Source organism: Vicia villosa, linkage group LG1 (assembly GCF_029867415.1).
Source record: "Vicia villosa cultivar HV-30 ecotype Madison, WI linkage group LG1, Vvil1.0, whole genome shotgun sequence".
Taxonomy (NCBI): Eukaryota; Viridiplantae; Streptophyta; class Magnoliopsida; order Fabales; family Fabaceae; genus Vicia; species Vicia villosa.
Genome location: NC_081180.1, coordinates 52,098,928 through 52,171,016, shown reverse-complemented (window position 1 = coordinate 52,171,016; position 72,089 = coordinate 52,098,928). Strand labels below are relative to the sequence as shown.

General features: G+C 34.5%; 4 protein-coding genes across 4 annotated transcripts; all 4 read left to right on the top strand.

The window, feature by feature from the left end:
* The first annotated feature begins 15,064 nt into the window (after positions 1 to 15,064).
* Positions 15,065 to 16,951, top strand: LOC131606174 (L-lactate dehydrogenase A-like). Its single transcript, XM_058878447.1, has 2 exons — positions 15,065 to 16,022; positions 16,237 to 16,951. The coding sequence occupies exons 1-2, from the start codon at positions 15,417 to 15,419 to the stop codon at positions 16,678 to 16,680; spliced, it is 1,050 nt and encodes a 349-aa protein (XP_058734430.1). The 5' UTR covers positions 15,065 to 15,416; the 3' UTR covers positions 16,681 to 16,951.
* Positions 16,952 to 22,564: 5,613 nt separating this feature from the next.
* On the top strand, positions 22,565 to 26,366 carry LOC131637771 (NADH dehydrogenase [ubiquinone] 1 beta subcomplex subunit 8, mitochondrial-like). The gene is made up of 4 exons (XM_058908340.1): positions 22,565 to 22,782; positions 22,860 to 22,946; positions 23,040 to 23,135; positions 26,096 to 26,366. Exons 1-4 carry the CDS (start codon positions 22,645 to 22,647, stop codon positions 26,150 to 26,152), a joined length of 378 nt encoding a protein of 125 aa, XP_058764323.1. The 5' UTR covers positions 22,565 to 22,644; the 3' UTR covers positions 26,153 to 26,366.
* A 3,194-nt stretch (positions 26,367 to 29,560) lies between these two features.
* LOC131636130 (uncharacterized) lies at positions 29,561 to 30,217 on the top strand. Its single transcript, XM_058906815.1, has one exon. It carries the CDS (start codon positions 29,561 to 29,563, stop codon positions 30,215 to 30,217), a length of 657 nt encoding a protein of 218 aa, XP_058762798.1.
* Positions 30,218 to 53,949: 23,732 nt separating this feature from the next.
* LOC131606164 (14 kDa proline-rich protein DC2.15-like) lies at positions 53,950 to 54,715 on the top strand. The gene has a single exon (XM_058878441.1). The coding sequence runs from the start codon at positions 54,005 to 54,007 to the stop codon at positions 54,389 to 54,391; it is 387 nt and encodes a 128-aa protein (XP_058734424.1). The 5' UTR covers positions 53,950 to 54,004; the 3' UTR covers positions 54,392 to 54,715.
* The last annotated feature ends 17,374 nt before the right edge of the window (positions 54,716 to 72,089 follow it).

Below are 72,089 nucleotides of genomic sequence, written 5' to 3'. Positions count from 1 at the left end.
GGTGACTTGTCTTATGTCTGTTTCTGAGGAGCAATGGGTCTGGCACAGAAGATTAGGTCATGCTAGTTTGAGAAAGATTTCTCAGATTAACAAACTAAATCTGGTCAGAGGACTCCCAAATCTGAAATTCAAATCAGATGCTCTTTGTGAAGCATGTCAGAAGGGCAAGTTCTCAAGACCTGCATTCAAGTCTAAGAATGTTGTTTCTACCTCAAGGCCGTTAGAACTCTTGCACATTGATCTGTTTGGCCCAGTCAAAACAGCATCTGTCAGAGGGAAGAAATATGGATTAGTCATCGTTGATGATTATAGCCGCTGGACATGGGTAAAGTTCTTGAAACACAAGGATGAGTCTCATTCAGTGTTCTTTGAATTCTGCACTCAGATCCAATCTGAGAAAGAGTGTAAAATCATAAAGGTCAGAAGTGATCATGGTGGTGAATTTGAGAACAAATTCTTTGAGGAGTTCTTCAAAGAAAATGGTATTGCCCATGATTTCTCTTGCCCTAGAACTCCACAGCAAAATGGAGTTGTAGAGCGAAAGAATAGGACTCTACAAGAAATGGCCAGAACCATGATCAATGAAACCAATATGGCTAAGCATTTCTGGGCAGAAGCAATAAACACTGCGTGTTATATTCAAAATAGAATCTCTATAAGACCTATTCTAAATAAGACTCCTTATGAATTGTGGAAGAACAGAAAGCCCAACATTTCATATTTCCATCCTTTTGGATGTGTATGTTTTATTCTGAATACTAAAGATCATCTTGGTAAGTTTGATTCTAAAGCACAAAAGTGTTTCCTTCTTGGATATTCTGAACGCTCTAAAGGCTAAGAGTATACAATACTGAAACATTGATTGTAGAAGAATCAATCAATATCAGGTTTGATGATAAGCTTGGTCTTGAAAAACCAAAGCAGTTTGAGAATTTTGCAGATTTTGATATTGATATATCAGAAGCAGTAGAACCAAGAAGCAATGCTGCAGAAGCTGGCAGTCTCAGAAGCAATGAATCAGAAGATCAAGTTGCTGCATCTTTAGAGAATCTCAGGATTTCTGAAGAACCAACAGTCAGAAGATCACATAGACTTGCATCAGCTCATTCAGAAGATGTGATCCTTGGGAAGAAAGATGATCCTATCAGAACAAGATCATTTCTAAAGAATGACAATCAGAAGCAGTGATCAGAATCAGAAGGCGTAAAGTCTATTCATATTTTACAGCTGTCATCTATTATCTGATGGTGAACACGTGTCTGTACAGTTTGTACAAAGCGTGCAGTTGAAAAGACGCCGACCTAGGTAACTGTGTTAAATCATTTCATTTACCACGTTCTCTCACCTAACGTCACTTATCAATAAATGAAAATTGATTTCTCTTGATTCTGTAACTGTTCATTTTCTAATCTTATTGCATTTTTTTTAAAAATCCGTCTCTATATATTCTTTTCAAATCATCTCATATATCTTTTTCGCTCCGAGTCTCTCTTTCTTCTTGCATACTTTGTTTTGAAATCTTCTTAGTCGCTTCTAAAACCCTAACCGAAAACCCAGAATTTTGTTCTTCCTAGCTGTTCATTCTGTTTCAATGGCTGCTTCTTCATCCCAAAATGTTGGTTCATCTACTCTTCTCCATATTCAAGATGAAGTTAATCAGGAACTCACTCCAGTTGTTGCGCGCTCCATTCCTAAGGATAAATTAGAAGTTCTATGTGAACTCATGGTTGATTTTGATAACATTGAAGAAAACGAATTTCATCTCAAAGAAGATATAATTTTTCAAGGATGGACTGCGTTGTTTGCTGAGTTCTGTGGACCAGTCTACCCAGATCTTGTCAAGGAATTCTGGGTACATGCAGTTGTCGCCCCTAAATCAATCTTGTCCTTCGTCCATGGAAAGTTTGTGGTAGTGACTGAGAACATCCTAAGGATGATGTTTTATCTGAGAAACGCTGAGGGAGCTTTTGAAATCGACAAAAGGGTAAATTGGGAAGATGTTGTATCTACTCTCTACCCAGACATAAATGAAACAAAGAATGTCAAGGACTTGAGAGATCTCTACAAAATCTGGACCAAGATTCTTCTTGGGTGTTTCTATCACAGGAAAGGGACACATGCTTCTGACTTCATCAACAATGAGCAAAAATACATCCTGTATTGCATTGCCACTAAAAAGAAGGTTGATGCTATCTACATTATCTTCAACCATATGTGGAAGGCCGTGAAGGAGTCCAGAAATGCCTTCAGAGAAAAAAATTGTACCATCATTCCGTTTGGTAGAATTATCTCAAATCTTCTGGTTCATTCCAAGATTGTTGAGAACCTGGAATCTGAAGGTATTATCAAAGACCTTGCTGTCACAACTGGGGCCTGTCTGAATTTCTTCACTTTAAAGAAGATGAAAGTGATTAAGGCCATCACTAAGACTCCCCAACCTCTTGCTGGAACAAGAATCAGAAGAGAACCTGTTCTAGCTGAATTTGAAACCTTCTTCAATAGTGAGGTACCAGAAGTCAGAACTAGGTATCTGAAGTCACAAAAAGAGGATAAAAGTCTTAAAGATCAAGAGAAAGGTGCTCCAATTATAGTAAATCGCAAGAAGGAAGAAAGGACCAAAAGAAAGTTTGATCATCCTGCTGCTACAACTGAGAAAGAAGTGGTCCCAGAAGAAGTCATTGCAAAGGTTGTTAAGGCTGTTTCTGTTGATTTTGAGAAGAATAAGAAGGAAGCTGAGAAAAAGAAGAAGAAGAAGTCAAATAACAATGCTGAGTTTAGAGCTTTCATAGAGAAGCAGAATGAGCACAACAACGGGGTTCAAGAGATGCTGGCCAAGATCTTGTCAAGGCTAGGGTCGTCTTAGATTGAGTCTTTGTTGTTTTGTTTTTGCTTTTGCTGCATCTGTTTTGTGCATCTTGTCTTCCTTCTCTTTGTGTACTTCTGTACTTGTCTGTTTGAACTTCAATGAAAATCATCCTTTTTCTTCCGTGTGTTTCTTTTTGTTTTTATCTGAATCTTTTATGTTTTTGATGATATGACAAAAAGGGGGAGAAATATGTGATAAATGATTTGATTTAATCAGTTGCTTTACTAACAGAACTTGCAAAGTTCTATGTTTTTAAGTTGTGTTGTTGCAGGAATCGAAGATTCAAGATCAACATAAGAAGCAACAAGATGAATCAAGCTCTTGGATTCTTGAAGCAAGCTGAGTGCTATGAAGCTTCAGAATCAGAAGCAAGAAGGAAGAATGTTCAGATATTCTGATGATAGAATATGATCTGATTCTGAATGTCTATTTGTTCTGATACATTTTATATGGATCTGATACATTCTATATGGCCTATATGGCTCTGATACATATTATGTGTTTTCTGAAACATATTTTATGTTCTGATTCATTCATGCTGACTTTTGTCGTTTAGTTTTGTTCTGTAACATTTCAGGATGTAGAGATGCTATGATGATGCTCTGGTACATTCAACAATGTTCTGATACAATCTAGCATGAAGTGAAGTAAGAAGAAATTCAAGCTCTGAAGCTGTCCCAATGGAAGCAAGAATCAGAAGCTGTGAATGTTCTGAAGATCAAAGAAATTCAAGTTCTGAAGCTGTCCGATGGAAGCAAAAGTCAGAAGCTGTGAATGTTCTGAAGATCAAAGAAATTCAAGTTCTGAAGTTGTCCGATGGAAGCAAAAGTCAGAAGCTGTGAATGTTCTGAGGATATAAAGAAATTCAATGTTCTGAAGCTGTCCTATGGAAGCAGGAATCAGAAGTCATGAATGTTCTGAAGATCAAGCACTGTGAACGTCTCTACCGAAATAATCAGGGAAGTCTTTTATTATTAAAATTCTTCTAGTATTAATTTCAGGGGGAGATTATTCATCTCAGGGGGAGATTATTCATCTCAGGGGGAGATTGTTAATCTCAGGGGGAGACATATTCACATGCTTATGCTATAGCTATGTGATTGTCTTTAGCCGTCTGCTCTTTCTGATCGCAAATTCATATCATTTATATATGTTTTTGTCATCATAAAAAAGGGGGAGATTGTTAGAACAAGATTTGTTCTGATCAATATTCTTAGTTTTGATGATAACAAGGATATGAATTTTGTGTGAGATAATGTGGTACTCTAATACATTGCAAATTCCCTTTCAGGAAATATATAAAGAGTATGCACAAATCAGCGCTCAAAAGCTTTGTCTCAGAAGGTTCAGCATGCAACATCAGAACATGGTCTAGCAAGACATCAGAAGATGGTCAAAGCAGAATCAGAACATGGGTCTATGAAAGCATCAGAAGAACTTGAGGTCAAAAGCAGAAGCACTGAAGTTCTCATGGTATCACACTCAGAAGCACTTCAAGGTCGGAAGACAAGAAGATGCTATGCACCAAGCTGTTTGACTCTGATGATATTCAAATATTATATTCACAAACATCAGATCAGAAGAAAGTACAGGTGGCAGGCTACGCTGACTGACAAAAGGAACGTTGGAAGCTATTAAAGGCAACGTCAGTAGACACAGCGTGAACAAGGCTCGAGGTAGTTGACAAAAGCGTGAAACATTAAATGCAATGCTGTACGGAATACGCAAAGCATTAAATGCGCCCAACGGTCATCTTCTCAAGTGCCTATAAATATGAAGTTCTGATGAGAAGCAAGGAGGATGATTTGCTAACAATTAACTTGCTGAAACGCTGTTCAAATTCAAAGCTCATAAACTTCATCTTCATCAAAGCTCACTACATTGCTGTTGTAATATATTAGTGAGATTAAGCTTAAACGTTAAGAGAAATATCACTGTTGTGATTATAGCTTTTCAGAAGCAATTGTAATACTCTTAGAATTGATTACATTAATTTGTAAGTAACTAGAGTGATCACGTGGTGGTCAGGATACTCTAAGAAAGTCTTAGCTTGTGTCTAAGCATTTGTTCCTAGAGTGATCAGGTTGTGATCAGGATACTCTAGAAGACTTAGTCGTGGGCTAAGTGGAAAACCATTGTAATCTGTTGCGATTAGTGGATTAAATCCTCAGGTGAGGTAAATCACTCCGTGGGGGTGGACTGGAGTAGTTTTGTTAACAACGAACCCGGATAAAAATAACTGTGCAAATTGTTTTTATCTTTCAAGTTTTTAAACTACACTTATTCAAACCCCCTTTCTAAGTGTTTTTCTATCCTTCAGACGTTTCCTTCAACGACCAAATAGGGAGAAACCTTCAGGTATATGTCAATGACATGAGCATCAATACGACTGAAGGGCATAATCACGCCAACTATATGGATGGAATCTTACAATTGGAAATGAAGTATGACATGCGCCTAAAGCCCGCTAAATGATCACTTGGAGTACATGCAGGAAATTTCTTGAGATTCATGCTGACAAGGAGGGGGATTGAGGCACAAATTCTAAGCGTTCATTGATATGCAAAACCCCACCAGTGTGAAAGAGGTGCACCGGCTTACTGGATGCCTAGCCGCCCTTTGTCGTTTCCCCTCTTGCGCAGGTGATAAGGCTTTCTTTTTCTTCGTCGCCTTAAGAATAAATGAGAAGATTGAATGGACATTTGAATGTGCGAAAGCTTTTGCCAAAATCAAGGAATTCCTCACGTCGCCCCCGATCCACACTCGCCTAAAGGAAGGTTCGCCCTTACTCATATACCTCTCTATCGCAGAGCCAACGATGAGCTCAATCCTTACGCATCAAATGGATCTCCATCTCCAACATATTCCCTGAATTGTTAATGTTAATATGGATCTTCAACATACATATGTATTGAGTGTATCCTTTGAAAATAAAAGAATAAATACTTTATCTAAACAAATAATGGAAGAACAAAGAGAACAAGGATGGCATGGACAATATTGAAATAATAACTCAACTACTACAATGCACTAGCTACATTAAATGAAAGACTTTAGGATTTTGATAATTGGGCCCTTTAGCTTTTAGGTTCTTTTATGTTTTTTTTTTTGGAAATTGCTCATTACACCCCATAAAATTTCCAAACACAAATAAGAGGTTAAATATATTTCTTAAAATTTTATGTTTGTTTGACATTCTTCTTGGAATTACTTTCACATTACTCTTTGTTTTTTAAAGTTTTTTTTAATGTTTTATTTTAGTGATGACATCGAACATAAAACCACATTCATCAAAACCCTTTTAAACATCAAATCACATTTTCTTTCTTTTTGATGATGATAAAACATCTCACAAGAGGTGGCTTAACCATACGTTTACTGATAGTAAAGAAATAAAGATTTTGTCTACTTTGACAAATAACGAAGATACTTTACCTAATAGTATATTTCCCCCTTACTGACATTATCAAAAAGTGTGAACAAAATTAAATTACATAATAGAATCACATGTTCACTATTAATTTAACTCTAAAAGAAGATTGTTGAGAATAATTATTTGTTGTCTTTTGGGTTTGGATTAATATTGGGCTTAAGTAAACATTTTAACTATTTTATACCATTTATCTTACCCAGATTTTTATGAAGATAGAATAAGAACATGCATTAGCTTGTTAGTCCACTTAACATGTTAGTCCACTTAACATGAAGAATTAGGAGTAAGATAGAGATGAAAATGAATATGTAGGAATTTACCCAGTACATGAAATATATAAAATATGAATTTTTAGCTAGAGAGCATACACATATATAAATATTGAATAAAATATCATGGCAATTAGAAGTAGTTAAAATATCTAATATTGTTGAATCAATCATAAAAACAAGTTCAAACATTCAATCACACAATTAATTTGTTACTAAAGTTGTGGTGAACCGTATGAATTCTCTGTTTAATAATATCATACCAAAACTCTTGAATCTACAGATCATGACACATTTTTATTTTTATTAGGTGCATTCTTTAATGGTGTTTAAAATATCTGATGTTGTTGAATCAATCATAAAAACAGGTTCAAACATACTATCACACAGTTAAATTGTCACTAAATTTATGGTGAACTGTGTGAATTCTCTGTTTAATAATATCATTTCTCCGTATAAGTCTATTTTTATCTTAGGGATGGATATTCATCTTAATATACTTAAATTTATTTCTCAGCCAATGCAGATTCCTAGCTATGGCACAAGATCATTCAACACACTAGTTTTAGAGAAGCCTTTAGCTTAGGAAAGTATTTTGGGGCAAACATCACCTATGATATAAGCTCTAGGAACAAATTTTAGCATAGTACTGAGCAGGTTCACAAGCATCTGAGTGGATGGAAGCATCGTTGCTTGAGCTTGGCTAAAAAAATTACCATGTGTCAATAAATGTTAAGTTTTATCTCTTGCTTTTATATGAATTATGCTAAAATCTCTACTACCATTTGTAATGAGTTTAAAAATTACAAGAGTAACTATGTGGGAAGACACATGGATGAACCACGAGGCTCATATGATCAGTTGAGAAGTTTGTTATATGCCTAAGAAACATGTTGACTTAAACATCAAACAAACTCAATTAATGAATGATGTTTTTCTATTTAAAATTCTTTGAAATCTATTGACTAATCCTAATTATTTATGATGTTTGGTGCTCATGAATAGGTATGACATGAATCAAACCCCGTTGAAAAATATTATTTGCATGTCAAATGATTTCCCATTATGAAATTCGTTAGCAAAGGTGTAGGATAAGTTTTAGAAGGAAGCACGGAGATACCATGATTATTAATTATTGGCTTAATCGTTGGACTCCAATAGAGAAACCTCTTATCTTCAATTTGGCCCAAGCCGATACGATTTTTGGTACCAAGTTGGCAGGTAGTGCCTATAAATATCTTTATTTTTATCAGAATGAAGCAAATACAAATACATAATGGAACATCGTTAGGAAATGGAAAGGTCTTCATCATATGCAGATGTTCACTTAGCTTATGTTACATGAGATACTTTTGACAAATTATCGTCGCCAAATGTGGAACCTAATATTCTTCGTTGATTACAACTGGTATACGAATACTTAAGAGGACTTGGCTCATGTGCTTTGTCTCACATGCAACACATGTATGGATTAGACTTGTTCCTTTTAATAAAATGACTTAGTTTTACTTTTTTTCTTGCACGAATTGAATCTCTTACAATTAAAGGAAATATTGTGTTGAAAGTGTAATTCTTTGTGTCAAAGCAGGATTTTGACATAGAATCAAACACAGGAAGAAGTAGTCAAAATATGTAGTTGTCGAAGGAGCTATCCTCGACAAAATTAAACTTAGCATTTATTTTGTATTTTAGCTAAGTTAGTTAGTTAATTAATTAGAGATTGGAATCAATTTCATTGCTATTAGGGGTGCTCAAAACCAAACCAACCCAATAGAAAACCGCAAACTAAACCAAACCAAACCGAAACCGCAAAAAACCGCATTTAGTTCGGATTAGTTTGGGTCATTTTTTAACAAAACCGCACGGTTCGGTTCGGTTTGCGGTTTGTATTTTGTAAACCGAACCAAACCGAATCAAACCGCATTATGTTACAACCTAAAATTTACTTAACTCACATCCAACCCAAACTTAAACCTATTATACATTAGCCTTATGATTACGAACAATTTTCTCATTCTTACACATATAATTTCAGTCCTGATCTTCTCAAATCTCTAATAACATTATCGCACCTTCTTTGCCACATACATCTCCTCTCTTCTTCTATAGTCTCTGTACTCTCTTATATTCTTTCTTTTTCAACTTCTCATTTTTATGTAAATGTTCTGTATTCTTGTTTCGTTTTTATCGCACATCTTCTTATCTAATCTCTCAACACTTTTTTTTCTTTTTCACCTTCACTAATCTTTCGTCTCTTCAATTTTTTGTTTCATTATAATAATTTTTATATTATTTTATGCTATTATTTTATGTTTAATATTCCACTTTTGTCTAATTTAATTTTTACATATTAAATGAAAAATTGTTGCCAAAATATGACGAGTTTTATTGTTATTTGATAGTGTATGAATGTCCAAATACAAAATTATATTGTCATCTATATGTGTATGTATGGCTCAATAAAATATTTGTAAAAAACCGAACCAACCGAGCCGAACCAAACCGCATTAGTTTGGTTTGGTTTGGTTCGGATTTTTTTTAAAAGCCAACCGAACCAAACCAAACCGCACTATTTTTTCTCTTGCGGTTCGGATGATTTTTTTCGTCAAAACCGCCCAAACCGCACCGCGAACACCCCTAATTGCTATAGTAGAATTGGCTATCAGTATCAGTATCTCACAACATTTCATCAATTGGCATAAAAAAAGGGTGAGGCACTTATTTGAACAAAGTCGGCCCCTGATTAATTCATAAATGCATGGCCTTCTTAGTGAAGTTTTCAAATGATCCAAGCCCCGCACCATCGAGGCCATGGTTGCATATCGATGACTTTCTTTCTTGACAGCCGCATCTAACGTTTGGGGTCACGCTAGTAAATGAACGTCCGCCAGGACCTGAAGACGGTACTTCAAATTGAAAATTCGCTGTGATCTAGGAGACGGAACCAGCTGTGTTTTGATCTGAAGCTATTTTGCGACATACTGCTGGAGTGAGTGTCGGAATGATCGAAGCGAACGCCTCCCATTAAATCGGGAAATAATTTTGCCTTATCGACGGTACTGCTAAGACCTCCCGTGTGAATTTTGTTTCGTTCATGAAATTGCATTGAAACCCAAACCCCTAGTAGGAGGATCTGGTCCGGCGACGAACGAAATCACATATGATTCCTATGATTCAAAATTTCGTGATCAAGTTGTTTGACCTATGGTTGTATGTGTCGTGTAGATTTTGAACCATGTCTTACGAATAACGCCTGAATTCCATACAAAAATGGTCATTTAGATAGTATTTGTGTGGCTCGGGAGAGTTTTACCGGAGCCCCACGGTGGAGCTTGTCCTCAGAGGTGAGGAAAGCTTGGAAACTAGATTTTACTATGATGAGCTTTAAGGATTTGGAAGTCGTGAGCGTTGCACTTTGTTTCAAGAGAAGTGTCTTGCTTATCCCTCTTGCCGAAGCCCCTTTATGTATGTCTGTATTGTGAAGGTCGTCGATCCCCTTTACTTTGATATGAAGGTCTTTTTGTAGTGTAAGACCTAGCTCCCATGAATAGTCACAATTTAATGGGTCTTTATGGCCATAATACTCGTAACCACCCTTTTAATGTTTGTAACGTTCATAACCGCCCATAATGGCTTGTAACGTTCATAACCGCTTATCTATTGAGTTCGGTAACTGTAGTTGGATAACCAACCAACTTGGCCTGACACAGCCTGGTCAGACACGGGCAGCTAGGCCAACACTACAAGGCCAACACAACTAGGCCAACACAACTAGGCTAGGCAGCTAGACCACGAGCATACAACTAGGCTATAATTAGTCGGTCCTTATTACTCGACTGATAGAGGGGTACAATATTATTTATTAGTATTATTATTAGTATTATTATTATTGGGCTTTTAGTAGTGTTTGGGCTTTTATATTATTAGTATCCACTAAGAATATTATATAATGTAGTCTCATAAAGACATTGAGGGCAATCAAAAGAAATCAAAGTTATATTTTTATCTCTACTTTTTAGCTTATTTTTTAATGTCTTTCTTCTTTATTGTTAAAACCCTAGTTCTATAGTCTTGGTAGGAATTTCTTCCTATCAATTGGTGCTCTCATTTTCGATCTCACTTCCGCTTAAACTTTATGACGATATTATTGTTTGATGGGGAAGAAGATGCCTATTGGTGGATTTTATGTTTGGAGAAATTTTTCAAGAAGCATGAAACACCCAAATCATTGAAGGTTCTAAAAGCTGTTGGAGCATTGAGAGGTTCTGCTTTCACATGGTGGATATGGTGGTGTCGTGTTCATCCGAGATATAATTGGGACACATTTACAACAGCATTGCTATGGCGTTTTAAACCTGAATGGCGAGAAATTTTACCAATTTCGGAAGAGGAAGAGGAACCGTTTGAAGAGTCTTCATCCTTGATAGAGCAAAGTGTTATGGTAGATGTAGATTTCTCAAAATTTGTTGAAGATTTTGACAAATCAGAGAATGAGGATTTTCACGATGTTGCTGATGTCATGATTCCACTGGAACCTCCAGATTCAAACCCTGGAACTGTTGTGGAAGCCCTAGAAGAATCATTTGATCTATATAGATCACAGCAAGAGCAATCCAATATATATAGAAAACATCACAGCGTCGCCGAACTCAAAACCCTAGGTCACGAACATGTCTCATCAGCCTCAAACATCAACAACCTTCACTCTTCTTCCACCAAATTCGATTCTGCAGAATCAGAGAATCTCCATATTTCTGAACCCAATCTCTACATCACTCTCACGTCACTTGCTCTCGCTGCTGACGAATCCCTAGATTCCGACAACCACGGACAATACTCTGTTTCCCGTAACAAAATCTCTCTCTACACGCCTCAAGTCGAATCCGTTCATTCCACTACCCAAGACGCCTTCTCCCTCGATGTCGTCGGAGAAGTAGAAGACAAAGACATCCTCCTCGAGCCTATGACGCCAGTGCTTGGGAAATTGATTCAAACACAGTTGTCTCCACCTCCAGAGCCACCTGATTCAATCTCGATGCCAGTCTCACTACTGCCACTTGAACCAACTCACCTTTTGTTTGATGAAATGCCGAAACGAGATGCTTCCATATTCTGCACCGCAGCGATGTTACATATCATCTCCATGACCTATAGTCCAGGTCCCTTCAACCACGACAAGTTTCATGATGATGTGGATTTTGAAATTCCATTAAAACCACCAAATCAGATGGTCATTCAAACATGGTCACTGTTTTTGTCATATTTTTCAGAACAATTCGTTCATTACTATCCTGAGAAGGCAGAGAAAGAGCATTCGACCTCGCTAAAACTACGATTCAATACGCTTAATGATCTTGTAAATGTCATCTTGGAGGTTACCAAGTGTGTCATAGAGTTCAATGAAATTCAAGTTCATTACAATTCACACAATGTAACAGCCTCAACACAGGCTATGAATTTGATAGGAAAGCAGGGTTCGTTGATTAAAACTATACAAGAAAGTACTGGTGCTTCTGTTAGATTTTTAGCTAGAGAGGATCTTCCATCGGATGTTGGTGCCGACGAGAGGATTGTGAAACGGCAACGCGAAACCTTAAAGGTTCTTAAAGGTCTAGAAGCAGTAGCCGGGAACCTGAGGAAGTTTTTGGTTGATCATAGTGTTATTTCCCTATTTGAGAAAAATTTCAATGCATCAATCTCCCAAGACTGCCAGACAAATTTCTGGGCCGAGAAACCATCACTCCATAGTGCTTCACAATGTAACATTGTTACTAATATTCCTCCTAAAACAAAAAGGGCTTATTTCTTTGCTGACCGTGAAAGGCAATTGGATTCATTGCTCTCTTCCTCAACAATGTCACAATATGAACAAGATTCTTCAATTTCTGGTCTTCATTCCGAGGTTAGTGTTGAAACTGAACGCAGTTCTGAAAAAGGTATCAAAGTTGATGCCAATTACTTTGAGCATCTGTTTGATTTGGGCGGTAAGTCGAAGTCTGTTGAGGATTACCTCATTGTAGTTGAAAGAAGGGTGAATGTTCCGTTAAATAGGCAACATGTGTTGGCTTCTAATTGGAACACAGCTTTGTTGAGCGTTGAAGGAAAATTGAAGGGAACAGAATGGGATCCTGATGATTCACATAGGACAGGAAAAACAGAATGGGATCCTGATGATTCACATAGGACAGGAAAGGGCAGTGCGTTTCGTGAGTCAGGGTATAAGGTTTTGGACCTTCCTACTTCTTATGTGCCGAATAGAACTCCTGCAAGGAAGCTTCTTGCTACACCGACGCCTATGGGGACTCCGCTTGATCAAATTCCTGAAGAGAATCGTGGTCCGCAGTTTCATATTCCTAAGGAAGCTCCTGGTGGTTTGCCTTTCATGAAGCCTGAAGATTATCAGTATTTTGGGGCTTTGTTGAATGAAGAAAATGAAGAGGAATTTACTCTCGATGAGCAGAAAGAGAGGAAGATTATAAAGCTTTTGCTTACAGTGAAGAACGGTACACCACCACAAAGGAAAACAACTTTGAGGCAACTAACTGATAAAGCTTGTGAGTTTGGTGTTGGACCTTTGTTTAACCGAATTCCTCCGTTGCTTATGCAGCCTACTTGGGAGGACCATATTCAGGATCGGCATCAAACTCCTATCAGTGTTACGGCACCGTCGAACGGCACCGTCATTGCCGCTCCGAACGCGAACCAGTTAGTTACGATGTCGTTGTACGTCGGTGACTTGGAACTGAATGTTAGTGATTCACAACTTTATGAACTATTTAATCAGGTTGGACAAGTTGTTTCTGTTAGAGTTTGTAGGGATTTGGCTACTCGTCGTTCGCTCGATTATGGTTATGTTAATTTCAATAACCCTCAGGATGCGGCTAGGGCTTTGGATGTGTTGAATTTTACTCCACTGAACAACAACTCTATTAAGGTTATGTATTCTCACCGGGATCCTTATATTCGGAAGAGTGGCTCTGCTAATATTTTTATCAAGAATTTGGACAAGACAATTGATCATAAAGCTTTGCATGATACTTTTTCTACTTTCGGACATATTCTCTCTTGCAAAATAGCTACTGATGGTACTGGCCAGTCTAAAGGTTATGTTTTCGTCCAATTTGAGAATGCTGAATCTGCTCAGAATGCAATTGATAAGTTAAATGGAATGCTGATCAATGATAAGCAGGTGTATGTTGGTCATTTCCTTCGTCAGCAGGATAGAGAAAATGTTCTTAGTAAGGCAAGATTTAATAATGTCCATGTCAAGAACCTATCAGAGTCATTTTCGGAAGAATATTTAAGGGTTACATTTGGAGAATATGGTAGCATTACTAGTGCTGTTTTGATGAGAGATGCATATGGTAGGTCGAAGTGTTTTGGTTTTGTCAATTTTGAAAGTCTAGATGATGCTGCTAAAGGTTTTAAATGGAAAGAAATAGTGGTATAACGGTGGAGATTTGGATACAAAAATGCCAGCTAGATCTTCTTTATTCAAACAATGGGATGGAGGAAGAAAAATATCTCCATTTTGGTATTAATTTTAGAACCTTGAGGACAAGGTTCAAGTGAACCCGGTGGCAATGATAGAGGGGTACAATATTATTTATTAGTATTATTATTAGTATTATTATTATTGGGCTTTTAGTAGTGTTTGGGCTTTTATATTATTAGTATCCACTAAGAATATTATATAATGTAGTCTCATAAAGACATTGAGGGCAATCAAAAGAAATCAAAGTTATATTTTTATCTCTACTTTTTAGCTTATTTTTTAATGTCTTTCTTCTTTATTGTTAAAACCCTAGTTCTATAGTCTTGGTAGGAATTTCTTCCTATCATCGACTCAGAGAATCATGAGATGAAACATTATTAATTATTAATATAGTATCAATTTTATAAATTTAATAATTATATTTTAGTAGTTCTATTATTATTATTATTATTATTATTATTTATTTTTAATAGTAGTGGTTGAACATTATATTATTATTATTATCATTACTATTACTATTATTATTATATTATTATTATTATTATTATTATTATTATTATTATTATTATTATTTCTAGTATTTATTTTTTAATTTAGGGTCAAAATATTGAATAACAAACTGTTATAAAAAATCACTATCACTATAATATGTGGTTAGAGTTGTTATCATGACAACTTTGATATTATATATACGAAGATTAAGATTAACATAAGATAAAGATAAGAAATAAGAAATTTAGACATAAGTATTTTTTATAAAAAAACACATTTACATCTTTAACGTGATATTTAATTTGCAATGTTTTTCTTTTTATAAAAAAATAAATTGTATTTTTTTATAATTTAGAATTTACCACAAACTAATTCATCCTACCAACAGAACATGGTTTAAGACTTAAGAGTATAAAAATATCTTCCCAAAAAAGAAACCCGTATTCTATAAAAAGGATTATACCCAAATTTCAAAATCAAAAAGGCAAAACCCGGCGGTTTTTTTCTTCTCCAAACCAGCATCTTTCTTCCTTTTTCAACATTCCTGTGTGCTATATCTCTTACATTTCTTCTTCTCTCCTCTCACAAACCACATTAATACCCTCAAGTTTCAGGGATAGGATTCAGTAACTTTACTGTGTATGTAACTTTGTGACTTTAGGCAAAATTGAAGAGAAATGAAGGATTAAAATAAATTATATCTTGAGAGAGAAAAATTAGTTTAGAGAGAGATAGAGGGAAAGTCACAAAGTCACCACATCACCAAAGTCACCCAAACCCTCTCCCAAGTTTCAACTCAAGTTCTCAACGTCATTCTACACTTATTTCTTTAACCATACTCTCTCTCACACACACTTCATCATGCACAAAAGCAGTTCTGGTTCATTAGGCCCAGACGGCCTCGACCTAACCCAATCCTTCTTCAAACCCATCTCCAACGCATCCCCTCCCTCTCTCACCAAACGCCACACCAAAATCTCCGTCATCGGCGCCGGAAATGTCGGAATGGCCATCGCTCAGACCATCCTCACTCAAGACCTCACCGACGAGCTCGTCATCGTCGACAACAAACCCGACAAGCTCCGCGGCGAGATGCTCGACCTTCAGCACGCCGCTGCTTTCCTCCCCCGCGTCAAGATCAACTCCTCCGTTGAATACTCCGTCACCGCCGGCTCTGATCTGTGCATCGTTACCGCTGGTGCACGACAGATCGCCGGTGAGTCGAGACTTAACCTTCTCCAGAGAAACCTCGCTCTCTTCAAAGGAATCATACCCGTTCTGGCACGTTACTCGCCGGAAACGGTTCTTATAATCGTGTCTAACCCCGTTGATGTTCTCACCTACATCGCGTGGAAGCTATCCGGGTTTCCATCGAACCGGATCATCGGGTCGGGTACTAATCTAGATTCTTCTCGCTTTCGTTTCCTCATTGCTGATCACCTCCAGGTCAACGCTCAGGATGTTCAGGTCATTTTCATTTTCTTTTTAATTATTTACTATGTAACATCTCTGAAAATAAATTGTATATGTACCTGTGTCAAACACCTGCATAGACACTTGTGATTAGTTTAATTTATTATTTTTTAAATTATTATCGGTGTTGCGCGTCGGAGTCTGGTTCGGTGTCCGTGTTGGTTTTGTTGGAAGATTGTGTTATTAAATAGAGTTATTGGTGGTGCAGGCAAGCATAGTAGGGGAGCATGGGGATAGTTCAGTGGCATTATGGTCAAGTATCAGCGTTGGGGGAGTTCCTGTGCTGAGTTTTTTGGAGAAACAACAAATTGCTTATGAGAAAGAAACGTTGGAGAATATACACAAGCAAGTGATTGACAGTGCTTATGAGGTGATTAGTCTAAAAGGCTACACTTCATGGGCTATTGGGTACTCTGTGGCTAGTTTGGCTCGGTCGATAATTAGGGATCAAAGGAAGATTCACCCTGTGTCTGTTTTGGCTAAGGGGTTTTATGGCATTGGTGATGTTGAAGTGTTTTTGAGCTTGCCTGCACAGCTTGGGAGAGGTGGGGTACTTGGTGTGACTAATGTGCACATGAATCAAGAGGAGGAGCAAAGGCTTAGGGACTCTGCTAAAACCATCTTAGAGGTTCAGACTCAATTGGGTATTTGAATGGTGATTTATTTACATTTTCCATGGTTTTCTTCCACTGCAAGTGTTTTTTGTTTACTACTTGCTTGTATCCAAAATGTTGGCCAGACTCAGATCTTGTGATAGGTTGTGTAATAGTAATAGGTGTACTATGTAATATTTACATCAACCACTCAAATTATCAACTTTTCTATATGATTCTAGTCTTTGTGCCTCTTCTTTGTTCACCACATTGGGTAGTTTTCTTAGTTTTATTTTAGTATAACAAGTGTCCACAATAACCACATATTCACTCCTATAACATTCCAAATTAGAGAAATGAGTTTAGTGACTTTGAACTCTTAAGCCTTTTTGATGACTTTAGGTATTTTTTTAAGAGAGAAAACTGAGAAGAAATCAAATAAGATGAATTTTTATTCCAGTTTCCCAGTTTTTTAGTGCAAGTGGGGTAGTTTAATGCAAGACTAAAACTGAATTTTTGTTCATTGAACTTGACTTCTATAAAATTGTCAAGGTAAAGAGACATAAATTATAACTAATGAACAAAAAAAACTAGAGTAATTTTAATAATTTATTATAATGTTAGACTTTTCTTTAAATAGTAGGGGTGGAAATAAGCTGGGCCGAGCTAGGCTAAACCTGGCCTGTCAAAAAAACGGAAGCCTAAGCCTGGCCTGTGGTCTGTGTAGGCTTATTTTTTAGGCCTGAGCCTGGCCTTTTCGAATGCCCGGTTAGCTTGTTAGCCTATATAAAAGCTTATTTGTTTTAGACATATGTATATAAGCAATTAAAATAATGTTTAAATAGACTAACTAATTAAAAAACCAAGAGACTACAAATTTGTTTGCATTGACTTATTTTAACTTATCTCTTAGAATAAGTTTTAGAAGACTATTTGTTTAAGAGAACTTATGAAAACAATGTTCATCAGATGTTTTCATCTTATTTTCACAAGTTTTTCAAGATAACCAAATTTTATTTATGTATTTTAATTCAAAGTATAAAACATAACATAATGATAATAAAAAAAGTATTCATATTTATTTAATAGGCCGGCATGATAGGCTTAAAAGGCTTCTTTTAGGGCCTGAGGCCTAGCCTTTTTAATTAAATAGGCTTCTAAAAAAGCCTAAGCCTTTTCTATTTAAAAATAATGTGTGACCTGGTCTGAGCCTATATAGGCTAGCCTGTAGGCCCCTGTTATCGGCCTGGCCTATTTCTACCCCTATTAAATAGACCAACTTTTATTTGTAACATCTTCAAATATTTTCTTTAAACTTCTATATCTTCTAAATTCTAACCTAATTTTAGGACACATTACTTTACAGAAGTTTGAGTTACATATTTTTAAGTACATTTTTTAATGACAGATCACTAATAAGATTTTAAATTACTATTAGTTTAATAATTTAGTCTTTTTATATTTATTAATTTATCCATAACAAAACCAAAGATTAAATTGTTAAACAATATAGTTAAGATATATTTTAAGGTCTTAACAGTTACATTTAATCTAAAGAATTAATTTGGAACATGCAACGTTAAATTTTGTAAAAAAAAGACTAAATTAATAAAGAAAATTTAGATGGACCATTGTTGGAAAACTTTTTTTTAGCGGAATTAAAAATAAAAACTCGTATAAATTTTTCTTTCCTACCCTTTTCTTTTTATCCAACACTTCATCATTTTGGGAGTATTTTTTTTTTATCTAAACCAAATATTTTTCAACCTTGTTTTTCATTCTCGTTAGAAATTGACCTTTTTACTCTTTTGACAATACAACATTCAACTCAGTTTCTAAATAAATCATTATTTTTAACTTTTAAATCAAGTATTGGTCAAATCAATCAGCTAAATTTTTATTACAGAAGAAATATTTTCAACGTTTCATTTAAACTTTTGCAGAATGACCATTCATTTATGTGTCTTTTTAATACTATTTCTTCAACCCATCTATTTTCTACTGCTTATTCATTCACTTTTCTCTTAGCATTTTTTTCTTCTAATTTTTTCCAACCTTTTACTTATTTTCATCTTCAACGATACATTCTCTAACCAGGGTATTTTTTATTTGTAGAAAATTGAAAGTCCACAAAAATAACAACAAAATTGAAAGTCCACAAAAATAATTTTCTCCTCATCAATCATATTACTTTTTTTTCCTTCTTCTAATTTGTTCCTACCTTTTACTTATTTTCTTTTTCAACCATAAAATTAATATAGATGAAAGAAAAATTTATCTATATCTTTTAATTAAAGTTGAAAAAAATTGTCTTTATCTTCTAAAAACTAAAGAAAATAACTATTTTAATTTATTGATAATTTTTGTTAAATATCTCACCCGAAAATTAAAAAACAGTATAATAGAAATAAAAATTAAAAATATAAACAAATCAAAATATGATAAGAAATCTTCAAAACTATCGGATCTAAAAAAACAAGTAAAAATATGTCAAACTTTGATTTGATCTTCTAATTTATCTAGTTTTGTTGCATATGTAGGAGACAATAGTCTTAAATTGTAATGTGTGTCGAAGTGTTTGTAGTTGTCAAAGTGTTGAAAGCAGGTTGCTACACACAGATTCAATTTAGATCTAAAATAGGTATTTTGGATTTTTGTAGTTTTGAGCTTTATTTGGCTTAAGGAGAAAGCAAACTTAAAACTATAAATAGAGGGAGTAACCCCTATTTTAAAATTACAACTTGTATTCACAGAATTTGCAGTTGCAAGTGAATAAGAGATTTTCCACAGTTTGTGGGCAGAGAGAAAATCTGCAGAAAATCATTGTCTTCTTCCTTTTATTTCGCAAATCCTAATCCTTTGCAACCCAATTTTTCTTTCTTGTTTACATCATTGTCACCGAGTAGTGATAAAGAATTACTCAAAGTTTGAGTCTAATTCCAACATCTGGTATTTATAGCTCCAGTTAAATGATTCAAGGAAAGAGAATGTCGACGATAATGAATCATCCGCATGGACATTTTCCAGCAAGTCTTCCAATTCTAAAAGGAGATAACTATGAGAATTGGTGCAAGCAGACGAAGGTTGTGTTCTGTTGTCAAGATCTTTGGGATCATGTGAAAGAAGAGATAGAACCGCTTGTAGAAGAGGCGACAGATGAACAAAAGGCTCTGCATACAAAATTGAAGAAGAAGAATTATAAAGCTCTCTTTATAATTCATCAATGTCTGAGTCCAGATAATTTCGAGAAGGTTAGTGATGTAGAATCTGCAAAAGAAGCTTGGGAGATTCTTGAAAAGTTTTTAGGAGGTGCATAAAAGGTGAAAGAGGTGATGTGAGCGTATGAATTGCTTCAGATGGAAGAAAGTGAAAGCGTAACTGATTTCTTCACTAGGGTTACGAAATTGATGAAACAAATCAAGGTATGTGGAGAAGTATTGACATCAAGATCATTTGTTGCAAAGATCATGAGGTCATTGACTCTGAAGTTCGACCATATAGTGGTAGCCATAGAAGAGTCGAAATATTTTCGAAATTGACAAAGGAAGAGCTTCAAGGGACGCTTGAATCTCATGAACAAAGAATGAATGAAAGAGCTGCATGCAAGTCGAAGAGTGATGTGGCTCTATAGGCTCATTCATCCAAAGAAAAGAAAGGTAAAGGAAGTTGAAATGGAAACAAAGGCAGAGGTGGCTGCATCAACTCGACTGGTTGAAATCAGCAAGAAAAAAGCTGGTCGAATAAGAGAAAACCCTCTTACCAAGGCAACCAAAGAAGTGGTGCTGCAGGTAGATGAAGAGGTGGTGGTCGAAAGCCTGACAAAAGTCACATTCAGTGTTTTAATTGTCAAAAGTATGGCCACTATTCTAGTGTTTGTCCAGAAAAGCGTAAGAGTCAAGAAAGTGATGCAAAATTTGCAAAACATGAAGAAAGAAGAAGAAGAAGAAGAAGAAGAAGAAGAAGAAGAAGAGATGTTGCTGATGGTCACAACAAGAGATGAAGATAAATTCAAGAACCAATGGTACTTTGACTCAGAATGCTCATCACACATGTCTGGAAGGAAAATTTGGTTTGTCAACATAAAGCCCTCAATGAAGTATATGGTGAAATTCACAAATGACAATACTCTAGCAACTAAAGGTATTAGATACGTCCTGACTATGAGGAAAGATGGCAAGAGGTCAGTAATTTCTAATGTGTTGTACATACCAGGCATGAAAAGCAATTTGCTCAGCATTGGGCAGTTGGTCGAAAAGAACTACAAGGTGTTGGTCGAAGATAAGATGATGAGAGTTGTCGACGCAAGTGGGAGGTTAATCTTGACGGCACATATGTCCCAGAATAGAACCTTCAAGATCGAACTGAATATGATGGAACACGAGTGCCTTGCAAATGCATCTAACAGAGATGAATGGATATGACATTATTGACTAGGTCATCTCAACTTTAATGACATTAGAGATTTGAAAAAAAGAAATATGGTTTTAGGGTTACCAGAGATCGACATTCCAAGAGAAGTGTGTGAGGAATGTGTATAGGCGAAACAGCACAAAAACAAATTCAACAAGGATACGTGAAGCAAGTCGAAGGCAATCCTCGAAGTCATATACTCTGATGTATGTGGTCCAATCCAGGTGGATTCGAATGGAGGTAACAAATACTTTGTTACATTCATAGATGATTTCAGTGAAAAATTATGGACTTACCTAATCAAAAGGAAAAGTGAAGTGATCGAGGTATTTGTCGAGTTCAAATCTATGGCCGAAAGACAAAATGGGCGAAAGCTCAAGGTTCTGAGGACTGATGGTGGTGGAGAATATGTGTCGAAAAGACTTCGACATGTTATGTTAGAAAGAAGTGATTGTGCACGAGGTGGTGTCACCCTACACTCCACAACAAAATGGAAATGTAGAAAGGAAGAATCGAATAGTCATGAATATGGTGAGAAGCATGTTGAAAGGCAAACATTTACCTAAAGAGTTTTGGGTTGAAGCTGTGTCGAGGCTAACATACATTTGAACAAATGTCCAACGAAGAAGCTAGAAGAAATTACGCCAGAAGAAAGTTGGTCTAGTGTAAAGCCTAGCTTGAGTCATCTAAAGGTATTTGGATGTATATCACATAGACATGTGCCTAATCAGTTGAGAAGAAAACTTGATGACAAGTCGAGTCAGATAATCCTAATAGGATATCATTCGATTGAAGGATACAAGTTGTTCGATCTAGTGAACAAGCAAGTGGTGATCAGTAGAGACGTGATCATAAACGAGCTTAAAGAATGGAATTGGACAGAGAATGTCAAGAAGGATTCAGTAAAAATCTTTTGTGAAGAACCAGAAATTGAAGTTGAAAGAGAAGAAGTCAAAGGAGATGCAGGTCCAAGCAGACCTTTATAAAAGAGTTAGTCACACACAGGTCCAAGCAAACCTTTATAAAAGAGTTAGTCACACACACACATACGATTCTTGATGCAAAATTTTATAACATTTATTATTATTATTATTACTATTATTATTATTATTTAAGTATTAATCATACCATTTTATATGTTAAAATTTATTTATAGATTTATTTAAGAATTAAAAATAGTTTAGGGATATTTTCATAAATTAGAAAACAGTTAAGAGATTTTTTTTATAATAATCATCTTGAACAAGAGTCTAATTGAAAAAAAGATAAAATAGTTTATGAGTCTGATTATTATCTTCTTTTAGAGGTTTATTTAAAAATTTCTAAGAAGCACAAAAAAATTACAGATTAATTAAATCTAAAATAATAGTAAACTTTAAAAAAAGAAAATGGGGTATAGAAAGAAACCAGGAGTGTAGTAGTTAGCCCTAAAATTATATAAATTAGAAACGAAGATCCAATTCGAGTCCAACCCGTTTAATTAAAAAAAAAGATAAAATAAAAACAATTCCAAACGAAGTCGTTTTTGACTGTGCGTAGAAGTAACATAAACATTAGGCAATAATCAACCAGAAATTGAACAAGAACGACGAAGAAGAATCGAGGCAATAATCATGGCAGGTCGATTAACAAACGTAGCATCACAAATTTTAGGCGGAAACGGCGTCGTTCACCGATCGGTAGCTTCCTCTCTCCGCCTCCGCTCCGGCATGGGTCTCCCCGTCGGCAAACACTATGTCCCAAACAAACCCGTAAGTTTCCTTTAACCCTAACCTATCCAATTCATTTTCATTTTGGTAGAATCGTGAAAACTAACCTCGATTTTCAGCTTCCTGTGAATGAGGAACTTACATGGGACAACGGTACTGCATTTCCCGAACCTTGTATAGATCGCATTGCTGATACTGTTGGAAAGGTACCTAATTTTTACCCTATGGATGTAGTTTATTAAGTTATTATTATAATTTTCGATGCGTGGAGTTGATGATTTTTTGTTTTTGAAAACTAGTATGAGGCTTTGGCTTGGCTATGTGGAGGATTGAGCTGTTTTGGGGCTCTAGGATTATTGGCTGTGTGGAATGATAAAGCCTCCAAGACACCATTTGTAAGTCAACTTGCTAAATCTCTGGATTGTTGGGATTTGGTTCCGTTTTGCTATGGATGTTTGCTGATTTCAATTCTTTAATATTTGATCTTTAAATGCTATGCCTATAAGGTTGAGTGTGATCCTTCGTTGATGAATGTTGGAACTTGGATGTGTTTTAAGGTTGATTGGATATTATTGTTCTTATTTCTTGCTTGTATATGGAGTTATGTATTACCGTATTTTGTTTAGATCCTTTGGGTGTAATTGTTTATGGTTATCATTATTCGATAGTGGCATTAAGTGACTTACCTTACAATGCTTTACTGAATATGATGCATCCATGAGATAGAATTTGTGTTAGACATATAGATATATTCATTAGTAAAAAATAATTTTAAACTAATGACTTTCACAGTTTGTTATCGAAGTCATGTCCTAACGCACAATTACTATACAAAAAGTAGAAGGAAAATGAGGAATTAAAAAGAGTGTATTGATGAGTGTGGAAAAACAAGAATTATTCAAAGATGGTGCGAGTTTGAATAATTTAACGGAACATAGAAACAAAAATTTAACAGAGGCCTGTGTTAGTGGGAGACTTATGGGCAAGTACTGAGTAAGGTTCAGCAAATAATTGGTGTGCTGAACTAGGTGGAATGAACAGAGACCCATGGTGGAAAACACTGGTTGGCTGGAAAATGGAAATGAAGGTGGTGAGTAGGTGCTTTCTTGGTGTTTCTTATGTTGTTAATCTTGTAGCGCTGAATCCCGAAAGTGCTATGCTATAGCGCTATGGAGGATAGCGGGATGACTACTATTGTGAAGTCTTAAAAACAATGTACAAAGTATACATAAATTTCAACAAAGTACATACATAAATACTCAAATAGAAAAATACACAAAATTAAACAGACAATCATATTTTAAAATTATAATCAACTTTCTCATTTCCCATCAAAATAAGTTCTGAATGTTTTGTATGTTTTTTAGAGAGTAAGCTGCATGGTTATCAATTTTGAATTATTATGATATATTTGTGTTTTCTTGTTGGGTTGGGTTGAGTTTAGTCTGCCCTGGAAAACCTGTTCGGTTTGGATGAGAAGAAAGAAAATAAACCTGGCATAGGCTATGTTGATTCTCAAGTCAAGGAAACTGAAATCCACCAAACCTGTCACTATTTCTTACTCCATAGTCCATCCGTCCTACAAAAATTGTCACATTTGCTTATTTCAAAGAGATTATGAAAAGAATATAAATGAAAGAAAGAAAATTGTAATTTTACCGAATTATCATTGTCATGTATTGGTATGTTCACTATTATCATAATGCAAAGTGGGAAATATTGATTTGGGAGTGATGCACATAATATTAATTAGGGGGCACAATTGGAAAAAAATGTAGTTTATATTACTTTGAAAATTGAAAGACACATTCAATTTGGGTCCTTTTTTTTTGGTTTTAAATGTAACAATTATTAATGGACAGAGACTGTAATTTTACGTTTCTTTTGACTTTGAACACAATTTAAAAAAAAAAAAAATTTATGTTGTCTGATGAGTCAACCTGATTAAAGCTAAAGCCATTGCCCAAAATAATTAGTCAAAATCTGAACTGACCCGACCTAGCTTATACTGCATCCCTGGATCTTTTGGATGATAGGATTTTTCTTTTCTTTCTTCATCCTTGCAGTTAAATTACAAACAGCTACCATATGTTAGTGTGCATTGCAACAAATGTTTGATTAAGTAGCAAGTTAGAAGCTTGCAAGTTGCAATATAGCTGCTGATTAATCTAACTTCGCCCGGTAGAATTACAATACAACTAACTTACAACATAAATTTAGATGCCTCATTTAGTCCTGTATTTTCCCCATGAGTAATTATTATATCCAAGAGACCCAATTCTCGGATTCTTAGTTTCGCTACAAGTAATTCAGAGGTGAATTACATTTACTTTGGTTGGTTGAAGCAATTAGTTCTGATTCTGGTCTACTATTTTCAATTTCTTTTCTTTTATTCTTTCCTCTGTTGTAATCAAGTATTTACGGAACTAATTCACTGTAACAAGACTATTCATCTTTATTCTCCTGATTCTTAACATATGCTATCTAAGCAATTTATCTCCCAGCAAGCTCTTGACCTTGCTTTATCACTTCCTCTGTTATTGATTGTGGTTCTTCATATTCAATGCATTTGCTGTACTCTTTCATTCTTGGATCTCTTCAATCCAGTTGATCATGCCTCAAATCTTTACCTTCAGATAATCCCAGTCTAGTTCTAGTTTCTCAACCATCGTCTGGTTAGAACTGTTTTATTGAACCGTGCCATGAAGGTGTCTCTGTTAGCAAAGTTTTTTTGTGGCTTTGTAGCCTTTTGTTGATTGCTGGCTATGTTCAATTTCCTGATGTACATGCTATTCAGATTTTCTCAATCTGGCAAAGGAACATCAATTTTGTTGTTTCCCAACTCTTTGATTTCAAAAAGAAATACAGCCAGCCAGTGCTCGTTTGCTCCAATTCTGCAGTAACCATTGTGAAATACTTAAGCAAAAGAATGACCCTGGTTCTTTTTCAATTGACGGAAAAAAATTTTGAACCAATATTTCAGAAAGCCTGAAAGCATTTTGGAAGAACAAGTGTCATCTGAAAGTTCATCAACATCGTAGTGCTAGCAGCACATTAGAAAGTAATTGTGGCTATTCTTAATAACTTGAGCCTATATGCTAAATTAGTTTTCCGTCGTTTTTGGTTGGATTTAAAAGAAAGTTAGTTGGCTAGACTATTGAGGTATATATTGTTTATGGACTACATAATATTTTGTCCTGCTTGTAACCTCCATGTATCCCCATTATAGTCATGCTTAGACTCAAAGCTATGTATATTTTCTTTGACATTTTCATGTTTTGAAGCTTCACGTGTAATGCTACTTTCTCCAGATACTTAGTACTTATGCTGATAGATTTTCATATTATCGTGCCAGGCACCCAAAGTATATCCATATGACAATCTGCGAGTGGAGCTTGGTGGTGAGCCATAGGTAGATCCAAGGCAATAATGGAATGATTACTTCTTTTATGTATTTGTTCTGTTCATTTTGTACTCCTATCTTATCTTATGTGGTCGAAAATAATGGATCATAAAGACTTGCTGAAACCAAATACAGGAATGGAACAGCCGAATCTGGTTTAATTCTTTTGATCGTTCTCATGTTTGTGATGGTAATAGTGAGTTGGCGATTTATTCTGCACAAATTCTCCACTCTTTATTGAACTGAGTATAATAAGATAAAAATTTTGTACCTTATTTAACCCTTATTCTTTACCCCCTACTATTTATTGTTTATCGTATTTAATTTCTCAAATTCATTTTCAATGAAACATCGCAAACCCAAATGTTGGAATACATTTTCATTTAAGTACTTGTGAAAAAGAGCTATTAGTTTTTTTTCATAGTAATATATATTTTTTAAAACAAAAGTATATCTAATTTAAAAAGTTGTTATTTTTTCTTTTCTTTACATTTTACATTTTTAAAAGGACTTGAGAAGTGAAGAGATTTAAATTTGTTTTAAATTAAGATACTCAATTTCAAATTCAATTGGGTCTATGGTTGTGTTTTCCATTATGATTAAGCTCTTTTTCATAAGAGAATTGTTTATCTCATCCTAAGTGGTGGAAAAACACCATATAAAAATCTCAAAATGCCACTTTGATTTTAGAAATATATTTTCGGACGCACTTGGAGTCTCACAAAATCACGTCCACATTTTTTCTTATAAATTTAATTCGGAGAACCACTCCATGTATATCTCATGCTTTCACTGAAATGTTCTTTTTAAACATAATTTGACTTGAAGATGCATCTTCGTATTAATACCAGACAAAATTCAAAATGCATCTCTAGAACCACACTAAACAATAATTTTTCTTTATTTTAGAGATGCTCTTGGTGAAATTGACGATATATTATAGTTATACTATCATTTTCAATTTTGTGAATTAAAGCATACACTTTCAGAATAATATAAAAATAACATATATAAATTAATAAATCCAGAGTAAAATAGAATTGAAAATAGTGCTCCTAAATACAAACACTATATACTACTGTATATGAGAGACTCGAGCCCCATGTTCCTATGCTGCCTCATGTACTACAATGCCTCCCCCATCATGACATCTAGAATGTCCCTCACCTCAGAGCCATCCGAAAAGAGTCCTCTGTATATACCGCTTGCTCAATAGTATGATAGGTATGCTCTCAATACATATGCTTTATGCTGCGCAACCTACTTATCATCACAAGCGGACTGCTCTGCATTATGCAATTGCCGTGTATACAAGTTCTCCAGGAATCGAAACCTAGCATGAGCCCCTCAGGTGACTTCTAACTCCGACATTGCATCCCCTGGGTCAGCTCCCAAGAGTATATCATCATCTCCAAAGCGTAATCTTTGTTAATCCTGCAGTGGTCTAACATTCCCCCCTAATCGAGAGATGTAGTAGGCAAGAGACATCGTCCAGTGTGATAGACATCTCACTATGTGGAAGATGAAAAGATAAAGTCTTCGAGTGCCATTTCTCTGTAAATGCAGACTATATCATGGTTAACCCTAACATAACTAATCCTTCACAAGTCTCTCAGCCTAGATAGCTGCATCACATCCTGAAACCACTATTCATTAGGCTTTGGCAGATCAATAGTCTTTTGGTTATGATTGATGAATTTTGGTATGAGTTTAAGATATTTGAGTCGATGACATACTTGAATCATAAGAATTAGTTTAAAGTTCTATTCTTGATTTCGATATTGATAGAAATCACCAGGTTATAAACATATCGAATAAGTGGTATCAAAGCCACCAATATATGATTCAATTTGAATTTTGAAATTTTTTTAATGAAATTAGAGTTAAAAAAAAAGAAGGGGATTTTGAAATTTTCCGTGAATGTTTTGATTTAATTGTCCTTATTACCAAAATGCTTGTTAATGAATTTCCAAGAGCGTAATGATTAGTTAAAGGAGGATTTAAGGTTATGGAATATATCTATGAAGCCCAGATTCGGACACGGACACCGAACACGACACGGATACAGACACGACATGGATACGGACACGAGGACCCCGCTAATATAGAAAATATAGGACACAGACACGGCTATATATATTTTATATAATAATATAATAATGCAATGTATGAACACAATTTATAAAGAGTTTAAAACGAGAAGCAAAATTTATATAGATTTAAACTTAATACTTTCAATTATAAAAAAAAGACACAAATCCACCTCTAAACCGTGGAATAAGAAAAAAAAAAGTAATCCCAATTGTGTTATTTTTATAGTGGAGAGGTGAAATATGAAAGGTAAAATAACTCTATTATTTTTATAAATAAAAATCTGATAATTATTGAGTTGGACTTTTTTTTTTTAAAAAAAAAATTGAGTTGGGTGTGTCCTTTATTTGAAATAAGGAGTCGTATCCGTGTCCGTTGCAATTAAATTATTTTTTTTGTTAGACACTACAAAAATGTGTCAGATACGTGTCGTACGCGTGTCGTACGAGTATCCGTGTCCGACACGTGTCTGACGCGGCGACACGCCTTTTGAATGATATGTCGACGCTTCATAGGAATATATTGTTACCGTAATAGAATAATTATGTGTGTAATATTTTTTTTAAGGTTAACAATATATGCTAATATATACTGCTGTGTGTGCTTGAACTTTTCATCATTATATGCCATGTGCTTATTGCTCTTCTACTTATTGATTGTACATTATAGTCACTTGTGATTATGTTCTTTCGTGTTGCGTGTGTTGTGATATATTGCATGTTATTAGTGTGAATAATGTGTTCTGCTATGGCCAACAATATGTGTTACTCTATTTGTACTATACTCCAACACATTGCTAGTACTCATAGTACACATGCATCTTGTGATCATACTCTAATTTCTTGTGTCTAATCCTTGTTATGGTGTTTGTATGTTTTTATGAACACACTCCTTAAATTACTTACTCAATACTTAGAACAAAAACATGCACTAATTACTCTTATTGCGAACTTCTTAATGCGGTGTTTTCTTGTTGTGCTTCGCACAACAAAGCAGACACAGATTGAAACATGAGAAGGTTGTTAAGTTTCTAGTAGTTTGTTTCCTTAATAAATTAAGTTTGTTATTTTTACCTATTCTTTAGGAGAATCCATGTTATTAGGACTTGTTAAACGTGGATTTAGTGGAATTAGTGGTTCCTTTATTTTCTACGTTATCAGTTATTTACACTTGTATTTAACTGCATTTCAACTCAATAAACCAGTATTCAAATTTTGCAATATATTTTTCTTACGTAATTTTAACATTGTGGTACTAGAGCTCCCTACTGGGGCCTGAGTTGAAAAAGCCGCAACTTTCATTCTTGCCGCAGCAAGAGTTGTTTCAATGGCGTCTGAAAACAACAACTTTGTGCAACCTGTTATTCCACGCTTCGATGGTCACTATGATCATTGGAGTATGTTGATGGAAAATTTATTGAAATCCAAAGAGTATTGGACTCTTGTGGAAACTGGCATCACTGCACCAGAAAATGAATCGGCTTTGACAGAAGCACAAAGAAGGAAGTTAGATGATCAGAGATCAAAGGATTTGAAGGCGAAGAATTATTTGTTTCAAGCAATCGATCGTGCTGTACTGGAGACCATCCTAAAGAAGGACACTGCTAAAGATATATGGGATGCAATGAAGAAGAAGTATCAAGGCACTGCACGGGTAAAACGTGCACAACTCCAAGCTCTTCGCAAAGAGTTCGAAATTCTTCACATGAAGGAAGGCGAGTCTGTCAATGATTATTTTTCAAGAACACTATCAATTTCAAACAAGATGCGCATTAACAGAGACAAATTGGAAGAGGTTGCGATTATTGAGAAAATCCTTCGCTCAATGACAAACAAATTTGATTATGTGGTGTGTTCCATTGAAGAATCGAATGACATCGATAGTCTTTCGATTGATGAATTGCAAAGCTCACTATTAGTTCATGAGAAAAAAGATGGTTATCTATGTCGTGGAGGAGCAAGCCTTGAAAGTCACTGCTCATGAAGGAACCATTTCTTCGGGAAGAGGACGAGGGGGATTTCGAGGAAGAGGCAGAGGTGGAGGACGTCAATTTTACAATCGAGAAGCACAATTTGACAAGGCAAGGGTGGAGTGTTATCATTGTCACAAGCATGACCATTATCAATATGAATGCCCTGCCAAAGAGAAGGAAACCAAGGTACATTTTTCTGAAACTGAAGAAGAATTGCTCTTGATGGCTTACAGTGACAAGAATAATTTACCAGGTAATACTTGATATTTAGACTCCGGGTGCAGCAATCACATGTGTGGAAACAAATATTGGTTTTATGATTTGGATGAAAGATTTAGAGAAACTGTGAAGCTTGGTAACAATTCCTGCATTTCTGTCATGGGAAAAGGGGATATTAAATTCCATGGTAAAAACAATGTTATCCATACAATTTCTAGTGTGTTTTATGTCCCAGATTTGAAAATTAATCTCATTAGTATGGGACAACTACAAGAAAAAGGTTACATCATCATCATCCAACAAAGCAAGTGTCAAATTCATCATCCTGAGAAGGGTCTAATAGCTGAAGCAGAAATGACATCCAATCGTATGTTCCCTCTACACATTCAGCATAGTGTCCAGAAGTGCTTCTCCACAAAAGTGCAAGATCCAACATGGCTGTGGCATATTCGTTATGGTCATTTAAGTTTCAAAGGTTTGAAGACCCTATATGAGAAGAACATGGTGGAAGGACTGCCCAATATCAACAATTCCATAGAAATGTGTGAAGATTGTATTATCGGTAAACAACATCGTGATTCTTTTCCACAAGCAAAAGCATGGAGAGCTGGAAAAATTCTACAATTGTTACATTTTGACATTTGTGGACCAATCAATCCAACCTCGAATGGAAACAAAAGGTACTTCATTACCTTCATTGATGATTATAGTCAAAAAATATGGGTTTATTTTTTACAGGAGAAATCTGAAGCCTTTACCGTTTTTAAAAGCTTTAAGGCTCGAGTTGAAAAATAATCTGGCAAGTGCATTCAGACCCTTCGTACAGATCGTGGCGGTGAATTTAACTCACATGACTTTACAAGTTTTTGTGAGTCGCATGGAATACGGAGGCAGCTTACTGTTGCATACACACCACAACAAAATGGTGTGGCTGAAAGAAAGAATCAGACGATTATGAACATGGTGCGAAGCATGATGGTGAAAAGGGGTATTCCTAAGACTTTCTGGGCAGAAGCGGTAAATTGGAGCGTTCACACACTCAACCGAAGTCCTACCCTTGCTGTGAAAAACATCACACCTCAAGAAGCTTGGAGCAATGTCAGGCCTTCGGTGGACCACTTTAGAATTTTTGGGTGTACAGCGTTTGCCCATGTTCCAAACGAGAAGAGAATAAAGCTTGATGATAAAAGTGTGAAATGTATTTTTATTGGTGTTAGTGAAGAGTCCAAGGCGTACAGGTTATATAATCCCATTACCGAGAAAATAATCATAAGTCGAGATGTTCTCTTTGATGAAGAAAGTACATGGGATTGGTGCAGCACTGAGAAACAACAACCGTTAATTGATGGTGAGGAAGATGGCGAAACAAGTCAGGATTCTGAATCACAGTTACAACTTCCTACTCAGTCCCTTGGAGAAATTTCACCAAATCCTTCATCAAGTGTCTCAATTCCAAATGAAGACCAATCATCTATTTCAAAACCACAACGACAGAGGAGAAAACCAACTTGGATAGTAGATTACGTGTGTGGAGATGAATTGTCTGATGAGGATACTACTGCACAACTTACTTTATTTGCAGGCTCTGATCCTATATTGTTCACAGAAGCAGTGAAGGAAGAAAAATGGAAAAAGCCATGGATGCAGAAATTGAAGCCATAGAGAAGAATAAGACGTGGGAATTAACTGATCTTCCAAAAGGACAAAAAACCATTGGTGTGAAGTGGGTTTACAAGACAAAGTTGAATGAAAAAGGAGAAATTGACAAGTTTAAAGCAAGGCTGGTTATCAAAGGATACAAGCAAGAGCATGGGGTTGATTATGAAGAAGTCTTTGCTCCTGTAGCAAGACAAGATACAATTCGATTGGTGGTTTCTTTAGCAGCACAAAATTCATGGCATATATTTCAACTTGATGTAAAATCCGCCTTCCTGAATGGTGAACTACTTGAGCAAGTCTACATTGAGCAGCCTCCTGGTTACGTGGTAAAAGATAATGAACATAAGGTTTACAAATTGAGGAAGGCCTTATATGGTCTGAAGCAGGCACCTCGAGCCTGGTATAGTTGTATAGATTACCACTTTGAGAAGATAGGTTTCAACAAATGTCCATATTGATAGTTTGCTTATATGTTGATGATCTTATTTTCACGGGTAATGATGAACCTATGTTTATTGATTTTAAGATTTCTATGATGGCTGATTTTGACATGACTGATTTAGGAAAGATGAAATATTTTCTTGGTATAGAAGTAGTGCAAACATGTGTTGGTTTGTTTATTGGGCAAAAGAAATACGCTCGAGAGATTTTGGAGCGGTTTCACATAGAGAATTGTAACCCAGTTGGAACTCCAACCGAACCCAGTTTGAAGCTCTCAAGTGATCATGATGGAGAGAGGGTTGACAGTACTTACTTCAAACAAGTTGTTGGAAGCTTAATGTACTTGACAACCACTAGGCCTGATATCATGTATGCTGTGTGTCTGATTAGTAGGTATATGGAAAGACCAACAGAACTGCATCTTAAAGTTGCAAAAAGGGTGTTCCGTTACTTGAAAGGAACAATAGATTTTGGTATATTCTACAAGAAAAATGGAGAATCTGTTTTGACTGGTTTCACCGACAGCGACTATGCGGGTGATTTGGACGACAGGCGAAGTACATCAGGTCATGTGTTTATGATGGGATCAGCAGCTGTATCATGGGCATCAAAGAAGCAACAAGTTGTTACTTTGTCCACAACCGAAGCGGAGTTCAATGCTGCAGCAACTTCAACATGCCAAGCAATTTGGCTGAGAAGAATTCTTGAGGAGTTACACTTTCATCAAGATAGGCCAACTGTAATTCAGTGTGACAATAGTTCAACTATCAAGCTATCTAAAAATCCGGTTTTACATGGGAGAAGTAAACACATTGATTTACAATATTATTTTCTTCGTGATCTTGTTATTGATAGAATTATCGATTTAGTGTATTGTCGAAATGAAGACCAAGTGGCTGATATCATGACCAAGTCTTTAAAGCTGGAAGCATTTGCAAAGCTACATGGATTACTTGGAGTTTGTTCAAGTCTAGTTTTAAACTGATTAATATTATATATATGATCCAGTTTAAGGGAGGGTATTAAGTTTCTAGTAGTTTGTTTCCTTAATAAATTAAGTTTGTTATTTTTACCTATTCTTTAGGAGAATCCATGTTATTAGGACTTGTTAAGCGTGAATTTAGTGGAATTTGTGGTTCCTTTATTTTCTAGGTTATCAGTTATTTACACTTGTATTTAACTGCATTTCAACTCAATAAACCAGTATTCAAATTCTGCAATATATTTTTCTTACATAATTTTAACAAAGGTGTGCTGGTTTGTATGGCCGTGTCCGTTAGTTATTTCATCTGTTAATTTTGGTACATTTTTGTTCAATTTTGACTATGGATTGCATTTGATACAATAGTTTAACCATTTAAATGAGTTAATTGAAATGAAAAGTCACCAAAGTGACCTCTTTCACGGAGATTACTCCTGAGAAATCTTGAATATATTTTTATTTTACTTTTGTGTGTGTTTATCCATGCGAGTGTCAATTGACCCAAAGGGTAATTGATGTTTGGACGGGTTTCATACACACATGTGATGATAAAGTGTGATAATTATAAGGTTTCACATGTGAATGATAAATCAATTCAAGGAAGGGTTTATTATTTGACATGTTTTATTGTCAATGTTTGATAATTACAATAAGAATACCACTATTAATATTATTGTCCGAAGACTTGATATTGATGGTGCCCTAGGTATCTTGAGATGTACTATGTCATTATTTGAACAAATTAAGGACTTAGGTTAAGTTTTTATTGTAAGTATATTTATGATATTTTTTTCTGTTCTCTGCTTCAATTGCTTCGATATCTGCAAACATGAATAAGATTTAGGTCTTTAATAAGACAAATTTTAAGGAATAGAATGAGAACATGGAAATTGTTCTTCGCTGCATGAATTTTGACCTTGCATTAAGGATGTAGCAACCACATTCTCCTTCAAAATCTAGTAACTTTGAACAGAGGAAAGATAATGAGAAGTGGGATCACTCCAATCAGATGAGTCATAGTTTGGTCTGTTTTGAGGTTAATTTAGCTTCAGTACTTGGAAACACTTGGTGGTTAGACTTTGGAGCAATTACTAACATCAATGTTTCAATGAAGGGGTTTCTTGAACTATCGTAAGCCAAGTAATGTTGAAAGATACATCTATGTGGGATATGGCAAGTCAGTGGAGGTGGAAACCACAAGGCATTTTAGATTATTGATGTGTGCCAAATTTTATTTGGATTTGAAAGACAATTTTGTGGTTCCTTCATTTAGACGGAATTTAATTTTAGTTTCTTATTTGGAAAAATCAGGTTATTTATGTTCATTTGGAAACAACATTTTCAATTTGTCTTTTAATTCAGATATTGTTGGAACTGGTTCACTTATGAGTCATGATAATCTATATTTTCTTGACACAATAGCTACCTATAGTGGATCCTTAAATTTGGAATCACGTGGTAATAAGCGTAAATCTAATAATAACAATTTAGGAGCATTATTACACAAGCGCCAAGGTCACATCTATAATTATAGAGTTGAACGAGTATTAAGGATATGAAGGAGTATGATTTGTCATTCTACCATGCCAGAGTCACTCTAGGGAGAGACACTAAATACTGTAGTTTACATTCTAAAATAGAGTGCTAACAAAGTCAGCTGCCAAAACACCTTATAAACTTTGGACTGGGCGAAAGCCTTGTCTGTAATTTTTTCATGTATATGGATGTCCAACTGATGCAAGGCCTTATAGGCCAAATGAAAAGAAATTGAACTCCTGAACAATGAGCAACTATTTTATTTTTTATTCTGAAAGATATAGGGGCTAAAATTTTATGATCCCAAATTAAACTCAAATTTTGAAACGGTAACAACCATATTCTTTTAGGATATTGAGTCTAGGGGGAAGAATAAGGTGTCATACCCCAATTTTTGACCCTAAGATCATACATCATTTGCATTTCAATCATCAATCAAGATCACAACCTTGAGGTATCATTTTTCCTTTGAGGGGAACCATCGAGCATTTCTAGCTTTTTATTTGTTTTATACTAACCCAAATACCAAAAACATTGCTTTATTTCTTTGTAGGCTTTTGTTTTGTAGGTACCAAGCCAGGACATGCAATAAACAAGGCATTTTTCACTTTTCTGACTGATGAAATCGATTTCCCTACTGGGTAAATCGATTTCCCTGCAGCAATCTTCAACAAAATCACATTCTGGACAGCATGAAATCGATTTCCCTCCTGGGTAAATCGATTTCCCTAGTGTATTTTGCGCCAAATTCTCTTCTGGAACAGAGTGAAATCGATTTCACTCCTGGGGAAATCGATTTCCTTAAGGCAAAATTCAAAAATATAAGGAGGGAAGCTTGACATCATTTTGGCACCTTTTTCTTTGATTATTTTTGATCATTTTACCAATTTTCCACCTCATCAAAATTAATCTCTTCATTAAACCCACTTAAACCCCATTTTACCACTTTTTACCATTTAATTGCCACTTTAATCACCAATTAAACACAAGCTAATTATCAAATGCAAAAAGACCAAACTACCACTACTCTTGCTCTCATCCTATAAATAGAGCCCACTACTCTCTCATTTCTCAAGCTTTTGAGAGCCAAAAAACCCCTTGCAATTTCTCTCCTCATCCCTACCAAATTCACCAAAGCTCTTTGTTCTTTCATAAAGTTTGTGAGTCACATCTTGAACCTCACAAACTTTGAGCTAAACCACCATCTATTTCACTCTTTTTTCTTCAATTGTTGAGAGATCAAGATTTGTGTTGGTGATTCTTGAAGTAGATCTAAGTTTTGTTCAAGATTTGGTAATTTTCTTCATCCTTTTTGTATATCATGATGTAGATCTTTGTTGCTTGTGTGTGATGCATCTTTGATGCTATATTGGTGCTATTTGATGGTGATTTGATGGAAAATTCGTGCTCCAATTGATATGTGATCATAAGGTGTTTGTATGTTTGCTTAAGTCAAGTTTTATGCCTTTAAATGTTGTTTTTGCTGAAATTTGCACTGGTCAAATCGATTTCCTTAAGGCTCAAATCGATTTCATGCTGTACGTAACTTGTTTTTTTGAAAACTGCCTTATGGAAATCGATTTCCCTCTGCATGAAATCGATTTCCTGCTGGCAGAATGTGGTTTTTTGCCTTTTTTATGCTTGTTTTGGTTTCCTACTTCCTCCACTTCATTAATATCATTGGATCTAGGATGTTGATAGGTTTGAAATGACCTAATCCATAATATTAGATGAATGATATTAATGATAGTGTGAGTTGATTATCTTTTGTGTTTTCATTCTTAGTTTCATCTTATCTTTCTTTTGATCGATGAAAGTCTTAACATCTTGAGAATTCTATGGATTCTTGATAAAGACTAGATCAATTTGTTTCTATTCTTATCTTTTTCATCTTGTTTTCTTTGATCGATGAAAGTCTTAACATCTTGAGAATTCTATGGATTCTTGATGAAGACTAGATCAATTTGTTTTCCTTATTATCTTTTCATCATATTTGCTTTTGATCGATGAAAGTCTTAATATCTTGAGAATTCTATGAATTCTTGATAAAGGCTAGATCATTTCTTCTTCTCCTTCTTATTTCTTTGATTGATGATCTTGATACATGGAGAGTTCTCCTACATTTGTCCCGACTCGATAAAAGATCAAACATGGAAGAGAATTGTATGCGGTTGATTTAAGACTTGTGGAGGTTTTTATCGTGTAGTCGCTATGATTTTATCAAGCTTCTGATAAGCCCCATTGACTTTAAATCCGAGTACATCATTCACTCACCATAGATCTTCCTACTAACTTTGATAACATACTTGACAAGTTTCAAGATGGTTATCTTTAACATTTAACAACTAACTTTAATTTCCGCACCTTTACTATACCGCTCTTTATATTACCGCTCTTTATATTTCTCGCCTTATCGCTTTACTTTATCATTTCATCATATTTACTTTCCGCCATTTTCTCTTTGTCCATTTGGACGTTTATAATTCCGCTATTTTCTCTTTGTCCACTTGGACATATGTTTATGTTTCCGTTATTTTTCTTTTGTCCACTTGGACCATACTTTACTCTTTCGTTAAAACACTAATAAATAACCAAAATCTAAAAAACACATAAGGCTCTCTTTGGACTATCAGTTACTATCCCTAGCGCTTTGGAGATTCGGACTTATGGACCTAGTACCTCTGGACTCATTCTATTGCTATCCTGTGATTGTTCTGTCTGTCTGGCATTGTTCTGTTGTATGTTTATGTGTGCAGGTATTTCCTTGAAAGCCCTTGATGGTTAATTCCAAGGCATTGAGATAAGGATTTTACCCGAAAACAGCTGTTACTCTGCCCAATTTTCGTCAGAATCTTAATGTGCTTAATGAAAAATGGTGCTAAGACAATAAGTTCATGTGGATCCCCAAGTGTTAATGTGTTGGTATTGATAAATCCAAAGGATGGGAAAACTACCTTGGCTCTTAATGTCGAGTGTTGGCTTCTTATTTGGTTAGACCGTTTCTTTCCTTAGCTTTTATTTTATGCACTAGGTTAGCCTCTTCATCTCCTCCCATTCTTAAATTTTCAAAATCTTCTCCCTTTTTCAAAAACCTTCTTATGTTTGCAAACCTTTTCAAAAACCTTTTCTCAAAAATATCTTTCGCCCTCAGTGGCTTTTCTTCAAAAGTTTAGACACCGTTAATTGTCGAAACGAGTGGTTATACCCCACGATTTTGAAATTGATTGATAATAACGAGATCTTTTCCGCGTGAGAGAGCTAGTGGCATACTCGTTGATTTTATCCGAGTTGGCGCCCTTCTTTCATTTGCGATGCAAAGAACTCGTTTGTTCTCATGCTCAAGATCAATGGCTGAGTATTTCTCTCTAACGACAACAAAGTGTTTATTCGTTTTAAAAAACGTTTTTCCCAAAAGCGGAACTACATTAGCTCTGACTTCTCCATTGCACCGAGGAGGTATGTAGGCCCAAAGCTTAACGCTTTGCCGAGCTTATTTTGAAAATAAAACAAACCGTTTTTTAGCACACACACAACACAGATTTTCAAAAAGGTTCCCGTGGAGTACCACGGATATGAGGGGTGCTTTAAACCTTCCCCTCATATAATCAACACCCGAACCTGAGTTCTCTTTCTTGTTTTTCTTTAAAAACAAAACTTTGGGTTTTACGTTCTTTTCCCTTTTCCTTTGAAAAAATAAAGCGCGGTGGCGATTTCAAAACGGAATATTGATTCGAGTCAATCCAATGGCTTCGATATCAGATTTTCCCCGCTACAGAAAAATGGCGACTCTGCTGGGGATGCAGTTTTAAGTGTGTTAAGCCTATTTTTGTTTATCTGTGTGTTTTATCTGTATATATTATTGTGTGCTTTGTTTGTTTATTTTCTTTTTTTTTTTTGGTGCTCGATGGTTCCTCTGTGATGAGATAAAGTTCTAACCCGAACTTTTGTGAGTAACTTGAGATAGGAGGTGGTAAGACCAATAGTCGCATGTCAGGAGCAATCCCTAGCATGAGCGTCATATGGTGGAACCCCAATCAGTGGAGGCCTCATGGAAGGTAGTAGATGTTGTTACGAATCATCGTGATAACGCTATTACTTTCAATAGTGAGTGTCCGTAGAAGCTGAATGACCTAGAACCCCTTTTAACCAATCTAAGCCTTTTTAGGATGTAGTGCAGAAACAAGATCAAGTACCAATTTGAGCTTGTTGTCATGCGATACTACGCTCAGACGAGGTCTTTTTAGGCATATTATTGGCGCCCATGAGCAATTGTGCGTGCCGGTAGTATCCAATAGAAGATTGAAAACTCTGGGAACCTTTGTAGAACCCGTTCGGCAGGTACAAAATTCCCTAGTTCATACCTTTGTGGGTGGTTCTTAACTTTGACTCCATGCTCGTGACGTCGAACCTTTGAACCCTGTTTGTGCGACCATGTTTGATCTTGATTGTGATTGATGCATAAACCATGCATCCATGCATTCATTTGATTTCCAAGGAACTCATAGGTCTTTCTTTGTAAACATCATAAGTTTCATCAAACTCAATGGATCTTGGGTGTTGATGGGGTGAAAACTCTAATCCACCAAAATGGATGATTGATCTTGATGATAACTTGATCAAAGCTTTGATCCAATATAGGATTTACTTCCTTCATGTTTTGATGTTTACAAATTAATAACTTGAATTCCTTGAGAATCAAATAAATTAAAAAAAAAACAAAAAAACAACAATTGCATCATTTGCATACATACATCCAGGTTGTCCAGAAAACTTATCCTTGTCTGTCTCCATCTTCAGAGTTTGTCTACCGTCAAGCTGATTCCTCCACACAAGTACGGAACTAGAGCCAACGTCAGATTGAGAATGGAATACCAAGAGCAACACAATGCAGAGGTCAGAATGGAAATTGATGAGTTGAAGTCAGGCATGACCAAGCTAACTGAAATGCTGCAAGTTTTGATTGCTAGAGGAGAACCGCCTCAGAAAACTGTCATTGTTGAAGTCTCAAGTGCTGATGTTGACCCTCAACCTACTCAACAACCACCTTCTACATGGCCAGAGTTTGGTTTGCCACATGGTTACACTCCTCCATATGAGAAGACTCCTGGTATTGGTCAATCTTCACAACTTGTGATTGGTCAAGCTTCAAACCAAGTTTTTCATGCTCTTGTCTTCACTGAATCTCAGCCTATTGTGCACACTGTTGCTCAGCCTACTTATGTGAATCCTCTGTTTGAATATCAAGCTGTCCGTTCCCAGAATGGAAGTCAAGGAGATGCTGGAGACATTGAAGATGTCAAAGAGCAGTATCATACTTTAGAAAAGCGCCTAAGAGCCATGGAAGGCAATGATTACTTTGGAATTGCTGCTGAGAATATGTGTTTGGTTTCCAACTTTGTCATGCCTGCAAAATTCAAGACTCCTGAGTTTGAGAAGTATAAGGGGAACACTTGCCCAAGAAGCCATTTGACCATGTACTATCGCAAAATGGCTGCTTATACCCAGAATGATAAATTGCTTATCCATTGCTTTCAGGATAGTTTGAGTGGAGCTTCACTGAAATGGTATATGGGACTTGAGAGTAATCACATTCATTGTTTCCAAGATCTGACTGATGCTTTCATGAAGCAGTATAAGTACAATCTGGACATGGCGCCTGATCGCCGACAACTGCAAAACATGGCTCAGAAGGAAAAAGAGTCTTTCAAAGAATATGCTCAACGTTGGAGAGAATTGGCTTCCCAAGTTGAACCACCATTGGCTGAGAAAGAATTGACTGGAATGTTCATGGATACTCTCTCCCCTTTCTACTGGGAGAAAATGATTGGAAGTGTGTCCTCAAACTTCACAGACTTGGTTACTATTGGCCAGAGACTTGAAGAGGGAATCAAGAATGGGAAAGTTGCTAATGTTGCTGAATCCTCTGGTGGATCGAAGAAACCTTATGGAAACTTCCACAAGAAGAAAGAGAATGAGACCAATGCTGTGTCTGATGATAGAAGGGGATCTCGTCGTAAACCTCAAAATGGGGATCAACCTTATGTAGCCGCTGTCGCTCCTGTGCAAGTTCAAGTTCCTCAATCTCAGGTTGCTAATTAGAATCAGAATCGTGGTAGGACAACTTATGATCCTATTCCCATGACTTATACAGAACTGTATCCTGCTTTGGTCCAGAAAGGGTTGATTACAACAAGAGCCATGCCTCCTCCTCGAAACCCCCCCTCAAGAGGATTTCGGCCTGATCTTCATTGTGAATTTCATCAGGGTGGTGCTGGCCATGATTTAGAAGGCTGCTATGCTTTGAAGGCCTTAGTGCAAGAGTTGGTTAGAGCAAAGATGCTATCTTTCAGGGATATGGGTCCCAATGTTGTCACTAATCCTTTGCCAGAACAGAGTGGCTGAAGACAGATCAAAGCCAGATATTCCTAAAGCCAAGTGTTTCAGACAAGATAGCTCATCTTTGTTGCTGATTAGTCACTAGGCTTTGTTTCTGTACTGTTTGTTTTTCCTTTATTGTACTGTTTACTTTTAGACTTTGTTTGTTTCTGAATGGTGATTTTAATGAAATGAGCATTGCATATTTTGAATTCATTAACATCCACTGTGTTTATATTTATACCTTATTTTACAAAACTTTTTCTTCCATTTGCTTTCTCTATCAAACTTGTGTTTTATGCAAAGATTGGAGGGAGGATGATGACAACGAAATACCCAAGTTGTTGAACTGTATGCTTTCGAATAAAACTCTGCTGATGATGTACAGGCATTGTTTCAATTCCCAAACACTGGAGAAATAAGGAAGTTAATCCCTTGTCAACCCCTCTGAGCCTTCGAAGTTGGAGTTTCTTTCTGTATGAAAAACCCGTATTTTTAACCTGGGGCAGGGTAGTTCTCAGTTAATTTGGCTGTGCATTCTATTTTAAGAGAATCATTCAGTACACCTTTCAACAAGTGCTTCAATCGCAAGCTTTCCTCCGCATACATCAAAGAAATGTTGGAGATGTCAATTAAAAGCCAATGATGGTTCATCTTAATCATTAAGCAAGGCAGTCACTATCTTTCAAAAAAAATGTATCAAAAAAATGTATACAAAGAAAAGCCTGCTAAGTCAAAACCAAAAATGATGACTTAGGCAAAAATAAGGGCATCCCGCTGACTGTAAGATAAAAAAAAAACAGTTCAGGCAAAAGTTAGGGATATCAAAAGAAAAAGATGAAAAAAGAGAAGTCAATAAATTCCTCAAGCAACAAAATGTTGTGACAACAAAAAGGAAGAAGTGACTGCAATCTCAAAAGTTCTCTTTGCTTGTGAACTATCATCATTATCAAAGGTGCAATTCCAGAAGTCTCTTGGAACCTGAATGCATAAGTTGAATTAACTGAGTTGTAGGACTGGAGATCATCACGAAGGGGGTGGGAACAATCAAATTTTGAGCCTTATATCCTTTGTTTCTTAAACCGTGAACCTGGCCACGTTACAACCTTTAAAAGACCTAATTGAGGCAAGGTTTGTTTGAAAGCATACTACAACAAGGTTGCGTAAGCTGACTCCCATGAGATTTGCCAATCATTTGCTTTGATACCATATCTTTGCTTTATCTTTCACTTGAATGTCTTAACCTTTATGTTTTTACCTGTGATTCCATTTGCTTTACATCAATAACATCATTCCAAAAATGATTTTGATTTCAAAAATATTCTTTGAGCATTGCATTAAAATTACCATTCTTGAATGAACATTTTGTTTGCAAGTAAGCACTCATTTTTCAGGAAGTTCAAACAGTCGAGAAACTTGATCAGTGATCCTATCAGGGGCATGTTATTTCAAGATCCTGTTGTTCATTCAAGATTTGTTGATCAGAATATCATTTCAATACTTGTACTGGGGCAAGCCATCCCAACATGCATTTCAAGAATTGAAGCCATGATCAGTTAACTTGCAACAATTAGTGAATCAGGGGCAATCTTCTTCAGCAATCCCCAAGCAGTTTTATCAGCCCTTCTCAAAGGATCATCGATTTGATACAGTTACCAGTGTAATAGAAGTATGTCCAAGCATCTTCTTCGTAAGCAGAATTGGCAGAGTTCCCGTGTTGAGGAATCAGAGTTCCTATCGTGCCTCACAAAAGAGTCTCCCTCAGTTGTCACAAACAATTGCATTGCATTGATCATATATCATGCATAGAAAAATTCAACATCACGCATTGAAACAAATTTCATACTCATTTACATTCTCCGAGGTCCTGTTGTTATCAACATTTTACCTTGAGATCTAAGTCCAACTTACTTGGCACATACCAAAGTAGATGTTCGTCTGCCTGTTTCTCTCTGTCCAATGCTACTCTTGGATGTGTAAACTTTTCTCTCTGTCCAATGCTACTCTTGGACATGTCATTTCTCACTTTTTATCCAAAGCCACTATTGGATGTCACAATCCCCATTAAAATGTTTCTCACCTCCTTCAAAGCTACTATTGAATGACGTTCATGTCTTTGAGCTGGAATAACATTCTTTTTGTCCAATGCCACTATTGGATGTTTATTGAGTTTGTTTTCCATCCATTGCCACTCCTGAATGGTTGCTCAAATTTTCCGAATTGGTTTCCATTTTGTTCAAAGCTACTGTTGAACGCCTCTGATGTATTTCCGGGTTCAGGTTTCCATTTTGCATTCAAAGCCACTATTGAATCTCTTTGGTTTCCATTTTTGTCTAAAGCTACTATTGGATTGTTCCCGATGTTTTCCAGAGTTTGGATTCCTTTTGTTCAAAGCTACTGTTGAACGTCTCTGTCGTATCTTCGGGTTTGTAGGTCTCCTTTTGCATTCAAAGCCACTATTGAATCTTGTTGGTCTCCTTCCATCCAAAACAAATATTGGATGTCTCCGCTGTTTCCTCAGAGTTTGGGCCCTTTTTCAGATTCATTCAATGCCACTCTTGAATGTCTCTGATGGTTGGTGTCGTCTAATGCCACTTTTAGACGTTTCTACCCAATATGTTTGTGTTCCAGAGTTCATTCAATGCCACTTTTGAATATCTCTGTTGATTTTCATCGTCTAATGCCACTCTTAGACGTTCTTACTACACTTCTAACTTGGGTTTTATCCCTCCCTTTCTAAGTATTGCTGGATATTTCTTGTCACCCTGACGGATAACCAGTAGTATCTTGTTTCCCTAGCCACTCCTTTCATTCGAGTCTATCGCTCATTCCTTTTGTTCCCCCCAGTGGCATTATATTCCCCCTCTATTTTCATAAGCATACTTGATGCATCCATTAGCATCGCATTATACCTTAGGTTCAAAAATTGTGTATTTTATATTTAAGTCTCTTCAATTACGTCGAGCTGAGGATTTTAACCCTCACATCTCCGGAAAGAAGAAACTTAAATAGGGGCATCTGTCATACCCCAATTTTTGACCCTAAGATCATACATCATTTGCATTTCAATCATCAATCAAGATCACAACCTTGAGGTATCATTTTTCCTTTGAGGGGAACCATCGAGCATTTCTAGCTTTTTATTTGTTTTATACTAACCCAAATACCAAAAACATTGCTTTATTTCTTTGTAGGCTTTTGTTTTGTAGGTACCAAGCCAGGACATGCAATAAACAAGGCATTTTTCACTTTTCTGACTGATGAAATCGATTTCCCTACTGGGTAAATCGATTTCCCTGCAGCAATCTTCAACAAAATCACATTCTGGACAGCATGAAATCGATTTCCCTCCTGGGTAAATCGATTTCCCTAGTGTATTTTGCGCCAAATTCTCTTCTGGAACAGAGTGAAATCGATTTCACTCCTGGGGAAATCGATTTCCTTAAGGCAAAATTCAAAAATATAAGGAGGGAAGCTTGACATCATTTTGGCACCTTTTTCTTTGATTATTTTTGATCATTTTACCAATTTTCCACCTCATCAAAATTAATCTCTTCATTAAACCCACTTAAACCCCATTTTACCACTTTTTACCATTTAATTGCCACTTTAATCACCAATTAAACACAAGCTAATTATCAAATGCAAAAAGACCAAACTACCACTACTCTTGCTCTCATCCTATAAATAGAGCCCACTACTCTCTCATTTCTCAAGCTTTTGAGAGCCAAAAAACCCCTTGCAATTTCTCTCCTCATCCCTACCAAATTCACCAAAGCTCTTTGTTCTTTCATAAAGTTTGTGAGTCACATCTTGAACCTCACAAACTTTGAGCTAAACCACCATCTATTTCACTCTTTTTTCTTCAATTGTTGAGAGATCAAGATTTGTGTTGGTGATTCTTGAAGTAGATCTAAGTTTTGTTCAAGATTTGGTAATTTTATTCATCCTTTTTGTATATCATGATGTAGATCTTTGTTGCTTGTGTGTGATGCATCTTTGATGCTATATTGGTGCTATTTGATGGTGATTTGATGGAAAATTCGTGCTCCAATTGATATGTGATCATAAGGTGTTTGTATGTTTGCTTAAGTCAAGTTTTATGCCTTTAAATGTTGTTTTTGCTGAAATTTGCACTGGTCAAATCGATTTCCTTAAGGCTCAAATCGATTTCATGCTGTACGTAACTTGTTTTTTTGAAAACTGCCTTATGGAAATCGATTTCCCTCTGCATGAAATCGATTTCCTGCTGGCAGAATGTGGTTTTTTGCCTTTTTTATGCTTGTTTTGGTTTCCTACTTCCTCCACTTCATTAATATCATTGGATCTAGGATGTTGATAGGTTTGAAATGACCTAATCCATAATATTAGATGAATGATATTAATGATAGTGTGAGTTGATTATCTTTTGTGTTTTCATTCTTAGTTTCATCTTATCTTTCTTTTGATCGATGAAAGTCTTAACATCTTGAGAATTCTATGGATTCTTGATAAAGACTAGATCAATTTGTTTCTATTCTTATCTTTTTCATCTTGTTTTCTTTGATCGATGAAAGTCTTAACATCTTGAGAATTCTATGGATTCTTGATGAAGACTAGATCAATTTGTTTTCCTTATTATCTTTTCATCATATTTGCTTTTGATCGATGAAAGTCTTAATATCTTGAGAATTCTATGAATTCTTGATAAAGGCTAGATCATTTCTTCTTCTCCTTCTTATTTCTTTGATTGATGATCTTGATACATGGAGAGTTCTCCTACATTTGTCCCGACTCGATAAAAGATCAAACATGGAAGAGAATTGTATGCGGTTGATTTAAGACTTGTGGAGGTTTTTATCGTGTAGTCGCTATGATTTTATCAAGCTTCTGATAAGCCCCATTGACTTTAAATCCGAGTACATCATTCACTCACCATAGATCTTCCTACTAACTTTGATAACATACTTGACAAGTTTCAAGATGGTTATCTTTAACATTTAACAACTAATTTTAATTTCCGCACCTTTACTATACCGCTCTTTATATTACCGCTCTTTATATTTCTCGCCTTATCGCTTTACTTTATCATTTCATCATATTTACTTTCCGCCATTTTCTCTTTGTCCATTTGGACGTTTATAATTCCGCTATTTTCTCTTTGTCCACTTGGACATATGTTTATGTTTCCGTTATTTTTCTTTTGTCCACTTGGACCATACTTTACTCTTTCGTTAAAACACTAATAAATAACCAAAATCTAAAAAACACATAAGGCTCTCTTTGGACTATCGGTTACTATCCCTAGCGCTTTGGAGATTCGGACTTATGGACCTAGTACCTCTGGACTCATTCTATTGCTATCCTGTGATTGTTCTGTCTGTCTGGCATTGTTCTGTTGTATGTTTATGTGTGCAGGTATTTCCTTGAAAGCCCTTGATGGTTAATTCCAAGGCATTGAGATAAGGATTTTACCCGAAAACAGCTGTTACTCTGCCCAATTTTCGTCAGAATCTTAATGTGCTTAATGAAAAATGGTGCTAAGACAATAAGTTCATGTGGATCCCCAAGTGTTAATGTGTTGGTATTGATAAATCCAAAGGATGGGAAAACTACCTTGGCTCTTAATGTCGAGTGTTGGCTTCTTATTTGGTTAGACCGTTTCTTTCCTTAGCTTTTATTTTATGCACTAGGTTAGCCTCTTCATCTCCTCCCATTCTTAAATTTTCAAAATCTTCTCCCTTTTTCAAAAACCTTCTTATGTTTGCAAACCTTTTCAAAAACCTTTTCTCAAAAATATCTTTCGCCCTCAGTGGCTTTTCTTCAAAAGTTTAGACACCGTTAATTGTCGAAACGAGTGGTTATACCCCACGATTTTGAAATTGATTGATAATAACGAGATCTTTTCCGCGTGAGAGAGCTAGTGGCATACTCGTTGATTTTATCCGAGTTGGCGCCCTTCTTTCATTTGCGATGCAAAGAACTCGTTTGTTCTCATGCTCAAGATCAATGGCTGAGTATTTCTCTCTAACGACAACAAAGTGTTTATTCGTTTTAAAAAACGTTTTTCCCAAAAGCGGAACTACATTAGCTCTGACTTCTCCATTGCACCGAGGAGGTATGTAGGCCCAAAGCTTAACGCTTTGCCGAGCTTATTTTGAAAATAAAACAAACCGTTTTTTAGCACACACACAACACAGATTTTCAAAAAGGTTCCCGTGGAGTACCACGGATATGAGGGGTGCTTTAAACCTTCCCCTCATATAATCAACACCCGAACCTGAGTTCTCTTTCTTGTTTTTCTTTAAAAACAAAACTTTGGGTTTTACGTTCTTTTCCCTTTTCCTTTGAAAAAATAAAGCGCGGTGGCGATTTCAAAACGGAATATTGATTCGAGTCAATCCAATGGCTTCGATATCAGATTTTCCCCGCTACATAAGGTTAGAGACTTTGTTTTAGAGGAAAAATCAGTAACAATTCAAGAACCAATTTATACAATTGCTTTTGGTCAAGCAAGTATGAAACCTCCACACGACATTGCTGAACCCCCTACTCAAGATGATCTAGAAATCAATGAAGAACAAACTTAAAATCCTTAAGAATAAGTGTTACAAGAACCAAAACTTTTGTAGAGATCCACTAGAGGAAGGATAAATGTCATTTCGGATGATTGCATAGTCTTTCTCCAAGAACATGAGGAAAATAATGGTATGATGGAAGATGATCCAATTAACTTCCGCCAAGCCATGAAAAATTCCAACTCATAAAAGTGGGTTGAAGAAATGAAGGAGGAGTATAAGTCCATGCAAGACAATAAGGTTTGGGACCTTGTCCTATTACCAGAAGTTGTGAAACCCATTGATGGCAAATGGACTTTTAAGACCAAGCGGGAGTCTAATGATAATGTGGAGAGATATAACACGCGTCTTGTGCTAAAGGTTATACCCAAAAGGAATGGATTAACTTTAAAGAGACTTTCTCTCATATTTAATCGAAAGACTCTTTTAGGATAATCGTGGCTCTTGTTGCACATTATGATTTGGAACTCCATCAAATAGATGTCAAGACGACATTTCTCAATGACAACATTGATGAAACAATCTATATGGTGCAACCCAAATTTTTTGTGTTAGGAGACTCAAAGAATATAATTTGCATATTGACAAAATCCATTGATGGACTAAATTCAGCGTCTCGTTAGTGGTACCACAAGTCTCATGAAGTACCCCCTCCGTCCCAAAATATAAGAGGAAAAAAATGCATTTTCTTGTCTCAAAATATAAGAGAAAAAATCATCTTTCATTTTTTTCAAGATAAAATTAAATGCAAATTGCATTTAACTTACATTCTCTCTCATCATTTCCATAACCAATAACCAATTAGATTTTTTTTTTAAATTTTTTTCAAAGAACTTTTTTTCAAAAAACCATAAGTCGAATGAGTGTATTTTTACTTTTCTTAATAAGCGTGATTTTGCTTTTTTCTCTTATAATTTGGGACGGAGGGAGTAATTCTATCATTTGGTTTTAAGGTGGATGTTATTGAAGATTGTGTATCACAAATTCAGTATGACTAAGTACGTATTCTTGGTCTTGTATGTTGATGACATACTATTTGCCACAAATGATATAGGCATGACGCACGAAACAAAGAAATTTCTATCAAAAACGCCTCCTTTGTATTAGGAATTCAGATACAATAAGATTGATCTCGAGGTATTATAGGATTATCATAAAGGAGCTATATAAAAAAGTTACTTAAAAGGTTTGGCATGCATGAGTGTAAACAAGGGGTACTTCAATTGCTAAGGGAGACAAATATAGTCTCAGTCAGTGCCTATAAGAAAAATTAGAAATTTAAGAAATGAAAAAGATTCCTTACACGTCAGCTATGGGTGACGTATACCCAAGTCTGTAGGCATCTGTATATTGCGTTCATAGTTGGGGTGTTAGGAAGATATTTGAAGAATCCAAGAATAGATCATTGAAAACCAGCCAAAAAGGTTATGACGTATTTAAAGAGAGAAAAATATTATATGCTCACATATAAGAGGTTAAACCAGTTAGAGATCACTGGATACTCTGACTCATATTTTGCTGGATGCCAAGATAGTAAAAGACCCACTTCAAGCTATATCTACATGTTGGCTAGTGGTGCAATTTCTTGGCGCAACGCCAAACAAACTCTCACGACTTCATCCATCATGGTTGCATAATTTATAGCATGTTATGAGGCATCCAACCATGAGATTTGGTTGAGGAACCTTATCAATGGGTTGTGAATTATGGAAGGAATTGAAAGATGTGACGATAAATCATACGATCTATATTTCAATAAATATTGACTTCAAGTTCCTAGTTGTTAAGGAAATGGTACAAAGTAGACAGATTTCCATAGAACACTTAGGGAAAAACTCTACAGTAGCAGATCCTCTTTCAAAAGGCCTTCCACCAAAGGTCTTTTATGGGCAAACTGCTCACATGAGTGTTTTACGGTTAGAGCAATCTTTAGTTTAGTGGAAGTTAGTCATTTATGAGTTTTGTGCTCTATATTTGGTATAATGTAGGGATACTATAATTTTGGATATTTTCCAATTAATGAAGTTTGATATTATGCTATTTACACTTTGTACAATAAGAATATTGAATGATCTCACTAAAGTAAAGTAGAACCAGTTGAAAATCGACATGTACAGACCAACTTCATGTGATTTTTATGCTACACATTTCATATTGAATCTATGTCATTTATTTATATCACTATTAGTGATCATTGATGGGTTTAGTTATGATTGATATAATAAAATACACTTTGATTTTGTATATTGACATGTCTAATGGACGAGATAATTTGGATATGCTTAAAGAATTTAATGGCAAATTTCGAGCTTATAAAGTCTAATATGTGTGTAAAGTTACATATGTGACTAGTGAGAGATTGCTAGAATTCCAGATCACAAATGTAATATTACATGTGTTAGGACCATTATTTAACTAGTCAAAACTATAGTGGTCTAATTAATATTAGGTCTGTGGCTATAAGTATAAATGTAATGAAAGATAAGGTTATTGTGTAGATACCGTAAGTCAATATCTAATTTGATATGGGTCCAAATTAGAACATTGAAAACTAAGAAATAACTCTAAAGTTATTTATATGGGTTATGATTCCCAATTATAGAGCGATCAAAATACATGGTTTATTAAGATTCTCTCTTCATCTCCATCAAAAGAGATTCAAAAAATCTAATAAACTCTACAAGTTGGAAGATCACATACCCGCAACCTTCAACGATTCTAATGGCAAACTCAAGTACTCTTCCGCTTTCATTCTCTTATTGAATTTTGATATGGGTTTAAGGGATATGAGTCGATGAAATATTTGAATCATAGATTAGAGTTCTATTCTTGATTTCTATCAGGGCCGACCCAACTAATTTGGAGTCTAAGAAAAAAAATTTAAATATAATTTTTTTAAAAATAAGTAAATATGTTAGTAAAATTTAAATTTATTTTTTATTTTAAAAATAGAAGAAACCATCAACTCAATGAATTCCTTAAGTAATTAAATTATTTTTTATCACTTTAATCCTGAAATAAAATTAAAAAATGATCATATTATTTTTTAACATCTTAATAGCATTATTTAAACTAATTAATTGTATCTACTTCTTGAGATATATAATAAACATAATTATTTATTATATTTATATAATTTAAAAATTAAATTAAAAGATGAGTAGTATTATTTAAGATATTTAATTTAAAATTATATGTTAAAAAATTTATTTAATGCATTACCACTGGAAGGATTGAACCGACAACCATTGGAAAATGCATTGCTACCGTTAGGCTACAAAATAGTTAATCATAAAAATGAGTTTATTAAGAAACTGATTGAACGCTAGTTTCAATTGAAATAATAAGGTTATGAATATATCTAACATTAGTGTGCATGATTTTGAAAAAGTTACATATTATTGAAGTCACTTTTTAAAATTTATATTAGGAGTGTTTTCTTACACGATCAAGTTTTATTATATCTTCTTTTGCTATTAAAAGATGTATTGTATGTTTTTTTTTTTTTAAGATCCATAATGAATTCTATAGATGTAAAGTTGATTTTGCATAATTTTGAGGTGTTTGATTTATCAAAAGTAGAATTCATTTAACTTTTAAAATTAATTTTACTTAAAGCTAGAATTTACAGCTTATGTTTTAAAAATTAATTCTAGGTGATTTTTATACAGAAATTTATTGTTCTACTCACTTTTACATAAATATATCAAAATATAATCAATTATGTTAAAATGAATTCTACCAAATTCAATTCTCCTTGAATAAATTCTGACAACCGCCAATCCTAACACACCCATAAACATTTTCAATTTTATTGAGCATATACATGGAATGCCAAAGAAACATGACACATGATTTCGGATTTCCAGTCTCTTTGTATGGACCAAGGTTTTAGACTCTCACTCTTTAATGTGATCACCCCGCCCTACCTCATTTTTTATGCGGGTTTTTGCTGGTACAAACATTAATATAAATTTTTGCATTTTTAGACTTATAAAATGTAGTGCCTGCGGATTTAACCCGCCCGCCCTTACTTTTTTACAAGGTGGATTAATATTTTAAGTCCGCACTTTTAACTATGCTTGCCCCGCGCCCGCCCCGTTTTAGAGGTAAGTATTGGATATATAATTTGATTTTTTTTTTTTAATTAAAGTTTTATCTCTCAGTGTGTGATGAACTGATGATCATTGTGTGATGATGATTAGAAAAAGACAATAACATAAGGTTTATTTTACACTATGTATGACAATTTCAACTCGATCAATAAAAGCTATGCATGATATCATTTTGGGTAAAAGAGTTAGATGAATAAGTTACAGAAACTAGGGAGAGAAAATGGAAGATGTGATGCATGATGTGATAGAAAACTGAAATAGAAATAAAGATAAAAAGTAAAGAAGAAAGATAAAAAAGACATTTAAGAAAAATATGGATGTTCAATCCATATCAAGGTTTAAATGTTCGTATTTTTTAGGCTAAGTGACAAGTATTTTGCAGCTTTCAGACACCATCGACTTTATTGTTTAATCACATTTTGTTCAACTCTTTTCTTTTTCATAATTAAAAACAATTGTTTAACTGGAGAATTAGCAAATATATACATAGATTCTTGTAACAATTACTTGAGATATTCTACAACGGGATTTGAGTTGTAAGAGACAATTACAGAGTAATACGAACAATCTTTCTTGAGGCCCGTGACTTCATTTTCAATAATAAATTGAAATGATTTGAATTAAGAAAAGCAATGAAAGTTTTACAATAATACATAATGAAATGATTTCATTTATATATAATTGATATAACGAACCAAATTGCAAATTATAGTGCAGATAGTTCCAAATTTCATACAAATAAATTATTGTAATAGCTTCTCAGATTTAGAACATATTTATTTGTCCATGTTGTTCTGCCAGCTTTTGCTGATCATTAAGTAATATGTTTAATGTATTGATGATATTTTAGTTGTAATATATAGATTATTCAACCTAATATAAATATGTAATTAAGCAACCGTAAAAACTAAGTAAATTGATCTAATTCATACATATTTTAAGGTTTTTTAGTTACTCCCTCCATTTAAAAATAACTATTTTTAAGGTTTTTTTTACACAGATTTAATAATTTAATAATGTTGTTCTAAAATATTACATTTTTATTAAATTAATCTTATAAATACATTAAAAATAGTGTACATAATAATAATTAAAATACATAATTAAAAAATAGTAATTATTTTTATATTAAAAATTTAAAATGATATTCATTTTAAAATAAATTTTATTTACTAAAAATATTTATTTTAAAACAGAGGGAATACATAATTAAATTCAATTTTTATTTGAACCATGTTGGATAAAGAGAAGAGTTCTAAAGATCATCTCCAAGTCAAGAACATCTATAATAATCAATAACACACCATATTTTAATCTAAAATTTTAGTATATGTTTGTGAGTTGGTTTTTAAAATACTTTGAAAAATTACATCTACATTTTTATTTATATTTAAAATTTATAAAAAAAGTAAAAATAAAACAATATGATACACCATATTTAATCTAAAATTTTAGTATATGTTTGTGAGTTGGTTTTTAAAATACTTTGGAAAATTACATCTACATTCTGATTTATATTTAAAATTTATAAAAAAAAAGTAAAAATAAAACAATATGATACACTTGCATATAATATCATTTTTTGAATTTTTTTTCTTTCTAAAATATCAAACACATATTAATATATTAATATAAAGGTAGTTTTTCAAAACCTTCTCCTTTCAAATCCTTTACAAAAACAACTTGCAAACAAACCCTTATAATATTAAATTTATAGTTTCTCTCATTTATATTTTATTCAACCTTCATTTTTCTCAAATAATGCTTGACTTCTCACTCACATTTGTCACACAATAACTTAAACCCTATTAAAAACAAATAAACTCACCGATCCTCTCCCTATAAAGCCTCCCTTTTATTCCTCTCATATATCATCACTCACACACCAAACCAAAGTCATTTTCCAACTTCCAAATGGCTTCCAAGGTTGCAATTATCCTTGTCCTTAACATTCTCTTTTTCACTGCTGTAACATCCAATTATGTTCCATGTCCTCCACCACCACCAAAAGGTCACAATCACCATCACTCACATCCAAAGAACCCAACATGTCCTAGAGACACAATTAAGTTTGGTGTGTGTGCTGATGTATTAGGTTTGATCAATGTTCAACTAGGTAAGCCACCAAAGACACCATGCTGTTCTCTCATTGATGGTCTTGCCAATCTTGAAGCTGCTGTCTGTCTTTGCACTGCTCTTAAGGCTAATATCTTAGGCATTAACCTTAATCTTCCCATTAATCTGAGCCTGGTACTTAATTACTGTGGAAAGGGAGTTCCAAAGGGGTTCGTTTGCGCTTAATTAATAAACCTTGCTACTTGATATGGTTGTGCTGTGTTACTATATATTCGTTATCTTTCATGTGTGAATTTTGTACTTTTTGGTACATTTTCTCTCACACTAGTTATTTGTTTTTGCCAATGAGCATTTCGTTCATACTTTATTATATTGTTGTCATTATTGTTGTGATGATTGGAAACTGAAGCAAGTGTCTTCTTTTTCAGCCTCACAATTATGACTATATGGTATTTTCATATTTTGTACTACTCCATATCTGAGAGATATTTCTTGTATTAATACAAAAATTACGTTTAAGCAAAGACTCATGATTCCTTCTATTAACTATGTAGTTGAACTATATAAAAAACACTCATTTAAAATGAACAAAATCCCTAATAAATAATTAAAAAAAACTCCGATACAAACTTACCGAAGTCATTTGCACGGATAATGTTTGTGTGAAATAACTCTGATCGAACATAAAATCTTCCATAAAATCCTAGGAAATCATTTACTGCATTTTTAATTGAAAAATATGTTATTTATATTTATCATTTATTTATTTAATTGATATAAATAATTTTTAAATATTTACAAAGGCAATCAATATGTACTACTTATAAAAATATTACTAAACTATGATAAACTAAGTAAAATTTTTATAACAACAAATAACACTAACTTAAATAATATAATCACTTTATCAGTAAAATAACTAAAAAAAAAACTATTGATAAAGTGTAAAATGTTTAATAAATTAAGGTAAAATCGCAAAATAACATTAACATGTTTTTTTCTACACAAAAAGTGATATTATATTTGAAATAATTTAACAACGATACATATTGTTCAAAAGAAGACAATAATTGTTGGGATAAAATCACAAATGTAACCGAATAATCCAACAGCATAAACTCTCAAATATCACATGCAACGACAATCAACAAAAATACATTAAACAACACAACACAATTTTATCGTGAAAAAACTTCCGTTAACTAGGAGTAAAAAATTACGGAATCCATAGGCCACTTAAAATATCCAATGTAAGGTTCTCTCTTACAGTAGTTTTTTTTTTTTACAAAAAAATGAAACTCTCTAAGTTAAAGACATACATAAACATCATCAAAATCTACAATCAATCTTGGAATACAACAAGAACAAAGAGGGACAAAACAACCCAAAAAACATCAAGAAATTCTGACCTCAAAGATGGACTCGACAGACTGACTTAGAAAGTTTCGAATAGAATCACCACCGTTCAGAATGTGCTCCTATAAGTCATGAACGTTGTGTAAACATTTCAAAACGATCCAACAGTTGGATTTTGTGCAAGCTCCGATTTTCTGGAACTGTTTGTGTAGAAAAGGGGCTGCGGGAATAATGTTTTTTCTCTAGCTTTTCTTGTTGTTTTATCATACAATGAATGAAAATGACCTAATTCTCTTTGTTGGGTTACAACAAAAGCTTACACATACATGGGTCACTAACTCACATCCATTTGGACCTATCCGAATAGGAGGGAAAATCCCAACAAACTCTCTCGACCGACTTGTTGGAGGGCAACACCAATCTGGCTTCCATACGACAAAACTCAAACTTTCCCCTAGGAAACACCTTCGTCAACATATTAGAACCATTGTCATCAATGTGAATCTTCTCAAGCTCCATCAATTTGGAATCCAATGCACCATGAATCCAATGATAACAAACATCAATATGCCTCGACCTCGAGTGAAAGGAAGAATTCTTCGATAAGTGAATGGCACTTTGATTATCACAAAACAATATGTACTTTTCTTGTTTCAAACCAAGTTCCATTGCAAATTTCCTCAACCATAATAACTCTTTTGACGCTTCCACGACAGATATAAACTCAACTTCAGTAGTAGAGAGTGCAACACACTTTCGCAATTTTGATTGCCAAGCCACGACTCCCCCGACAAATGTTACCATATATTCCGAAGTAAATTTTCGATCATCCAAGCTTCCGGCCAAATTCGAATATGTATATCCAACAAACATAGGCTTCTTGCATCCCAAAGTTAGTCTCAAATTTGAAGTACCACGCAAATATCTCATCACTCACTTCACGACCTCCTAATGATCTTTTTCTAGATTTGAGAGATAAGGACTCACCATTCCCACTGCAGGAGCAATGTCGGGTCTTGTACAAACCATACTATACATCAAACTACCAACGACCGAAGAGTACATAATATTCCTTATACTCAACTTTTCTTCATCCGTAGATGGACATAGTTTATGACTAAGCTTGAAATAAGAAGCAAGTGGAATGCTCACCGCTTTAGCCTTATCCACACTAAAACGCCGAAGGACTTTCTCCACATACCTTTCTTGTGACAAGCACAACTTCTCATTCGATCTCGAACAATTTCAATACCAAGAATTTTCTAAGCCTCCCCTAAATCCTTCATAGCAAAAGATTCACTTAAATTTTTCTTCAACTCTTTAATTCTTGAAATATTTTTTCCAACTAGCATATCATCCACATAAAGCAAGAGAATAATGAAATCGCCTTCAGAGAAATTCCAGAAAAACGCACAATGATCGACCTTGGTCATCTTGTACCCATGTTCAATTATCACCGAGTTGAACTTTTGATACCATTGGCGAGGTGCTTGTTTCAAACCATAGAGACTTTTTACCAATTTGCAAACATAGTATTCTTTTCCCTTTTCAAGGTATCCATCTGGTTGCTCCATGTAAATTTCTTCATGTAGATCACCGTGAAGGAAAGTTGTCTTCACGTCCATTTGCTCTACTTCCAAATCAAGACTAGAGGCTAACCCAAGAACCACTCAAATAGATTGCATCTTCACAACCGGAGCAAAATTTTTGCCAAAATCAACACCTTCCCGTTGTTTAAAACCTTTTACCACCAAACGAGTCTTGAATCTTCTTTAAGAAGTACATTCATCTTGCTTAATCCGATAAACCCATCTATTCTTCAATGCTCTCTTACCCTTTGGCAACTTCACTAACTTAAAGGTATTATTCTCACGAAGTGATTGCATTTCATCCTCCATGGCATCCATCCACTCCTTTTTGTTCTCATTCTCCAAAACTTCATTAAAGCTTTCGGGTTCTCCACCATCGGTAAAAAAACATACTCGTTCTCAAGGGCTATCAAACAAAAGGCCTTTTATCACAAGTAGAACGCCTCAACTCATTAGAAGCAATCGATTTATCAACACTTTTAACCTCTTGATCAACCTTATTTTCAACAATATCATTAGGATTTAAAACATCATCAACATTCAAATCTATACCTTGATTTTCATTTGAAAGATCTTCGAAAGTGATAGGGGTAGGAGCAATAATAGTTGAGTCCGTATCAACCATTTCTTCATCTTCAAAAATCAGATCTTTATTCTCAACTTTGTTGATGTCCTCAATGCTATAATCCTCCTTGAATACGACATCTTAAATACAAATACGCTTCTGTTGAACCGGATCAAAGAGTCGATACTCAAAATCATCAAGTATATACCCAACGAAAACACATTTTTTTAACTTCTCATCCAATTTCGATCTCCCATCCTTTAGAATATGCACATAATCCATGCACCCAAACACCCGAAGATGGTCGTAGGAAACATCTTTACCACTCCAAACATGATTTGGAACATCAAACTTCAACGGAACACATGGAGTGAGGTTTAAAAGATGCACAACCGTGCTCAATGCTTCTCCCCAAAAGTATTTGGGCAACTTTAATTGAGAAAGTAAACATCTTCAATGGATACAAGCTTAGCTTCCATGGAAGATGCCAAGAGAAGATGAATATGTAACAAAAAGTTTGTTACAGAGAGAGAGAGAGAGAGAAGCAATAACAGTTTTGATATATTGATAAATCTTATCCAAAATGTATGTACAAGAGACTATTTATATAAGAGCCTAATTGGTCAAAATAAGTATACAAAGAATAAAGCTAACTAAATACAATGTATAATATAATGTATAGTTTAATAACATTCATAATTTAGAGATTATGTTTTAATTTTATATATTAAGTTCTTAATAAAAAAACACAAAAAATATTATTTATTTAAAATATATAAGTATTATCAATAAAATAAAAAGAAAATATTTTTAAAAATAACATAAAAAATTCATGCTCTAACACAACATCAAAGAATAAAAATAAATTAGCAGTTAAAAAAGAAGAAAAAAAGAGCAATGAGCAAAAAAAATTTAACAAATGAAAGAAGAAGTAGTAGATTTTAAATTTTGTATTTTCTTTTCTGTTTTATTTCCATGTGTTGCCTTTTATCTTTCAAAAATCAAATCTATGATAGTGTACAGGAGAAAAACGTAATCACCAATGATGTGGTGTGCTCCTGACTAATTGTTGGTGGCGTAAGATGAAGCAGAAGCAAACATGCATGTTTTTATTTTATTTATGCTTTTTTTCCTTTTTATCTTTTTGTATTCTTCAATATTTGTAGGGAAGGAACAAATTTAAGAATGGATCGGAGACTTAAATCAAAAGTACAACCAACAAAGTGTTTGTTTAAGGTCATTAGCTTGACGCTCCATCAGTCAAATTAGAGTTGATATTTTATCTTCCACACAATATTAATTTTCTTTGGTTAGAATATGACATTATTTTTCCAATAGAATGAGACCATCTTTCGCTGGACTTGGTAGGGAGAACTACGGTTCGATCCCCCGCAACTGCGATCGGGAGAAAGATGGAACCACTTGATGCTAGAACTCGCCCCCGAACCGGACTAAACCGGTGGTATAAAGAAAAAAAAAAGAATGAGACCATCTTTTGCATCAAGTAACTCAATCTTTCCACCATACTACTTAGATATAATTTTTTTTTAAGTTATTGCTTGAGCGATTTAGACATAGTTGGTGGTGATATTTTTTATGAAATGGAATAACCTTAAGCCATGGCTAATGCCACATCTTGTTTTTTTACCTTCAGAGGTAACTTTTGAATCCGACCTTCATGGGTAGGGCTGGCAATGAACCACACTAACTCGAAAATAGTTCGAAACTCGATTCGAAAATTAAATCGTTGAACTAGGTTCATGAACCAAATGAGCTGAGTATGAGCTAAAAATTAAGTTCGTTAACTAAATGAGCTGAACTTGAACTATACATAGTTCGATTCGTTAGGTTCACGAGTCAACTCGATTATATATCAGATAGATTATATTGTCCTTAAGAGTAGGTTTGAAGATTTGCTCTAAATCTTAGTATCATATTTTATTTTAATCTAACGGTTATAATTGATAATTTATAGTCTCAAGTGAGAAAAATATTTCTACAAATAATTATACAAATAAAATTAACATCGTATAGATTCCAATCTTATAACTTTTACTTTATTTGTATATTTTTTATTTAAAAAATATTAATTTAAAATGTCAAATATATATATATATATATATATATATATATATATATATATATATATATATATATAAAAGTAGACTTTAAAAACTTATTTTTAAGTCCGTGAAATAAGCGAGTTAAACCTAACAAGATTAATCTAACGAGTTGAACCGAGATGTTCGGGAATTTCTAACAAGTCGAATTTGAGCGGAAAAAAAGTTCGTGATAAACTCGAACTCGATCTCAAACTCGGCCAATTCTTAACGAGTCGAGTTTGAGCTGAAAAAAAAGTTCGTCTTAAACTCGAACTCGAACTCGAACTCGGCCAATTCTTAACGAGTCGAACTGAGCTGAGGCGAGTTCGACTCGACTCGACTCATTTCCAGCCCTATTCATGGGTATTCTTAACAAATTTTTTTATCAAGGAGACTTGGTAACAATTTTTTTAATAATTAATTAATTTTACAATAATATATTATTTTTTAATTTTTCTTTCAATAATTAATTTATTTTTGTTTACTTATACAAACAAAACGATATTTATAAGAAAAGAACCTAAACGACAATAAAAAACTTATCATTTAATTCCTACCATAAGTGGCTATATTATTTTTTTAAAAAGACAATAATTACATGACAATATTAAAATATTAATTGGATGATCATAAAAAATTGGATGACAATAAAATTTTAGTATTATTTTTTGATTTTATATATGTGTAAAGTGTACTAGGCTAGCTATATACTCTACAAGTAATTTCAACTCCCTAATCATTAATAATACTAATTACTTATTTCTATACACTACAATCTTTCTTAATCATAATCATATTTTTTTGAAACAAATTTTTTATCATTGTCAACAAATAAATTTATCATTTTATGCTTTGTAACATAAATATATAATATATAATATTTACTAAATTTTTTAAGATGGCAAAATTATATATAATTTTATTAATTTTGTGTGTTATAATATTTACTAAATTTAAAATTGTTTATATTTTAAGTGAGTATATGATTAATAAAAATATTTTTTACTTTTTTTATCAAAATTATATAGTATTATATTTTCCATCTCTATGTGACAACAATATGATGCATGATTAATATGATATTGTTAGGAAAAAACAATCAATGTTATTTTTATTACTATTATTTCAAATTATTTAATAATAATAATAATATATTATTATTATTATTAATGTTTAATTTAGAAATTTTTTAAGTAAAAAATTCTACACATTTATTTATTAGATAAAAATATTGTATTAACTATTTGCGTGAGCAATAATGAAAAAGAGAATACAGAGTCATTTTTTCCTGTAATGAAAATTCTAAGACTGATTTCAGAAATCAGACTGCATTAATGTTTCTAATCTAATATGATCATTATTTAAGATTTTTTAAATATTTTTTCCTTTATTCCAAACAGGTGCATTAATGTTACTAATCATATATAATCATTATTAGATTTTCTAAATATTTTTTTTCTTTTATTTCAACGAGCTGTATTTTTTATCTCTTTGTTCCACTTAAACCTTTGAGGCATTTGAATTTATTATGTTAATTTATTTAAACAGTTGTCGCCCTTAGTAATGGTACCCATCCTATTTTACAATTTTTTATTGTTGTTATTTCAAATAAAAATAAGACAGGTGTCCTCGAACTAATCTAATTAAACAATTATTTTCATTTTTGTGAGATAAATATGTTATTAATAACTATTTTTATTTAATGGGTTGGACTTAAAAATGGAATTTAATGTTAAGAGTCTTTTTTACAATTTTTGGTTAAAGAGTAATTTTCTCTTATTTTAAATATAATATTATTAAAAGATTAATAAATAAAATAAATCTATTTTATTTATTGACCATTATTGTTTTAAGTTTTTCAACCATTGTTATTTGTCTAAGATTTGTCAGAGATTGTTATAAAACTTAACTGTGTTTAAATTTATTTTTATTAGATGATAAAATCATATAATATCAATAGAATTCATACATTTACAATACAGAAGAATTTAAAAATTATAGGCATGTCTGACGGGCCGAACCTATTTTTTTGACGGGCCGACAAAATATTTACTTAAATTGAACAGATATTAAGGATGATGCACTTTTACAATGGCAGCCAATGACATTGACAACCATGCATCCCGCCAAGTGTAAATTTTAAAATACTTTTATGATTTGACACTTTAAAATATTCTAATTGAATGTGTGTGTAATATTTCTTTATACTGACGATGCACTACCATTAAACTGACTTCTGAATTACTATAGCATATAACTTATAAATTATTACACAAATTTAACAAACATAGTATTATTCAATTCATTAAATCAAATCAATTATTAAACCAATATGTTTTTTTTGGTGTATAATATGTTTTATTTTATAATAATGTTAATAGAAATTGTAAAATTAAAATTATTAACAATTATAAAAATTATAGGCATGCCTGACGGGGCAAACTTGTTTTTCCACCATATATTTAGTTTAATAGCAATTATCAAATCTATGTATATCCTGACAACTACTAGAACTTGATAAATTAAATTAATATTTACAACTTGATAAATTAAATTAATATTTATTATAGGATAATTAACATTGAAATATTTTTTCTGTTAATTGGTATAAATTATATATATATTTTTTAACCATAACTATATAATATTTATTTAATATTTATATCGACTTTACGCGACCCGTGCGAACACACGGGTCCTTTACTAGTTTTTTATGAAATGGAATAACCTTAAGCATGGCTAATGCCACATCTTGTTTTTTTTACCTTCAGAGGTAACTTTAGAATCCGACCTTCATTGGCATTCTTAACAAAAAATCTTATCAAGGAAATTTGGTAGCAATTTTTTGTCTTCTTCATACTTCATGGTTTTGAGCAATTTTAATTTGACTAACTTGTTGTATACCTTCAAAGTTCGAATACCTTATATTAAGTTGATGTTTCATTTAAAAATTGACAAAAAGGGCCAACAAAAAATAAATGGGATGTTCTCATTTTTAGAAATGCCTAACCCCATAAGATCTTCTAGGAAAATGAATTCATCAACTTTAGAATACCATAAAAACATTTGATGAATTATCCAGATTCTTATAAATAGATATTGTCATTACACTTACCCTTGGACCAATATCAATGAGGATTTTCTTAAATGTTTCATCTCCGGTTATATAAGGTATGATGACACTCCCTAGATCTTTGTGCTTCAAATGTATCTTTCGTTGTATGATAGAACTGCATTTTTTCAGACAATATCATATTTTCATCCTTTATCTTATTTATTTAGAGATGATATCCCTCAAGAATTTTGAATAAGTGGATATATGTTCTAGTGTTTCATAAAATGAGATGTTAATTTGGAGCTTTTTGAACACATTGAGGCATTTGATAATTTTTTTCATCTTTCGGTTTTTGCACTCTTTGAGTATAAGGAAGTCTTATCTCACATATTGACAACTTTTATTTATTTGATTTGATTAGTTGATCTTTAACATATTTTTATTTTTTAGTGGGCTTAAGGACTTCCACCTACCTTTCTATGAGGTATGGAGAATTTTCACTCTCACTTGTTGCCTTTTCTCTTGGTTGTTCATCGAGACTTGTATGTGAGAACCAAGGCGTACAAAACTCAGATTGTGTTGGGTTTGACCACTAGAGATAATGTTTCATTGATAGCCTTTTGCCAATAAATTTACTTTGGACCCTTCCAAATTTTCTTTAACCTTGAACACCCATTTGCAGCCAATTGTATCTCTATGAGATGGTAGGCTGGTAAGTGTCAAAGTTTGATTGGCTAGTAGGGCATCATATTCAACTTGCATAGCTTGAAGCCACTCAGGTTAAGATAAGGCTAGTTTAACATTGCTTGGTTTAACATGAGAGAGATAAGTATTTGGTTTTAAGTGAGTTGTTTTAGCCCTTTTCAGCATGGAATGATCATTTGGTAGTAAAGGTCCATGCGGAAAACTATTATATAAAGAAGTAGAAAGGGACATATTAGACCAATTGTTTGTGACCTTTGGACAATTAGTAATTTTACTAACTTTGCTAGGTATTTCTTTGCCCGAAAGACGACCAATAGGGTCAAGACTTTATGCAGTTGGTAAGCGTGACAAATAAGTAGTACTATTAGGACATTTTATGACAGATTGTTGTTAAATTTGTACCTATGTATTACATACTCAGTAGATGAAAGTCAGTCATGAAAAATATGTTCAATAGACTCAATTACCACCTGAGTAGAGGTAGTTGACCTACTAGGCACAACATGACCTTGATAACTATTAGGACAAAAAGAAGAATTTGAATAGGTAAAAAACTCTGAGTGAGTGAAGTGTCAGCTGAAAATAGAGAAGGAAAAGGATAACTTCACTCATTGAAGATTACTTTGAGTACAAGGTAGATTGAACTTCTTAAAAGGTCAAGGAATCTCTTTCATACATGAGAGTTTCTTTGAAGTGAGCATGGGAACATGGTAAAGCACACAACAACAATAATGCTTGATATTCATCATCGATCTTAACATTGATATTTTTAAGATCAAGAATCAGCTTGTTGAACATATCCAACTGCTCAGCTAAGACTCTGTCTTCACTCACTTTGAATGAATTTAGAGATTCCTTTAGGTAGAGGCAATTGACCAACGATTTGGTCATGTACAAACTTTCAAGTTTTGTCCACACACCCTCCGCCATCTTCTCCTTCGAAATCTTCCGGAGAAACTTAGCACCAAGGCTCAATGCGATGGCGTTGTGGGATTTCTGTACTGTCGTCGTTTTCTCCTTCTCTGTTAATGCAACATCCATGGCTGCGGCTCCTTTCAACGCTTCTAGCAAACCCAGCTGAACCAGTAGCGCTTGCATCTTCAAGCGCCACAAACCGAAATCATTCACACCGGTGACTTTCTCAATCTCATACTTTGTTGACGACATCTTCTTCTCCACGCTCACTGCATCAATTTGTTGTAATAGAGTGCAGTCAAGAACAAACAAAAAACTATGAGAAAGATTGAGTTTCTTAAACAAACACAATAAATCCTATTAAGTTTACACGAAAGAGAGAGAAGAGAGAAGAAGAAAATTAGGGTTGATTGTTGTTATTTACTTGTAGTATTTGAACCCTTATTGAATAAGTGAATAGTAAAACAGTTATAATCAATCCTATTCTTCTTCGTCTTCTTCTCGATTCTCTCTCTTTCCTGAAAACCTAATAGAGTTTCTTGCGTTTGTTGAAAAAACTCAATCTTTCTCATAGGTTTTAGTTTATTCTTGACGGCATTACATTACAACATAATCAATTTTAATTAATAATAATTCGTTTAATATTAAAATTTCCAAATTTTTTAATTTACTTTTAATTAAATCAAATCAAATATATATATATATATATATATATATATATATATATAAGGAGAGATATATTTACTCCAAGTGTAAGTGTTCAACACTTACTCCAAATCTTAACCATTGATTTTCATTAATCTAACGGTTTTAATTGATCATTTAATCTAATTATTTTTGAAAATATTTTTTTATATAAAACTTTAATTAAAGCCGTTGGATTAATGATAATCAATGGTTATGATTTGGATTAAGTGTTGAACACTTACTCTTGGAGTAAATATAACCCTTCTCTCTCTCTCTCTCTCTATATATATATATATATATATATATATATATATATATATATATATATATATATATATATATATATATATATATATATATATATATATATATATATATATATATATATATATATATGGGACGACTCAAGTGAGAACACTTGGTTATTATGAGAAATGAGAACAATGAATCACGACCATTAAATTTTGATTTTGTTGATTTTAATGGACTGGATTGGTTTCTCTTTCTATGATCCTTAGTATTTATTTTAAATCAACATAGAAAGAGAAACCAATCATGTTCATTAAAATCAACAAAATCAAAATTTAATGATCGTGATTCATTGTTCTCATTTCTCATAATAACCAAGTGTTCTCACCTGAGTCGCTCCATATATATATATATATATATATATATATATATATATATATATATATATATATATATGTTGTGAAAAACGATACCAATAACAAAGTATAATAGGGAATTAGGGAAGAGAATAAGAACACAAGAATTGGTTATAACTGCTATTATTTCACTTTCTCTTAAAACAAGATTACAAGTTTACAAGAATAACAAATAACCTCTCTCACCCTAAATTAGGATTTGCAGCTTAGCAATGATGAGAGACTAGTATGCTATTTATAATAAAACCTAACATACTAACTAATGGGCTTTTTCCACAAGGCCCATTACACAAGTCAACTTAATAAACAAGCTAACTTAACAAATTAGGGTTTAAACACTAAAACCTAATTTAACATGCTAACAACCCTAGCATCTTCGACACAAGCATGTGAACAACCTTCGACTTCATGCTTAACCCTGTCGAACCAAGAAGCTACCCTTCGGCCATACTAGAGTTCGATCCAAAATCTCACAAATCTCCACCTTGGATCTAACTCTACAACATCAAGGGAACAAACTAGCTTTCTTCATGCAGCTTTATCAACTGCATACAGTGGAAAAACTTGCAACTCGGCAATGTCTTGGTGATCATATCAGCAACATTGTCTTCAGTCGAAACCTTCAGCACTTGGACTTCTCCACGCTCGATTACTCCTCTGACGAAATGCAGCCTCACATCAATGTGCTTAGTTCGCTCATGATAGGCTGAATTCTTCGACAGGTGTATTGCACTTTGACTATCACATTTAACAGTGATACCTCGACCTTGAAGTTTCAGCTCCTTCGCAAAACCTTCAAGCCACAATGCTTCTTTCACAGCTTCAGTTAATGCAATGTACTCCGCTTCAGTGGTTGATAGAGCAACAACCTTCTGAAGTGTTACTTTCCAACTAATTGCTGTGCCAAACATAGTGAAAACATATCCAGAAATAGATTTCCTAGAATCCATACAACCTGCATAATCAGAGTCGACATATCCTTCGATTACTGCTTTACTATCTTCACCCAAGGCTCCACCATAAATTAGGACTCTATTCAGAGACCCATTTATGTACCTTAAAATCCACTTCAATGCTTGCCAGTGAGCCTTTCCAGGATTCGCCATGTACCTGCTTACAAGACTTACTGCGTATGCTATGTCGGGTCTAGTACAAATCATAGCATACATCAAAGAACCAACTATATTAGCATATGGGATGCTATTCATATAGGCTCTTTCCACATCAGTACTGGGACACTGATCAATACTCAGCTTGAATTGAGGGTTTGTTGGAGTCACAACTGGCTTCGAATTCGACATACCAAACTTTTCAAGAATCTTCCGTAGATATGCCTCTTGAGATAGGCATAACTTCGATTTCTTTCTATCTCTTCGAATGTCAATTCCAAGAATCCTGGAAGCAGCTCCCAGATCCTTCATATCGAACTCCTTATTGAGTTCAGCCTTCACCCTCATCACATCTTCGACACTGTTGCTTGCTATGAGAATATCATCCACATAAAGCAACAAAATAACAAATGAATTACCAGGTCGAAATCTGAAGTAAACACAGTGGTCGAACTGACTTCTATTGAAACTTATGCGTGCCATGAACTTGTCGAATCTCCTATTCCACTGTCGAGGAGATTGTTTCAGCCCATACAAGGATCTCTTTAACTTACACACATAATCATCCTTCCCCTTTTCGACATACCCTTCAGGTTGCCTCATCAGGATCGTTTCATCTAGATCACCATACAAGAACGCAGTTTTCACATCCATCTGTTCCAGTTCAAGATCGAACTGTGCCACCATGGCAAGCAGCATTCGAATGGACCTATGTTTCACAACAGGAGAAAACACATCATTGAAGTCGACACCTTCTTTCTGAGTGAAACCCCTTGCGACTAACCTTGCCTTATATCTTTTCGACGTCACTCCTTCAATTCCTTCCTTAACTTTGAAAATCCATTTACAGCTGACTAACCTTGCCCCAACAGGTTTCTTGATCAGTTCCCAAGTATGATTATCATGAAGAGATTTCATCTCATCATCCATGGCCTTCAGCCATTCAGTCTTATTTCGACTCCTCATAACTTCCTTATAGTCTCTAGGTTCTTCGTCTAGAACCTCACTTGCAGAGATTAAGGCATAAGCTATAAGATCTGCATATCCAAGTCTCTGAGGTGGCTTGATGACTCTTCTCGACCTATCTCTCGACAATAGGTAGTCATCGTCAGTTTCCTCAACTTCAGCATCTTCTGCTTCTTCTTCGACTTCATCTGGGATATGCAATTCAGTATCAACATGCTCCACCTCAACAGGAATCTCTACCTGTTCCAGCTCTTCGTCAGATTTTTCTGTACTTCGACCAACATCATCAGTTTTCTTAAAAGCCATTTCAACTTCATTGAAAACTACATCTCGACTGGTGATACACCTCCTGTGACCTGGCTCTAGGCACCATAGCCTATAAGCTTTGACTCCTTCAGGGTATCCCATGAACATGCATTTCAGAGCTCTAGGTTCGACCTTGTCTTGCCTAATGTGAGCATAGGCTACGCAGCCAAATACTCTCAGTTTGTCGAGATCTGGTGGATGTCCCGACCAAACTTCTTCAGGTGTCTTCATATCTAACGCTGTCGAAGGACATCTGTTTATCAGATATGTTGCTGTCGAAACAGCCTCAGCCCAGAACACCTTTGTTAACCCCGCACTAGTCAACATGCATCTGACTCTCTCCAAAATAGTTCGATTAAACCTTTCAGCCAAACCATTTTGCTGTGGAGTACCTGCAGTAGTTCTATGCCTTGCAATACCAGAGGAAGCACAAAAACTGTCGAATGCCTCATTGCAAAATTCAAGGCCATTGTCGGTTCTCAACCTCTTGACCTTTCTGCCAGTCTGATTTTCAACCAGAGTCTTCCAACTTTTGAAGTTCTCAAAAGTTTCATCCTTAGTCTTCTGGATGAATACCCATAATTTTCTGGAATAATCATCTACTATGGATAGAAAATACCTTGCTCCTGAATGTGATGCACACCTTGCAGGCCCCCAAAGATCAGCATGGATGTAATCAAGGGATCCATGTGTTCTTTGTTTGCCTTTGTTGAACTTCACTCTGCAAGATTTTCCAAGTACACAGGGTTCACAAAACTTCAGCTTTTCGACTTTGTCTCCACCAAGCAGATTTTGTTTCCCTAATTCGACCAGACCCCTTTCACTGACATGGCCCAATCTCATGTGCCAGATTTCTGTCTTCGACAAAGGTTTCGTAGATACAACATTTGTCGAACCACTTACAACTTCAGCCTCAAGGGTATACAAGCCTTTTTTCTTCACGCCTCTCAAGACTTCCTTCGAACCCTTCATGACTCTTAGGATACTTTTCTCTCCTTGGAAAACATATCCTTTCTTGTCGAATTCACCAAGAGAAAGCAGATTTCTCTTCAAATCAGGAACAAACCTGACTTCAGTCAACAACCTTATTGACTCATCATGGAGCTTGAATCTCACAGATCCAACACCTGCAATCTTGCAAGCCTTGTTGTTTCCCAGCAATACTGATCCACCATCTTGATCACATAATTCCTCGAACAAGTCTTTGTTTGGAGTCATGTGCCAAGTGCAACCTGAATCCATAATCCACTCCTTCTTAGAGTCACTGCTTGAAACCACAAGAACATCAGATGATTCGAAATCATCTTGAACAATGGCAGCGTTGCCATTATCCTTACCTCCATGATATTTCAAGCGTTCAGGGCACACCTTTCTTGTGTGACCCTCCTTCTTACAATGGTAGCATCGAATGCCAGATGCTTCGCCACTGTAAGTCTTCGACTGACTTTTGCCTTTCTTCTTGTCGATCTTACCATCCTTTCGTAAGAGTTTTCCTTTAACGGCCAAACCTTCGCCAACAGTCGAAGGTTTATGCTCCTTTCGTTCATTCAAGTCCTTAGAGTACAAGGCTGATTGAACTTCTTCAAACGTCAGGGACTCCCTTCCATACAAGAGAGTTTCTTTGAAGTGAGCATGTGATCTAGGCAAAGAACACAATAGTAACAGCGCTTGATCTTCATCATCGATCTTCACATCAATATTTTCAAGATCAAGAATCAGCTTGTTGAACATATCCAACTGCTCAGCCAATACTTTGTCTTCAATCATCTTGAATGAATACAAAGCTTGCTTCAGGTAGAGTCGATTTACCAGCGATTTGGTCATATACAAACTTTCAAGTTTCACCCATAACCCTGATGCCGTCGTCTCCTTTGATACCTGTCGGAGAACCTTATCACCAAGGCTCAACAAAATTGCGCTGTGTGCTTTCTCGATCATAGTTGTCTTCTCCGCTGCCGTTAATGCAGCATTCATGGCTGCCTCTCCCTTCAACGCTTCCAAACAACCCTGCTGAACCAGTAGGGCTTTCATCTTCAAGCGCCACAGACCGAAATCATTCACTCCGGTGAATTTTTCAATCTCATACTTTGTTGACGGCATCTTCTCCACGCTCACCGCACCAATTTGTTGTGAAAAACGATACCAATAACAAAGTATAATAGGGAATTAGGGAAGAGAATAAGAACACAAGAATTGGTTATAACTGCTATTATTTCACTTTCTCTTAAAACAAGATTACAAGTTTACAAGAATAACAAATAACCTCTCTCACCCTAAATTAGGATTTGCAGCTTAGCAATGATGAGAGACTAGTATGCTATTTATAATAAAACCTAACATACTAACTAATGGGCTTTTTCCACAAGGCCCATTACACAAGTCAACTTAATAAACAAGCTAACTTAACAAATTAGGGTTTAAACACTAAAACCTAATTTAACATGCTAACAACCCTAGCATCTTCGACACAAGCATGTGAACAACCTTCGACTTCATGCTTAACCCTGTCGAACCAAGAAGCTACCCTTCGGCCATACTAGAGTTCGATCCAAAATCTCACAATATATATATATGGAGACGACTCAGGTGAGAACACTTGGTTATTATGAGAAATGAGAACAATGAATCACGACCATTAAATTTTGATTTTGTGGATTTTAATGAACTGGATTGGTTTCTCTTTCTATGTTGATTTAAAATAAATATTAAGGATTCTAGAAAGAGAAACCAATCCAGTCCATTAAAATCAACAAATCAAAATTTAATGGTCGTGATTCATTGTTCTCATTTCTCATAATAACCAAGTGTTCTCACCTGAGTCGTCCCCTATATATATATATATATATATATATATATATATATATATATATATATATATATATATATATATATATATATATATATATATATATATATATATTACTGAGTAGAAAACTTTGATAATGTATGATTTAATTTCATAGTGATAGTGGACAATGGAATATGAATTGTTAAACACAAATACAGAATAATAAGAACAATTTTGATGTCCTGTCATTTCATTTTTAATAATAAACAAAAATAAAATATGACAATCACGGGTATGCTTTATTTAGTTTCAATTTTCAATTAAGCAAAGTTATGAAAATTTTACAATAATACATGCGTATGAAATGAATCCATCTAGATATAATTGATATAACAAACCAAATTACAACTTATAGTGCAGATAGTTCCAAATTTGATACAAAAATTATTGTAACATCGTCATAGATTTAGATCCAATAATGGGCTCATTTAGTATCTCACATGTGAAGTTTAAACCCAATATTCCCATAATCGAATCTTTACTTTCAAATAAATTTTTTTTGGTCAAATTTACCCTTTTTAAATAGAATTTTTTATTCCTACACAACTTTTTTCAAATTTCTTCTATTTAGAAATTTATCCATAGTTTATATGTAGGAAATTTTTAATAAGCAAATAAGAAATAGCATAAGGGGTGCAACCCTTACAATAAGATTACACGGATTTAAAGCATCCCAACGGTAACTTGTATCAATCATAAAAACTAGAGGAAAGAGAAAACGGTTTGTTACTAGCTAACTAACTCCAAGAAAAGAACATGACATTATAATACACGACATCAAAACTATAAGGGACATGCTCGATGATAATAGCATTACGCATAATCCATAAGCTCCATGTTGTTGCAAATCTTCAACCTTTCATTAAGAGTGTTCCCCTTCTCTTGCAAAGATCCAAAATCCATAAACTCCTCAATTGTGAAAGAGAGGTCTTCCCCAACCACAAGAAAATCCTACCCCACACCTTCTTAGATACATGACAAAGAAAAAATAAATGAAACAAGGTCTCCGGGTGGTTCCCACAAAATTTGCAAAGCGGATTAGAGGAGATGTTGTC

Bases quoted from the DNA above. Each gene is read 5' to 3' on its own strand.
- LOC131606174 (XM_058878447.1), top strand. From the start codon at position 15,417: ATGCACAAAAGCAGTTCTGGTTCATTAGGCCCAGACGGCCTCGACCTA. The intron at 16,023-16,236 runs GTCATTTTCATT...TTGGTGGTGCAG, and splicing joins TCAACGCTCAGGATGTTCAG to GCAAGCATAGTAGGGGAGCA.
- LOC131637771 (XM_058908340.1), top strand. From the start codon at position 22,645: ATGGCAGGTCGATTAACAAACGTAGCATCACAAATTTTAGGCGGAAAC. The intron at 22,947-23,039 runs GTACCTAATTTT...TTTGAAAACTAG, and splicing joins TTGCTGATACTGTTGGAAAG to TATGAGGCTTTGGCTTGGCT. The intron at 23,136-26,095 runs GTAAGTCAACTT...TTATCGTGCCAG, and splicing joins AAGCCTCCAAGACACCATTT to GCACCCAAAGTATATCCATA.
- LOC131636130 (XM_058906815.1), top strand. From the start codon at position 29,561: ATGGCGTCTGAAAACAACAACTTTGTGCAACCTGTTATTCCACGCTTC.
- LOC131606164 (XM_058878441.1), top strand. From the start codon at position 54,005: ATGGCTTCCAAGGTTGCAATTATCCTTGTCCTTAACATTCTCTTTTTC.